Here is a 71039-nt window from a genome sequence, read left to right as displayed (position 1 = left end):
CACCCTCCCACTCTGCTCCCAGAGATCTGACCCTCTCTGAGCCAAGACCAGCTGAGACCCGCCCTGGTGCCTTGAACCCAGAGCACCACCACGTCATCTTGGGACCCCAGATGGGTATCTCCTTCTGTTCTTACTAGTGCTGAATGTCACTCCCCTCCTCGGAGCCCGGCATCATCCCTGACTCCCCCTCCTCCTGCTCATGACCCATCTGTCCCCACTTCCTACCAAGTGGCCCTCAAAGAGGCTGCTCAGGATGCCTGCTTAACTCCTTAGCCCAGCCCCGGCAAGGACCCACGGTCTGTACCTTGATGACATCCATCCACCCACCAACTCCCCGGCAGACATCTGGCACAAGCGAGCGGAATGCCCACTGTGTGCTTGGCTAAGGGCAAGGAGCCCAAAGTCCCAAGCTGTGAACTGAAGAGACAGAGCAGGAGAAGATGAGGAGGCTGATGAAGTCTCCCTGGGGTGCGGTCTCTGAGCATCACACTCAGGTTGTGTGTGTGTATGTGTGTGTGTGTGTGTGTGTGTGTGTGACCTTTCTGCATTGCCCACCTCTCTAGACCTTCTGCCTCCTCATCCCCCCAGTATCGGTTGTGTTCTCCTCTTTCCGCTCCTCTCCACTGACAAATCCCTTGGCCATGCTGCTCGCAGGTGGGGCTCTGAGACCCCCTTCCCTCAGGTCTGTGTCCACCCAGGCCCTCCTGTTTACACCGCAGGTCCATGTATCTAACATGCTTCCTCTCTACCTGGACATCCCACCAATGCCAGGGCCTGGGACATTCACACCTTGGCCACATCCAACTGTGTCTGTGGCCCAGCCTCTTCTTGCTGAGCTGGGGCCCCCACAACCATCCTGCCGGGGTGGTTCCTTGGCATGACTACCACGGGCCTCCTCCCTTCCCCTCTCATCCCCTGCCCAGAAGACCTGTGTCCTCCCCACTGACGTCCCTGCTGCGCCCTGAAGAAAGCACCCCCATGGGTGCCTGGAGAACTCGGGCACGTTCAAGTTTGCGTCTCTCTGAGCTTCTTGGAGCCAGATCTACATGCCTGAGGTCTCAACCAGAGGGACTGGCCAACAGCTCTGGCTGGAGGAGAGGATGAACAGATGGACAGACAGAAGCTGGGTCTGTCTACACGGTCTCTTTGCTTCCTTCACTTTGCTTGTCCTTTCTGCCCTTGCTGTCTCCCCTCTTTTTTTTTTTTAATTTTATGTTTTTAAAATTTTATTTTATTTTTAAAAGATTTTTATTTATTTATTTGACAGACAGAGAGCACAAGTAGGCAGAGAGGCAGGCAGAGGGAGAGGGGGGGAAGCAGACTCCCCACTGAGCAGAGAGCCCAATGCCAGGCTCGATCCCAGGATCCTGGGATCATGACCTGAGCTGAAGGCAGAGGCTTAACCCATTGAGCCACCCAAGCACCCCTCCTCCCCTCCTTTTAAAATTAACATTTGACTACACAAATGACATGTGAACACATCATTTTTGTACAAAGTATAGCATTGCAGATACAGTGAGGGGCTTCCCTTGGACAGTCTTCCTGTCTGTTCTCAGGCTACTTCCTCGGGGGGAAACACAGTAAATGCTTCAGCAGGACCGTCCCGCACTGGGTGCTTACACTTAGATACACACATGCAGACCCGCATACATATGCATAGAAACTATAACATATGTACATATAGGTATACTTTTTCCAGTGGAAATATAAAGTGTTTTTAGTAAGTTTTGATTTACAGTGTTTCCCCCTAGACATTATATGGAGCTATGAGACCTTCTCAAAGGGTGTGCGGAGGGATTTTTGATCGGTTTTTCGAGATCTCTTTCCATCTCAATACTTAAGGATATACAGTATCAGGTTTGTTTGTTTGTTTGTTTTTATCAGCTGGGTGGTATTCAGTGAGGAACAATCACAGTTTATTTCGCTTTCTTCCAGTAACAGACACGTAGAAGATTTCTACTCTCTTGCTGTTCAAACAAGGTTGCCGTGGACGCCTGTGTCCCTGCGGCCTTCTATCCATGCGCTCCCCCTGCCAACTCCCCGCCTGGGACTCCAAACTAGTCTGTCTCTTCTTCCTTTCCTCCTCCCCTCTCAGCTTTTCATTGCCCTGTTCTTTCTAGATGCGGTTGTCATTTCTGTGTGTGTGTGTGTGTGTGTGTGTTAGTCAGGGCCCCAACAGGAAAGAGATGGAACATTCAAATTGGGAACATTTGGGAGTATTTCCCTCAAAGGCACTATATTGCAAGGTGTGGAGTAGAAAAACCCGGAGGGATTTCGCAGAAATCTGGGGCTAATAGTGGGGAGCTTGTGACCACCTCTGCTACCTAGGGGATGGGGGGACTCCAGAGCCTGGAGTCACAAAGGGGCTTTGCCCTGAGAGGAGCTGTAACTGTCCGTTGAAGGGCCATCCAGCCAAAGTGGACCCTGGGGAGTCACTCTCCTCCCCAACCTATCTCCTGCCAGGGCATCCCATTGGCCAAACCCAACCAGAAACCAGAGGGCAGGGAGCCTACTGATGGTACTCCATATAGTCAGGCTTTTGGCGCAGGGAGGTGTGGAAGGAGACCTGGAGGAGCAAGAAAAAGACATCCAGAATATTCTCTGCCTGGGCTCTCTATCAGGTTTTGTTTCCAGCTCTGGGTTGCTTTATCCGTCTACCCATTGAACCCCTTCCACATATCCATGCATCCATGCCTCCAGCCAGCCAGCCAATTGCACAAGCTTCTCCCAGGTGCCCTGTGCGGGGGTGGGCGCCTGCTGAGGGATGTGTGTGCACACACGTGAGCCCGCACCTCGGTCTCTGCCTGCCTCCCACCTGTCTGCCTGTGGGTCTTTCCGCCCCTGCTTCTTTTCAACTTACTTATTGACATGTAATCCCCCTTCTCTTCCTGTATCTGACTGTGTCTTGCTCATCTCTGCTCTTTCCCTCTCTCCAGAGGAGAGTTATTGAATTTTGCTCTGAGGCTGTGCGTCATTCCTGCTGTGTATGTGCGAGTGTGTGTGCGTGCTTGGGCTGTCTGCCCTCCCCCCGTAACGCTCTCTTTTCTGGGGGCTTGCAGAGTTTTATTCTACAGCCCTGAAATTCTCTTTTATTCCCCTGATCCTGGGTCCCACAGCTTTTCCCCATAGGACATCTCAGGGAGGTGACCAGCAAAGTAGTCACACATGAGTCTTTCTCTTTCCGGTTCTGTTAACCAAATTTATTCTTATTCCTAGAGTTTTCTACCCATCCATCCATCCATCCATCCATCCATCCATCCACCCACCATCCACCTGTCCTCCATCCACAAGCACACAACAGTCCCCGGGTGCCAGAACCCGTGTCTTTTCTTTGTTCCCTCTCATCGTGTGAATACATGTGGCTCACGTCTTTTCCTCCAAGATGTGACTAGAGCTGGCTCCCACCCCCCTCACTCTCCTTGCCTGTTTCTCTGCTTCCTCTTCTCTTCTGCATGTCCATAAACTGCTTAATTAGTTCAGTGTCTGCCCTGTCTCTCCTCCTTTCCTTCCCCAACTCTCCTCTTTCTGTTGTCCCGGGTTCTCTGCTCACTATAAACACATTTCCTGGTCACACTCGTCCACTGTCCTCTGTGCTGATCCCCACATGTGCCTCCTGAAGCCCAGACCCTCTTTCCTCCAGCCGCAGACTGGAACTTGAGGCAACCCTTACCCAGCTCCCCAGTCCTCTTGCGCTATTTCTGTACCTGCTGGATGTCTTTCTGTCTCCATTCTCATCAGTGCTTACATCACTGGCCCCCACTGGCTCCACAGACAGGAGACCCTAGTCATCTCTGGACATTCTTACTCCCACCTCTGTGGCTGATCCATTCTCCTTCCTGCCAAGTCTTCCTCCAAGGCACAGGTCAGGACCCTCTCTAGCCTTTCAGTCTCTACGTCAGTTCGGACTTATGCTTGCACCAAATATATCCACCGGTCTGTCCATCCGACAAACGTGACTGAGCCCCTACCAGGTGCTTGAGACACACACCCCACAGCCCAGGCTACATCCTGGTGGAGCTGAGTCCATAGGGAAGTGGTTAATGAGACTTTGCGGGTAAGTACATCCTATGTTTTTCTTTTTCTCTGAGCAACACATTGTGTATGTCAAAGCGGGGGATTCTCCTAGTTCTCTAGGCTCCCTGGCTGAAGCACCATGCGTCTTACCAGACAACCCACGCAGGACCCAATAGCATCACAGACTCACCAAGTCCATGTCCAGCTCTGTGTTCCCCCACTTCCCAACACCAGGGCTGAAAACATAGATTAGCTTCTTTCCCTCTGCCTGGGTCCCACTTCCAACTTATGGCTGATTCTTCCCTCCAAGTCCTGTCCTCTCCCTACTCCCAGTCCACGTGGTTGCCTTAGCAACAGGTGTCCCCTTCTTTCTCCCTCCCCTGGGCTCTGTCAGCAGGTGGAAGTGCTCACCTCCCTCCCACCTGAAGAGTTGAGTTCTCCCTTGACATTTTGTTCCTGTCTTCCTCCTGTCCTTTCTCTTCCCATCCACAGAGCAGCTGGGGTGGGACTCAGCAATGTCAGCGTCTACCCACTCCTTCCCCAACCCACTGTCCTGCGCGGCTCTCCACGGCAGCCATTCCAAGCCCACCAGGGTGGCTGGATAAGGCTTCCAGACCCCACAGCCCATGTCTCTCCCTCATCTCTTATCCATCAGGGGCCTCTGATGCCAGGGGGTCCACCCGTGTGACTGGACTCTCTTACTTCCTCGACTCCCCTTTCTTGGGACATCTCTCTGTCTCCTTTGTGCTCATCCACCGGGGACTTCCTCTTCCCTCTTCCTACTGCTCTCTCTGCTACCCTGCATGGTCTCCCCTGAGGGCCTGGGCAACCTGCGTCATGCTGACCCCACCCAGCCCTTCCCTCTCCTTGTTACAGCTCTGCTAAGCAGGCTCGTGGGCACACTCCAGGAAGCCCCCATCCTCCTAAAGAAGTCTTTGCCAACCTCTCCCTCGGGGCCTCACCATACAGGGTTAAGGTTCCCCATCCGGACCACCCCACCCCCCCCCAACAGGCTGTGGGTTCCTTGAGGGCAGGGTCCACACCGGATTTCTCTCTACTTTTCAGCACAGAGCAAAGGGTGGGGGAGCCCTCTGGCTGAGGCGAGGATGGATGGACAGACAGAAGAAAGGACTGGAGACCTCTTCCTTCCCCTCCTCAGTCTCATTCTCGCTCCCTTTCCCCTACAATTTTTTTTTCCCCTCTCCTGATTTAAAAGAATGGTTTGAAATATACACATGATGCACGAGGACGAAATTTCGTTCGAGGACATTCTTTTTGCAAAAACTTGCAGCGTGACAGAAAAGACTCAAGTGTGTTCGCCCCTCCCCCATTCCTCTTTCCAACCCCTCCCCCACGCCAGGGAACCACTGGGACCGGTTCTGTGTGAACCTGTCCACACCGTCTGTACATGTCTTCTCATCTGGGTAAATACACTTGCTTTTTGGGGGGAGCGGAGGGATTAATTTTAAAATGTAAATGCTGTTTACTAGGCACAGGTTTTGCCAACAGGCTTTTTGGCCCAATGGTGAGTGTTAGAGCTCTTTTCACGAGCAAGTCCACACGTGGCCATTGCCAATCACCAGCTTCTCTGCCCAACTCCATCTAGCGAGGCTGCACGGGGAGCTTGGAATTGGCCTTGGTGGTAGTATTTATGCCACAGAAGTAGGCAAAAGATATAAATTGGGATTTTTCCCCCCCTCAGAGAGCCCATTTGCCAGCACACTGCAGGACGCACCCTGTGTTAAAAATCAGCTCCAGAGTATATTCTAGAATATAGTTGTGTGTCTTTCTGCGGGCGCACGCATAGACTGTTTTCTCTTTTTCACTGTGACAGGTAAAGGTATGTCAAATATCCATGCCCAGGCTCCCCCTTCTTCCTTTTTCTCTTCCGAATTCTGGGGAGGCCTCCAGAATGTGTCCACAGCGTGTAGGTTCTCTTCCGTCTGTCTGTCTGTCTGTTCAAGATTTGCAAAGGCTGCCCCTCCAGAGCTCTGAGGGCTGCCTGCTTCCCCCTTCAACCTGCCTGGTCTCCTCCCTTCTTGCTCATCGCCCCCAGAGTCATGATGGATGTCTGCCTCTGTGTGGACAGGCGGACCAGGTACCAGGCCCTGAGGCTCTTCTTCAGGTTTCTGCCTCCCCCTGCCTCCCCCTGCCTCCCCCTGCCTCCCCCTGCTTTCCCCTGCCTCCCTAGGTCTCCCTCCCCACCCGCCTGAGTGTGTGCACATGCGCATGCCTGCCGGCATCTCTGCATCTGCCTGCCTCTGCCTGCCTCTGCCTGCCTCTGCCTCCCCGAGGGTCCCTCCTTCCCATCTTTGTTTTATTTTTTAACTTTATTATTGATGTGCGCCCCCCACCCCCGCCGCCTCTGTCTTCATCTCACTCCACCGCGCTAGCTCCCGCTCTCTGCTCTCCAGAGGAGCTTTATTGAATTCTGCTTCGGTCCATGCGTCATTCCTGCTGTGCGCGTCTGTGTGCGCGCGTGCCAGGGCGCCTGTGTGCCTCCAGCTTCCCTCTCCAGCTCCCTCCCTCTCTTTCTGGGGCTTGAGGAGTTTTGCTCTTTCCCCGGGTCTCTGGGCGTGTGCACGTGCATGCGTGTGCTCGTGTGTGTGCGTTGTGTCTCTCTGAGGCATGGCCAGGGCTGGTTCCCGCCCTCTCCATCACTGTCACCCTCGCTTCATCTGTGGGTTCATCCACTTCACTGTCCACAGAAGGCCTGGTGGACTCTGGACAAAGGTCTGTCTGTCCTGTCTCTCCTTTCCTTTCCTCATGCTGCACCTGCTCCTTGCACGAATTTCCCTGCTGCCCTCCTGAGAGGGTGCCCAATCTTCTCCTGCACCCTAGAACACAAACCAGCCCCATTGTCTCCTGAACGGAAGCTTGGAGCCCATGTTGACCTGCCCCCTCCACTGAAGCCTGATGCCTCCAGACTCACCTCGTTGACTCCACGCCCCCGACCAGCCCTTTTCCTCTTCTCACTAACTCAGGGCGTCCCTGCCTTCTCCGCTGTGGTCCTGCACCTGGGAGCCCTCAAGTATTTCTGACTATTCCTGCTTAGCCATCCATAGCTCATCTGTTCCCCTTCTTGCCAACTCTCCCTTTAAGGGGCTCTAGAACCTCCCACCCCCTCGGCCACTGCTATGTGGTGACAGATGAACACACAGCTGTACCGTGCACCCAGCCACCAACCAGGAGACATCTGCAGGGTTCCTGAGTGCTCTGCTGAGGACAGGGGTTCCAAAGCCGCTGGCTGAGTTCTAAGGAGTCCAGGGGAAGAAAGACCAATTATCACCCAGTTACCACAGAGTGAGGGGCTTCTGAAGACTCCAGAAGTCTCTGAGTCACTCTCGGCATCACTGCGTGTGCATGTGTGCAAGTGTGTGGTCTGTCTTGCCTACCTCTTTAGAACCTTCTCTCTCCTGCTCTTCCTTAGCAGAGCTCCCCAGGGCTGTGTCCTCATCCCTGTGACTCCTCTTGCTCCATGCGTTCTCCCAGGCCACGCTGGCCACCCCAGGACTTCAGGAACGCCCTCTGCACAAAGGCCCCCCTAGTTTCTCTGCTGGCCTCCCCCTCCCACAACCTTCTTAAGCACCCCCCACCCTGTTGTCCCTCTTGCTCAACCCCACTCAGTGGCACCACCAGCATCACAGACTCACTGAGCTAGACCCAACCTTACCTTCTCTACTCCTAGTCTGTGCTCCTCATGCTCCCTCCCCGGGGCCGGGGATCCAGCCTCACTCCCCGCTTCTGGTCTCTGTGCCACTTCTTCCTCCAAAGTCTTTCATTGTTTCTTTGTTCCCGTGGTCGGTCAGTATGGTTGCTTTGGCAACAGCTATCCTTTTCCCTTTTCTGGGGTCCGCTTCTCCAGACACACAGTCTTTCTCCCTCTGGCTCCACCTCTCTCTGTCTGTCCACTGAAGAGCTGGGAAAGAAACTCTGAGCTTTGGTTGTCTTCCTTCTCTCTCCCACCCACCACATCCTTTGCAACTTACTCACCACATCCACCCTGAGTCTGCTATGGTTCTTGAACTAGACCTCCACTGATCTTCTGCTTGCCATATCCTAGGGCTGCTTTTGCCACTCACCCCTACTGGCCATCAGAGGCCTGACCGTGGTGCCCATCCTTGCTTCCAGATACCCTGGCTTCCCTTAGTACACCGGGTGCCCCTGGCTTTTCTCCTATCTCTTGGATGGTTCCTCTTGATCTCTGTCGCAGTGCTGACACTCCCCAGGGCCCAGCCCTCCTCTTCCCACCCTGCCTACTGACCTAGGGTGGCTCCCTTCCCTCCAGGACATCTGCTGCCATCACTGTCCTTGTTGGGCATAGAGCTGTCTCCTGAACTGGGACCTGTGTGTCCATATATTAGAGCAGGGGAGTAGGGGTTGCTTGTCTATCCCTTCCACAATGGTTTTCCCTACCCACCTCCCACCCACCACCCAGCTCCTCACCCCTGGTGCAGGTGGACCAAGCTCCAGGCATCTTCTTAACTCTTTCTGGCCACACCCAGTCCCACCCAGGGCTGTCAGGTCCCCTCCAGGACCCCGAGGAACCCTCCTCTGCCTCCAGCAGACCACCACCGTCCCATCTGGACTTGACTGCTAGTCCCCAGTCTGTATCCTCCACAGCCGGTGATGCTGCCCACACCTCCTCTCCAAGTCTCCCATCTGGCAGCTCGCTCCGCTCGGCGGGCACCCCACTGCCACTGGCCTCCCCGTAAAATTGTCCCACAGTCCCCCGAGATTTGATCCTCACACTGTGTCAGTGTTATGTCTGTGTGGGTTCCTTTTTATCTTTTTCCTCAGTCTAATTCACATCTGTTGGGGGACTTCGACACATCCGCTGTCCCTCCTGATCATTCCCCTGCTGCAGACACTGAGCATCTCCCAGGTGTTGGAGCTGAGGTTGGCTTACATGTGTGGGTCTATGTGTGTGCCTCTCCCCATGTGCTGTATCAGTCTCTGCCCATCTGGGTGTCTGTCCCTCGGAGTCCACTTCCTGTCCTCCCCTCCTCTGGCTTTCTCTGTCTTCATCTCACTCTGCCACGCTTCTTCCCGCTCTCCAGAGGAGCCCTATTGAATATGCTGTTTGTGCATCATTCCTGAGTGTGTGTGTGTGTGTGTGCGCGCACGCGTGCGTGTGTATGTGGACATGCCTGCCGACCTTCCCTTCACTCCTTGTCTTTCTCTGGGGCTTGTGGACTTTTCTCTCACTCTGTGTGCTCCATTGTGTGCGTCCGGGTGTGTGCGCACCTGTGTACATGCACATGGGCCACGTTCCTCCGAGGCACCGTCTGCAGTGGCTCCCACTTTCTCTGTCACTCTCACTCTCATGGACTCTTTCTCTGTCTGCCCAGCCATCCATCTGTCCACAGTGTTGGCAGTGTCTATCTGTCTCTCTTCTTTCCCTCCTCTCCTCTCACTACCCACACACTCCCCAGACAAGCTCACCCCTACCCTCTGTGCTCACACCCCCCCCCAACTGTTTCTGCAGCCAAGACCCCCTCTTTTGTTTCCTTTCCCTCCAGCCATAGACTTTGAGCCAGCATTGGCTGGATCTGTCCACAGGTGTCTCAAACCCACAGCATCGTCCTCATAGCCTGAAATGTGTTTCTATTCCATCTACCACTGAGCGTCACTGCATGCCTGGGGCTGTGGTCCGGGACCCCAGTCATCCCTGACTCGTCCTGCCCCATTGCCCATGCGCTATCTGTCCCTACTTTCTGCCCAGTCTGCCTCGTAAGGGCTGCTCTGAGAACCCTTTAATCCCAATCCCTTCAGCCTGGAGCCTCTGGCCAGGGCCCAGCATCATGTCTGGTTCACTGCAGAGGCCTCCCCTGGTCCTCTGACCACCCTTTCATCCTTCATTAATTTCCAGGAGGATCATGAATCCCCTTTGCTCAAATCTTCCCATGGCTCCTGTGTCATTCAGAGTCAAGGTTAATGTCCTCAGCATGGCCCACAGGCCTTCCATAGTCTAGCTCCCTGTTACCTCTCTGCCTTCATCTCCAACTCCTTACCCCAGGCTCATGCTTCTCTGGTCTCCTTAGTGTTCCTCAAACAGCCCACATGAGGGCTGGAGGCCATGGTTGCTTTGGCAACCTGCCTAAGGGCACCCCGCTGAGGGGGTGAGCAGAGGTCAAATCCAGCCCTTATTCTATTCTCCTAGGCATGGGTTCTGGTTTGGGATTACTTCTGCTTAGAAGACAGATTGCCTTTTTCTTTTAAATACACAGATACAAAAGCCCCTTTAACATTCTTGCCTTCTTTGTACACCATCTCTGTTGTTTTTCAATCTGTTTCTGTCTACTGATTATTCTTCTAGTGGTGGGTCATATTCTTCTGTCTCTTAGCCTGTCTAAAAATTTTCTGTTGGGTGCTGGATATTGTGATTGTTATACTATTGCTGGTCTGGGTTTTGTGTTTTCTCCTTTAAGAAGCGACATGCAAGTAAATTACTTGCTAATTACTTTGATCTTTTCAAGGCTCATTTTTAAAAAGATTTATTTATTTATTTTGAAGAGAGAAGGTATATGCAAGTGGGGGGTGAGGGGCAGAAGGAGAGGGAGAGAGAATCTCAAACAGGTTCTGCACTGAGCACAGAGCTTGACATGGGGCTCCATCTTACAACCTTGAGATCTTGACCTGAGATGAAATCAAGAGTCAGACACTCAACTGACTGAGCTTCCCAGGTGCTTCTTGAGGCTCATTTTTAAAGCTCTCTTAGGATGAGTTCACAGTGGCCTTCACTCATGAGATAGTTTATCCCTTCTGCTAAGAGACGATTGAATGACCCAGATTATCATCAAGGAGTCAAGCTCTAGCTATTCAACACTTATAGGCATCCTTATCCTCTGTGCACTCTGGGAATTGTTCAGCTTAAAACTCCCCAGTTTTTCTTTGCACAGTCTTGTGGAGCTTCATCCTACATGTGTACAACTCTGCATTTACTAATGACTCAAGGGAACCTCCCTCTAGAATTCTGGAACTATTTTTTCTGCATAGCTTCTTTCAGTCAGGTTCTCTGGCCCTCAACTTATGGCCCCTTCAGCCTACCTGAACTTTGATTTTGATCTCAAAGATCAGTTCACTTCAGGGCCTTTGCCTTGGCTGTTCCCTCTACTGGGAACACTGTTTTCCCTGATATCCATGAGGCTAACTTGCTCACTTCCCACATGTTTGCTTAAATGTTACATTCTCGGTGAATTCTAAGTAGATGGCTGCCTGCTTAGAATCACAGCCACCCCATTTTAAGCCAACGACTATAATAAGAGATGAGGAAGGACACTATATCATACTCAAAGGGTCTGTCCAACAAGAAGATCTAACAATTTTAAATATCTATGCCCCTAACATGGGAGCAGCCAACTATATAAGCCAATTAATAACAAAATCAAAGAAACACATCAACAATAATACAATAATATTAGGGGACTTTAACACTCCCCTCACTGAAATGGACAAATAATCCAAGCAAAAGATCAACAAGGAAATAAAGGCCTTAAATGACACACTAGACCAGGTGGACATCACAGATATATTCACAACATTCCATCCCAAAGCAACAGAATACATATTCTTCTCTAGCGCACATGGAACATTCTCCAGAATAGATCACATCCTGGGTCATAAATCAGGTCTCAACCGATATCAAATGATTGGGATCATTCCCTGCATATTTTCAGACCAAAATGCTCTGAAGCTAGAACTCAATCACAAGAGGGAATTTGGAAAGAACCCAAATACATGGAGACTAAACAGCATCCTTCTAAAGAATGAATGGGTCAACCAGGAAATTAAAGAAGAATTGAAAAAAATTCATGGAAACAAATGATAATGAAAACACAATGGTTCAAAATCTGTGGGACAAAGGCAGTCCTGAGAGGAAAATATATAGCGATACGAGCCTTTCTCAAGAAACAAGAAAGGTCTCAAATACACAACCTAATCCTACACCTAAAGGAGCTGGAGAAAGAACAACAAAGAAAGCCTAAGCCCAGCAGGAGAAGAGAAATCATAAAAGACCAGAGCAAAAATCAGTGAAATAGAAACCAAAAAAACAAAAGAACAAATCAACGAAACTAGGAGCTGGTTCTTTGAAAGAATTAATAAGATTGATAAACCCCTGGCCAGACTTATCAAAAAGAAAAGAGAAAGGACCCAAATAAATAAAATCATGAATGAGGAGGAGGGATCACAACCAACACCAAAGAAATAGAAACAATTATAAGAACATATTACGAGCAACTCTACGCCAACAAATTTGACAATCTGGAAGAAATGGATGCATTCCTAGAGACATATAAACTACCACAACTGAACCAGGAAGAGATAGAAAACCTGAACAGACCCATAACCAGTAAGGAGATTGAAACAGTCATCAAAAATCTCCGAACAAACAAAAGCCCAGGGCCAGGTGGCTTCCCAGGGGAATTCTACCAAACATTTGAAGAAGAATTAATTCCTATTCTCCTGAAACTGTCCCAAAAAATAGAAATGGAAGGAAAACTTCCAAACTCATTTTACGAGTCCAGCATCACCTTGATCCCCAAACCAGACAAGGATCCCACCAAAAAAGAGAATTACAGACCAATATCCTTGATGAACACAGATGTGAAAATTCTCACCAAAATACTAGCCAATAGGATCCAACAGTATATTAAAAGGATTATTCACCACAACCAAGTGGGATTTATTCCAGGGCTGCAAGGTTGGTTCAACACCCACAAATCAATGTGATACAATACATTAGTAAAAGAAAGAACAAGAGCAATATGATACTCTCAGTAGACACTGAAAAAGCATTTGACAAAGTACAGCATCCCTTCTTGATCAAAACTCTTCAAAGTGTAGGGATAGAGGGTACATACCTCAATATCATCAAAGCCATCTATGAAAAACCCAAAAAACTGCAAATATCATTCTCAATGGGGGAAAACGGAGAGCTTTTCCCCTAACATCAGGAACATGGCAGGGATGTCCACTATCACCACCGCTATTCAACATAGTACTAGAAGTCCTAGCCTCAGCAATCAAACAACAAAAAGAAATTAAAGGCATCCAAATCAGCAAAGAAGAAGTCAAACAATCACTCTTTGCAGATGATATGATACTATATGTGGAAAACCCAAAAGACTCCACTCCAAATCTGCTAAAACTTGTACAGGAATTCAGTAAAGTGTCAGGATATAAAATCAATGCACAGAAATCAGTTGCATTTCTTTACACCAAAAACAAGACAGAAGAAAGAGAAATTAAGGAGTCAGTCCCATTTACAATTGCACCCAAAACCATAAGATACCTAGGAATAAACCTAACCAAAGAGGCAAAGAATCTATACTCAGAAAACTATAAAGTACTCATGAAAGAAATTGAGGAAGACACAAAGAAATGGAAAAATGTTCCATGCTCCTGGATTGGAAGAACAAATATTGTGAAAATGTCTATGCTACCTAAAGCAATCTACACATTTAATGCAATCCCTATCAAAATACCATCCATTTTTTTCAAAGAAATGGAACCAATAATCCTAAAATTTATATGGAACAAGAAAAGACCTCAAATAGCCAAAAGAATATTGAAAAAGAAAACCAAAGTTGGTGGCATCACAATTCCGGACTTCAAGCTCTATTACAAAGCTGTCATCATCCAGACAGTATGGTACTGGCAAAAAAACAGACACATAGATCAATGGAACAGAATAGAGAGCCCAGAAATAGACCCTCAACTCTATGGTCAACTAATTTTCGACAAAGCAGGAAAGAATGTCCAATGGAAAAAAGACAGCCTCTTCAATAAATGGTTTTGGGAAAATTGGACAGCCACATGCAGAAGAATGAAACTGGACCATTTCCTTACACCACACACAAAAATAGACTCAAAATGGATGAAGGACCTCCATGTGAGAAAGGAATCCATCAAAATCCTTGAGGAGAACACAGGCAGCAACCTCTTCAACCTCAGCCGCAGCGACTTCTTCCTAGGAATGTTGCCAAAGGCAAGGGAAGCAAGAGCAAAAATGAACTATTGGGACTTCATCAAGATCAAAAGCTTTTGCCCAGCAAAAGAAACAGTTAGCAAAACCAAAGACAACTGACAGAATGGGAGAAGATATTTGCAAATGACATATCAGATAAAGGACTAGTTCCAAAATCTTTAAAGAGCTTAGCAAACTCAACACCCAAAGAACAAATAGTCCAATCAAGAAATGGGCAGAGGACATGAACAGACATTTCTGCAAAGAAGACATCCAGATGGCCAACAGACCCATGAAAAAGTGCTCCACATCACTCAGCATCAGGGAAATACAAATCAAAACCACAATGAGATACCACCTCACACCAGTCAGAATGGCTAAAATTAACAAGTCAGGAAATGATGGATGCTGGCGAGGATGCAGAGAAAGGGGAACCCTCCTACACTGTTGGTGGGAATGCAAGCTGGTGCAACCACTCTGGAGAACAGCATGGAGGTTCCCCAAAAAGTTGAAAATAGAGCTAACTTATGACTCAGCAATTGCACTGCTGGGTATTTACCCTAAAGCTACAAACCTAGTGATCCGAAGAGGTGTGTGCACCCGAATGTTTATAGTAGCAATGTGCACAATAGGCAAACTATGAATAGAACCTAGATGTCCATCAATAGATGAATGGATAAAGAAGATGTGGTGTATATATACAATGGAATACTGCAGCCATCAAAAAGAAAAAAAAAGAAATCTCGCCATTTGTGATGACATGGATGGAACTAGAGGGTATTATGCTTAGTGAAATAAGTCAGTCAGAGAAAGACAACTATCATATGATATCCCTGATATGAGGAAGTGGAGATGCAACGTGGGGGGTTTGGGGTGTAGGAAAAGAATAAATGAAACAAGATGGGCTTGGGAGGGAGACAAACCATAAGAGACTCTTAATGTCACAAAACAAACTGAGGGTGGCCGGGGGGTGGGGGGTAGGGAGAGGGTGGTGGGGTTATGGACATTGGGGAGGGTGTGTGCTATGGTGAGTGCTGTGAAGTATGTAAACCTGGCAATTCACAGACCTGTACCACTGGGGCTAATAATACATTATATGTTTATTAAAAAATTAATAAAAAAAGAATCACAGCCACCCCAATTTATAATCCTCATAACCTTGTGCATTTCTCTCCATGATATATTTATTTTTTAATTTGCTCATTACCACTCTCCTTCCACTAACGTGGGAACTAGACGAGAGCAGGAAATTTTGTTTACTTGTTTCCTGCTGCAGCCCCAGTGGTGATGGGAGAGCACAACTATGGGGCTCGTAGGAGATTTAAGTTGAGCTGGGTTTGTGGGAGTGTCCAGCACATCCCAGAGCAACAGCTGGTGCTGGTCAAGGTAAGGGTGGGAAGGGGTGTTAAGGCCTGACCAGGCCCTAAGTATCTCACTGTCTGTCCACACCTGTGTTAACGATCTCATTTTCCATCTGTACCCACTGTCCCTGACACTTGGCAACATCTGTCCTCCTTGGCTTAGCACATGCTGTTTCCTCTGGACAGAGTGCAATTCCCTGACTCAGCCACCTGGCACAGAGACCCAGCTCCAGAGTCTCTGCCTCTGTCTAATGTTCTCTGGACCCCGTGACTTCCAATCCCTTTTCCACTCTGGGACCAAGAGACTCCTTCCAATGCTCAGCCCTTTCCATGTCACTCCCTTTCTCTAACACCTTCCAGAACTCCTCAATGCCCTTAGGAGAAATTCCAAACTTCTTAATTTGGTGTCATATTTTTTACTACATAATAAATTACCTCCAAACTAAGCAGTATAAAACAACAAGTATTTGTTCTCTCACAGTTTCTGAGTGTCAGAAATCCAGGAGCAGCCTGGTTGAGTGGTTCTGGCTCAGTTTCTCTCAGGAGGTGTGGTCAAGCTAATGGCTGGGACTCTGGTGAACTGAATGTTTGGCTGGAGCTGGGGGATCTGCTTCCAAGATGGCGCACTGACATGGCTTTTGGCAGGAGGGCCCAGTTCCTCACCATGTGGACTCTCCAGAGGGCTCCTGAAGTGTCTCGGGACACAGCAGAGGAAGTGATGAGAGAGAAGGAGAAAGGGAGAGAGAGAGAAAGAGAGGGAGAGAGAAGAGCTGTAGTGTCTTTTATGACCTAGTCCTCAAAATCCTACACATCATCTCTGCTTTATTCTATTGTAAGAGCTAAGTCACTAAGTCCAGTTCACACTCAGAAGAGGGGAATTAGGCTCTGCCTCTCGAAGGGAGGATGTGAAAGAATTTATAGATATATCTTAAAACCATTATACTTGGCATTCAAGACCCTCAGGTATTTGGCCCTAACCAGCCTTCCTGGGCTGGATCAAGGTCTTCAGAGACTCCACGATTATGGCTCTTCTACTTCAACAATAAATAAAAACAATTGACAAACCTTAAAGTAAGTATAAGGGAAGTCCACAAAGTTCTAGTTTTTCTCATGATGACAATTGTAATAATATTTAAAAATTATCATGGTGTAACTTATATACAGTGAAACGCACCCATTCTAAGTGTACATTTTGATGAGTTTTGACAACCTCCACAGCAAGGTAACCACCACTACCATCAAGATATAGAACATCCCATTCCCCCAGAAACTTCCCTCCACATCTCTTTATAAGCAATCTCCCATCATTCCCTGCCTGAATTAACCAGGAATCTCTTTTCCATCATTGTGGATTAGATTTGCATTTTTTTGAGTTTCCTATAAATGAAATCACCTGGTACACATTGTTTTGCTTCTGGCTAATTTTGCTCAGTATCATGTTTTTGAGTTTTTATCCATGTTGTTGCATGTATCAGTAGCTTTTTTTTTTTTAAATTGCTGAGTACTGTTCTATTGTGTAAATATATAAAATTTTATTTATCCTTGGTGAACATTGGATTTTATCCCCCATTTTTTAGGCAATTGTGAATAAAGCTGCTATGATGTTTGAGAGCTGCTCTTCGTGGGAACATGAGCTTTCATTTATCCTGGGAGAATGTAGAGGAGTGGAACGGCTGGACTGAATGGTTAGTGCATGTTTAACTTTATAAGAAACTTCCAAGATGTTTTCCAAAGTGGTTGCACCATTATATACTCCCATTAGCAATGTATGAGCGTTCCAGTTGCTGTACAGTATTTCCAACATTTGATATTGTCAGTCTTTTTAATTTTAGCCATTCTGATGGGTGTACAGTAGTATCTCATTGTGGTTTTAATTTGCATCTCCTAAATAACTAATGATGTTGAGCATCTTTCCATATGTTAATGCCATTCCTACATCTTCTATGATGAAGTATTTGTTCATACAATTGCCAGTTAAAAAAAAAGTCAGGTTGAGTATTGAGCCCAGCATTGACCCCTTCTTTATATGTTCTGGATACCGTGTGAGGTCAGTAAGAGTTCAAATTCACTTTTTTCCCTATGGGTTTCCAATTGTTCCGGCATCATTTGAGGAAAATTATCCTTTCTCTGTTGAATTGCCCAGGCACCCTTGTCAAAACTCAACTGACTGTATATGTGTGGTTCTATTTTTGGACTCCGTATCATTTTCCATCTCTCTGCAGGCCAACACCACATTGTCTTGCTTACTGTAGGTTTTAGTAAGTCTTGAAATTAGATAGTGCAAGTCCTCCTACATTGTTCTTCTTTCTCAAAATTGTTTTGGCTGTTCTAGTTCTTTGCCTCTCTTTTTCCCTTTTCAAGTCAGTCAGTTTCTACAAAGAATCTACTAGGATTTTGACTGCAATTGTGTTGAATCTCCACATCAATCTGGGGAGAACTGACATCTTTACAGAGCTGTGTGACCCTGAACCAGTCATGGGCCATCTCTGAGCCTCTTTTTCCTCCTGGTCTCTCTTGGAAAGGTTTTAGTGAGCAGGTGAGCTGAGCGATTCTGAGAACACAAGGCAATGGGCTCCATAACTATTTGGGTTGGGGGGCAAGGGGGCTGCCATAATGCTCTTGACCAGTGTGTGCTGGCGAAAGTTTGCAGGGCCATGGGGGCTCTCCAGGAAGAAAGTCCAGTTGCCACGGACTTGTTGCAATGCCTGGGCATGTGGTTTCCCTCCTTGGGCCTCCGTTTCCTCATCTGTAAGTGAGAGGAGGCCAGCTTTGCCGGGCAGCCCGAATGAGGTGGTGGATGAACAGGAGCTCTGCAAACCATCTGTTTTCTCCATTCTGCCTCTGGGCTGCCAAGGGCAGCAGGCAAAAATCACATCACCACGCTGATTGGCGCCAACACAGATTAATTTCCTTCAACCTCAGCTGGATCTTAAATGCAGCTAAGCAACCCCTCCAGTGGTCCCCAAACTCTTTCCCATACCATCCTGCAGCAGCTGTTCTGCCTGAGCCCCCTGCGCCCCCTGTTCCCTTGGGCCAGGCAGGCGACCTGGGCCCTGCTCAGTAGAGAAAACAGAGGCCTTTGTGGGACGCTGGCTTCTGCCCCTGCCCTCCTCCCAGCTCCACAGTGATCTGCCAGCCCCTTCTCACGTCTAAGGCCAGCTGTCCCTTGCCTGTCTCCTTGTGGGCCTCACCCCCCTTCTTCTCCTTCCTCTGATTTTTCCCTCTCCACTGGCTCTTTTTCCTCTGCCCATAACAACTTCAGCTACTCCCAACCCACCACATCTGCCTCGACCTCCCTCTCTTCTCCTCCCTGGGCTAGCTTCTCGGTCAAGATATCCCCCTTTCCCCAACCCTGCCCCCATCCTCATTCTCCATGCCCCAAGCTGGCTTCCAAAAGGCTCCCAGAGTCTCGCCTGCCCACTCGCCCTCTTGGGGGCTTACAACATTGGCCACAGTTGAGTTGAACAACTGCTGGGAACCCCGGGGCAGGAAGCAACCCGCCCTCTCCAGGAACGTTCGGGACCCCATGAGGTTCACCCAGGACACGGGGATACAGTTACCCGCTGAGGACTTAATTAATTCACCTCAGGCAGCTGAGCCCAACACTGAGGTATTGTTTAAATCTAATCCTTCCACTCAGCCTGGATCCTGTCAACGTGGACCTCCACGCCCCAGCCTGTTTCTTCTTTCTTAAAATACCCTCCCTTCCTCCTCCTGCCCACAGTCCTCCTCCTTCCCAGGCCTGTCTCTGGCTGCCCCTCCTGGTCTTGCTCCAGGCCCTCTGGGCAGCCGCAGCCTCCCTGACTGAGGACATCCGGGTGTTCCATGGGTCACTGCCAGGAGCTCTAGCTTGGCGGAGTCAGGGATCACCAAGCGCCTTTCTTCCTCAAATACATTTCTCCAGGTTCCCTCCCTGTCTCTGGGCACCTTCTCCTCACCTTTGGTGACTCCTCTTCCCTGGGCCCTAAGCCTCTCAGAATTCCCCTCCCACCTCCTCCCTCTTCTCTTTACCCCACTTCCGGGGCCCCTCTCCTGGGCGCCAGGCCTGTCACCCGTCACCACCTCAGAGTCATCAGGCCCCAAACCCAACTCGATCTTTCCTACTGAACTGGATCTCCTTGTGTGTCCCGCCTCAGTGGCTTCTGCCACTCCTTGCATCACCAAGGACTTATGGGACATCTGCTGGGTGTCAGGCACTGTTCTAGGTGCTTGAGACAGTGCTGGTCGTGGCTCACGTGAATGCTCTGTGTCCGTCCTTTCAGCTCCCTTTCGGCCAGTTTTCTCTGCTCTCCCAACCCCATTTTTGTTCTGTTTAGTTTCCTACAACCAGCCCCTGCAGCTGTTTTATGGAGGACTATTCTTGCACTCCGGAACCTTCTTTTCTGGCAGGTTTTGAGAGCCAGAAGTGTGTGAGGGTTTAATATCACCCCCCTCCAGCCCCATGATGTGCCCCTAGACACTTTTGCTGATCCTGTGCAGGAGTGTGCAAGCCCAGCTTCCTTGCTTCTAGGAGGAACAACTCAGAGGGGCCTGACCCTCCAGAGCTCCTTGTAGGATCAGACTGGGGCTACCCCCTGCAGGACCTTGTCCACCTCCTCCTTCTTTCCTGTCCTGCTTCCCCATTCCCTGACCTGTTTGTTTTGAAGTCACGTCTTTAATAATTCTACCACCTGCACCTCAGTTCTTGTCTCACAGACTGGCCCTGTAGACCCCGACCTAAGTCAGCAGTGAACACAACAGCCAAGCCCTACCAGCTCCTCCTGAACGCCTTCGGAACCCTACCCTATTCATTCTCTCACTTGCGTCCTCAGGGCTGCCCCTGGCATGGCCTTGTCACAATGCACCAAGGGTCCAGGTTCATCCACTCTGGTACCCCCTCCCCTGGCTCCGCTCCAGCCAGCCCTTGGACATACATCTGATTGTGCCCTTTCTCCACTCAAAACCCTTCCAGCCACCCTGACAAAACAAGGGCATAGGAGCTGAACTGCTATGTACTCACGAGAGTGGCTAAAATAAAAACAAAATAAAATGCTATGAAGTGCTGTCAGGGACGAGGAGCTACTGGAATGCTCGTCCGTTGCTGGTGGGAGTGCCAAATGGCAGAGCCTTTAAAGCTGTTGGACAGTTCCTTGTAGTGTTAGACCGTAGAACACACAATCCCCTCTTGGGCATTCAGCTAGAGAAACAAAAACTTTCGTCCACGCACACGTCACTACGTGGATGTTTAGAGCGATTTTATCCACATTTGCCCCAAACTGGAAACAATTCAAATACCCTTCAATTAATGGAGAGGAAAAGTGCCAACCCAAAAAGGTGGCCCAGCCTCATGGCAGAGCAGCTCTCGGCAATAGAAAGGAACGAATACTGAAATCCACAACAGCGTGGGTGAGTCTCAAATGTGTGATGATAAGTAAAAGAAACTGGACCTCAAACACTCTGTGATTCCCCTGATAATGACATTTTGGAAAAAGCAGAAACGTAGGGACAGGGAACAGAGTGGTGGTGGTTGGTGGTCCCCGAGGGAAGGTTTTGCAGTGATAGAAACGTTTTCTACCTCAATTATAGAGAGGGTTATGCTACGATATGCATTTGTCAAAACTGCCCACACCAGAAAGAGTGAAGGGGATGCCTGGGTGGCTCAGTCGGTTAAGTGGTTGCCTTCGGCTCAGGTCATGATCCCAGGGTCCTGGGATCGAGTCCCACATTGGGCTCCCTGCTCAGCGGGGAGTTTGTCTCTCCCTCACCCTCTCCCTCTGTGATCTCCCTCCCTGCCTCCTTCTCTCTCTCTCTCAAATAAATAAAATCTGAAAACAAAACAAAAAAATAGCGAATGTCCTCCTATATAGATCATACATCAATGAACATGACTTTTAAGAAAAATTACCCTATTGAGTGTAAATGGATACAATCACCTTGGAAAACTGTCTACAAAGGTGAAGCAGACACCTGCCCTCTGACCCAGATGGTCTACTACGAGGAATACCTGAGTGGGAAGTAGTGTGTGGGTTCCCCTACAGATGTGCACAGAATGCTCACAGCATCTTTCTCTGTCATCACGGAAATCCAGAAACAACTCAAAGGTCCATCAATAGGAGAATAGACAAATAGATCCAATGCGGCATATTCCTATAAAGGAACACTCCATGGCAATGAGAAAGAACGAAGTCAGTCTACTTGCACCAACGTGGGTGAATCTCATAGACCTATGTTTAGTGAAGGAAGCCAGAGGCAAGGAATACACCGATTCCGTTCACATGAAGTTCAAGAACAAGCAAAACCACTCATGGGTGATGCACGTCAGGGTAGTAATCACTTCTGGAGGCTGGGTGCCAAGGAGCTTCCAGGGGATGAAACTGCTGAGTATCTTGATCTGGGAGGCAGTGACTTTGGTACGTGCGTCATTAAATCATCCTGGAGCTGCACACTCCAGACCTACGCATTGTGCTGCTTGCATACCAGGCTTTAATGCAAAGCTAAGTATACTCAGCCCTCGTCAGTTTTCCTCACCATGGCGGGTGGCCTGGAGGATAGAAGATGAACAAGGATCCCCATCCCAGGCTAGAGGCAAGACAGAACTCATGCCCACATGAATTTCTATCACCCATGGAGGGGAACGCAGGGGAGTTCAAGTTACCCAGGAGAGGTAGGCAGTTTAATTACATCTTGTTTAGCCTAACATGCATCTGTCTGCACCCTTGGCCCCATCCGATCACTAGTTGTCACACCTGTCCTTGCTCCACGTCCCTGCTGCGTCCGCTCAGAACACCAACATCGCCAGATCTGGCACTGGAGAGTAAGTCCCATCCACCCTGCCTCCCTTCTCTGTCTCCTTCCCCTCCCCTCGCAAGTAGTTGGCCTGGGCACTTCTTGCATGGAGGGTGCTGATGGCTTTCCAGCCACCAAGCCTCACCTCCATTCCAGCCTTTGCGTTCACAGCCCACAGGTGACCGCTCCCACCTTCTGGACACCCCTACTCCTTCTGCGGGTGGAAGTCCTCTCCTGCTCTCTGGCTTTCTTGCATGTCTCCTCCTCAGTCCTCAAAGCCTGTCCTGTTTTCCACTGCATGCTTGCTGGGTCTCCTCCCTTCTCAGGTTCAGAGGACCCCCATATCCATGTTCGCTCTGTGCTGGTTACTTCCCATGCAGCAGCCAGAAAGATCTTTACAGACAGAAGTCCTATCTCAGACTCACAGTGCTCCCCACCGCACGTGGAGCAAATGCCACCCAGGTCCTGTGTGAGGCGCCCACCTGTTCCACCTCCATCATACCACTCCCTGCCCCTCGCTCTGTCCTGTACCCACACAGGCCTCTTTTACTGTTCCCGGAACACACCAGGCTTGTTCCTACCACCGGCCTTTCCTCTAGAGGCTCTCCATTATGGGCTATATTTCCCCAAATTCATATACTGAAGTCATCACCCCAGTAGCTCTGAATGTGTTTCTTTGGAATGTTTCTTTGGAATGTTTCTTTGAATGTTTCTTTGGAAACAGGGTCACTGCAGATGTACTTAGTTCAGTTAAGATGGGGTCTTGTTGGAGTAGGGAGGACCATTAACCTGATAAACCCAGTGTCCTTATAAGAAGGAGAAATTCGGACACACACTCACAGAGGAAGGAGATGGGAAGATGAAGGTGAAGATTAGGGGTTGCATCTACAGGCCAAGGGAGGCTGAAGGTTGCCAGCAACCCCCAGAAGTTAGGAGAGAGGCCTGGGACAGATTCTCTGGATAGCTCTCAGAGAGGACCAACCTGGTCAGCGACTTGATCTTGGGCTTCTGGCCTCCAGAGCTGTGAGCCAATGAATTTCCATTGTTCACCTTTGTGATACTTGTTACAGCAGCCCGAGAAAATGAATATCCTCTTTCTGCCTGGCAGGCCTCTTGTCCCTGTCCTCACTTAACTCACTCCCTCGCGTCACTTAGGTCTCTGATAGAAGGTCTTCTCTGACTGTCCTGTCTAAGGAATCTGGCCTGCCTCCACTCCATGGCAAGGAGAGGCTCTGGTCACCCTTAAGCCCTTTGCCCTCACCCTGCATTTCTGTCATCCCATTCCCAAGCCCTGAAAGCTGAGGATGGAATTATCTGTGCACCTGCGGGTTGTCTGTCTCCTCTACCTGCTTATGAACTCCACATAGGCTAGGGCTTTCGGCATCCTCTCCTGTATCCCTAGTGCCTGGGGCTCGGGTTCTGTCACTTAGTATCTCTGCTTAGATACTTTTAGCCCATCAACAAATACTTAGTGAGAATCCTTGATGGGGACAAGACAGCGGCAGGCCCTGTCTCACAGAGCATCCCATCTGTAGGTGAAAGGCCCGTATCTATCAACAAGCAATCTCCCCCAAAAAATAAGCTACAAGGGAGACAGACCTGGTGCTGGCTAGGAGAGTGTAATGGTCTTCAAGGAAGACTGCTCTGAGGAGAGATGTTTGGGCAAGATCAAACTGCAGTAGGCAGTTTGAAGAAGAAGGACTCATGTGCAAGCAGGAAGCATGTTCAAACAGCAGAAGCTGCACGTGCAAAGGCCCAGAGGCAGGAAGAAGATAATGTGGGAGGGATGGTGGGACTTTTGTGGTTGGAGTGTCGTGAGTGGAGGGCAGAGTGGGAAGCGATGAGGTTAGAAAAGAGGGAAGAGGTTAGAATTATGCAGTATGGATTTTATTCTAAGGGCTGTGGGGAGCCACTGATAATTCCAAGCAATGGAGCTTGTTTTAAGCAAGAGTGGACCTGGGAAAAAGAGGTCCATAGTCATGGGCAGAGTGAGAATAGCCCCCGGACCAGGGAGGCAGATGGAGATGGAAATGGGTCTGAGAAGTATCAACAAGACCGAACACATGCGCTGTGGTTCCGACTGTCGGGAGAGGCGAGAGAAAACAACCACATTTCAGCTTGAGCAAGATGGCGAGCTGCTGGGTGAGCACTGCCATGAGGATGCAGAGCCCAGGGCTGGGCAGGATGTTTGGGGGTCAGAGGCAGCAGCGCACAGATAGCACCTGCAGTGAGGGTGGAGAGGGTGTGCGTAAGCAGAGGCGAGGGCTCTGGGGGCACCGTGAGCCCATAAGGGCTGGGCAGAAATCCCGGTAAGGGCCATGAACAGAGAGCAGCTGAGAGGCGGGGTGGCAAGGGAAACAGGAGAGGGTGGCGTCAGGGACTGAGATGAGGCTGTAGATGGGGCAGTGGTCGACAGTCCTGGGTGCAAGGAGACGCCAACTAAGGGTAGAGCCGAGAGATGGCACTGCGTTTGCCAGAACCTGGCCGAGAACGGGCTCATAGTCACAGGGGCACTGGACCTGGCTTGCAGTGTGGGGAGCCAAAGGGGAATTCGCCACAATGTTGAGAGAGGCAGGAGCTGGCAGAACGTGGGGTCCAGGGAGCATGACCTCAAGCAGGTTTGGGTGGGCATGGGGTCCTTTGCTGAGCATGTGAGGGCTTGGAGATCCAGCCAAGGGGAAGGGTGAGCTCAGGGAAGGCCGGGGACAGGCGGAGCTGCAGCCTCGGGAAATACAGGCCTGCTGATTTGGGGTAGAGGGGCGGTTCCCACTTCAGAGTGGATGGTGAGATGTGCCTGGCCAGTCTGCTGTGCCAGGCAACTTCCTCCCTGACCTCTGGGCCTCCCAATGGCCAATGTGTCCCAACCCAGCGAATTGTCTCCCACCGAGAATGTTCTTTACAGATTGCTGTCATGGGAACACTGTGATCACTCACCAGCTATCCCAGGTGGGAGTCTGGGCACAAGCACCCCATTGCTCCCCTTCCTGCCACCTCCATGTCTGATGGGTAGACTCTCCTGTGCATCCCCAGTCCCTCTCCTCCACCCAGCCCCCAAAAGGCCTCAAGGATTCATAACAGCTGGGTGACAGGTGTCCTCTCAGGAAGGAGACCGGGGCACTCACCCCAAATTGTCAATTAAAAATGTCCATAAAGAGTTTAATGCCTTGGAGCAGTCCCGGGGACCCCTTTCTCTGGGGTCACAGCACTTCACAAGGCTGTTGAAGGCCACTTTCCAAAGCAGCAAGGACGAGGGGCCGGGCACTGTGAGGGTGGTGGAAACTACGCAGGCCAGAGCTCTCCCTGTGCGTGGAGCCGTGTACTGCTGACCTGTGACCTGGTGACCTCCCCCTGGCTCCTGAAGGATGTACCACCAAGGCTCAGGGGGACCCTAGGGCCCAGGTCCCACTCCTCCGACTGACCAGAAGCTTGTCTTCAGGTGTGCCACTGACCTCACGAGCACCTGCTCTGGACCCATGACACCGGTGCGTGCCGGGCAGTGGGATCCCTTCAGGCCGGTGGATGGCAAACGGGGTCTGGGGTGGCTGCAGAGGCATCACGACAGATACGGAAGGTGGGCCATACGTCCCAAGAGTCCACCGTGGTCAAGCCCCAAAATGGCACAAGCAAGGAGGGGTCGTCCCCTGCAAACTCTCCCTGAAATTGTTTCATCCATGTCTACAACCAAAGGGACCCAGGCCCAGAGAGGATGGCCGTCGGCCTGGAGTCACAGAACGAGGCAGGGGAAAGGCACAGGGGAACACGGTGACTCTGACCATGAGCCCAGCCCATAACGCCTTGGGCTTCCTCCTCAGTCCAGCCCCTGCCTCCTTGGGGGGTCAGGGAAAGAGGCAAGGGGGGGCGGGCAAGCTCCCCTGACCAACGGTGAGGGGGCTCCAGCTGCCCTGGGAAGGATGGCAGCTTCTCTTCCCCAGGCCGCAGACCCCAGAGTGCAGGGGCCCTTCCCCCAGTCTCTACCACCCTTCCCTGCACCCTGGAGGCTCCATTCCTGTCACCTCAACACTCCCGTTGGTTTCAATAACTAAAAATAAAAAATAAAAGACGGAGCTGCCTTTCAGACATTTCGTGTCAGGAGACCCTTCCTCAGCAGCCACTGGGATCGATGTGGTGGCCGGGAGCGGAGGGTGATTCAAAGGCCACTGGGTCCAGCTGTGGGACAGGTCAGAGTCCCCAGCACGTGAGCTGCCACCGTGACCCGGCGGCCGAGGGGGCCCAGCACACTGAACTCACCGTACTTGGGATTTGGTAGCAGGGGGATGATATACTTTTATTCCACACAATGAAACACCAGTTCTTGTCTACAACTAATGTCCCACCTCCCCTGGGGACCCCCTGCACCTCCAGCTTTCGTGTCCTGTTCCATCTGGCTCTGTGAGGGCTTCTTCCCCAAAAAGCTTCAATGTTCTGAAATTTATTTTCTGTGCATTTACAGAAATCAGAATCCCACATTGTCAATTTGTATTTTCTGACTCTGGGAGGATGCGCTGGTTGCCTTCAAGAAGGCGACTTAGGGGGCGCCTGGGTGGCTCAGTGGGTTAAAGCCTCTGCCTTCAGCTCAGGTCATGATCCCAGGGTCCTGGGATCGAGACCTGCATCAGGCTCTCAGCTCAGCGGGGAGCCTGCTTCCTCCTCTCTCTCTGCCTGCCTCTCTGCCTACCTGTGACCTCTGTCTGTCAAATAAATAAATAAAATCTTAAAAAAAAAAGAAAAAAGAAGGGGACTTAGGGCACGGGGTTGACGGGGGCAGGGAGGGACAGGAGGGAGACTTTGTGCTGGACATTCTTCTGTAGGTTTTGAATTTTGAACCATGGGAGTGCATTTTCTGATTAAAATTTCTTATTTAAAAAGATAGTTTCCATTTAAAAATAGTACCTTTCTGGACCCTGTTCTCCCCCTTAGCACTCCTCCTCCCTTTTTCCTATATAGCCAGACTCTTGATTGCCTCCTTTTTGGGGTTCTTATCTCTTCCCCTGAGGCTGCTCTGGTCCACGGCCAGTCACTCTCCTGCCCCAACCTCTCAGGACAAGGTCTACTATCAGCTGCCTCCTGGAGTGACAGCTCTCCCCCCATCAGCCCTCTGGCCCTGTCTTTCCCATCTCCCTGGTGGGCCACACTGAATGCTGGAGTGGTCTGGGCCTTCTCCTGGATCCTCTCCCATACTGTCCCTTGTCCGTGAAGCCTCAACACCATCCTAGACCCAGTGACACCCAGCATGTCCCCCCAACAGGGTTGAGTCAAGTTGAGGTCCTTCCCTGCATGGCAATGGCTCTTACACCTCCAGCCAGGACCTCCCCACCAAGCCCTGCAGCCTGGATCCACCTGCCCCTGATACCCCCCTTTGTTTGTCTTGGGGACCTCACTCCATCATGTCCGGTTTGCCTGGTTTCAAACCTGTATTCCGCTCCTTCTTTGCTCTGAGCAGGTTTCTCTTTGTTTCTTTATGCATAAATGGTGGTAAATGTGGTAGTAGCTACCTTATAGGATAATTACAAGGATACATGAATTAATTGTAGTAAAGTTCTTGGAACAATATCAAGCACAGTGTTAAAACCAAAATGTGATTATAGGTAAAAACGTACCAAACAGAACCCTTTATCTTCCTCTTGCAAACCCAGTCCCTCTACAGCGTTCCCCACTGTCATCCCGTCCTTCTGAACACCAGAAAACCTGGGGGTCTTGCTTAACATTGCCCTCCTCTTCCTCCCCTTCCTCCTCCTCCTCCAATATACACCCCATCACCAACTCTGGTGCATTTTACCTCCTAAATGCCTCTCCATCTCCACCCCCCTTGCTGGTCCACGAGCTCCTAAAATTGCTCTTGTTAAGCTCATCAATGTTCTACTAATTGCCAAATCAAAAGAAAAATTTCAGCCTTCATCAGTTTGAAATTTTCTGCTACATTTGGTCCTGCTGATCCCCCTCTCCTAGAAACGCTTCACTAGCTCAGTTTCTATGACAACCTGCTCTCGGCTCTGCTCACGTGGCCACGTGGCACTGACATTTCCTTCCCGCTGCTGCTTTTGTAGGCGCCCCAGGCTCTGCCAGTCCCTGAAATGGTGGGTTGGAGGTCCTTAGACTTTGGCAGGGCTCTCTCTACTTCTGTCTTCACAAGCCATGGCTGTGGACAGGGTGACCACTCCAGCTCTGTGTCTCCAGGAGACATGTCCTCCTGAGGACCAGAGTCCTTCCTGGCTCTGCCTCCCTGCTGGTCATCACTTCCAGGTGTCCACAGGCCCTTCAAAGTCAACCCCCAACTGTGGCAATGACTCCTCCCTAGTTCCAGTTTGTTCTAGTTCTAGTTTTGTTTGATGGAGATCTAAGTCCCAGAGAGATCTCCATCAACCAAACATCTGCCCATGGCACCTGAGTGCTCAAAACTTTTCTATGGCTCACTGTCACCAACAAGGTTAAGTTCGGACTCTTTAATACAGCAAGAGCTGCTCCCTGCTGTTTTTTTCCAGTCTGTTTCCCGCCAGTCCCTGTCTCAACCCAAATTCCAGGAACACCCAGCTGCCTCCAAGCATACACTTCACATTCTGTCTCCTGCCCTCCATGGCTTTGTTCATGCTGTTCCCTCTGCCTGGGAATCTCTGTGGTCTCTTCTTCCCTGGTCCCTACTCCTTGAGACATCAACTGAGGTGTCACCTTCCTGGGGCACCCAACCTTTCCTGGGACCCTCCCCCTCTCCCCACACTGACCAATTCTGAGTCCCCAAGGTGAGGTTACAAACCCCTTCTTGTGTTCTGATTACACTCTAGGCATTATCTCTATGCTAGCCCGGAATGTTTCTGGTAGCAAGCAACAGAAACCATGTTTGAAACAACTTGGGCAAAAGGAAGGGCAGGGATTCATCTGGGTTCCTGGGAAACTGAATGCAGAGATGAGAGCTGGGGGAAAATCCCTGGTACCCAGTTACACCAGTATAATTACTATTTTGATATTTATTTATGTAACAGCTTTATTGAAGTATAATTGACATACAAATAAACTGCACAAATATAAATTGCAATGTGGTGAGTTTTGACATATGTATATGCCCACGGAACCATCGCCAGGTAAGATAATCAACATACCCATTACCTCCAAAGATTTCTTCTGTCCTTTTGTCATCTCCTCTTCCCTTCCCTTTCTACCTACACCTCTCCCTCCATTCTCCAGGCAGCCCCTGTTCTGCTGTATGTCGCTCTACGTTAGTTTGTAATCCCTAGAATTTTGTACAAATGGAGCCATCCCATTTTGTCTGGCTTTTTCTCATTCAGTGTAATTATTTCAAGATTCACCCATGTTGTATATTGATAATTTATCCTTTTCTAAAGCTGAGTAGTATTCCATTGTTTGGGTGAACCGTAGTTTATTCATCCTTTCACCTCTTGACGGACATTGGGGCTGTTTCCAGTTCGTGGATATCACAAATGAAGCCGACTTTGTATGGCCACAGGCTTTCATTTCCTTTGGGTAAATATCTAGAAGGATGGCTGGGTCCTGTGATAGGTGTCTATGCAACTTTCTAAGAAATGGCCAAATTCTTTTCCAAAGTGTTTGTGCCATTTTATATTCTCATCTGTGATGTGTTGCTCCACACCCTCACCAATATTTGATCTGATTGGTTTTTTAAAGATTTTTAAAAATTTATTTGAGAGAGAGAGAGCAAGTGAGCAGGGCAGAGGGAGAGAAATCTTCAGTGGACTCCCCGCTGAGCACGGAACCTGATGTGGGCTCCATTCCAGAACTCAAGCTCTTGAGCAGAGCCAGAATCAAGAGTCTGACGCTTAACTGACTGTGCCGCCCAGGCGCCCCAAACGGTCTTTTTAACTTCAAACATTCTAATAGGTATGTAATGGTATCCCATTGCGGTGTTAATTTGCATTTCCCCAAATGACTAATGATGCTGAGCATTTTTCACGTGCTTATGTGCCATTTGCAGGGTTTTTTTTTTTTTGATGAAGTGTCCTCCGTTCAAATCCTTTGCTCATTTTTAAAAATTGAGTTGTTTGTTTTTTTATTATTGAGTTTTGACACTTCTTCATATATTCTAGGTACAAGTCTTTTGTCAGATATATGACTTGCAGATATTTTCTCCTAGTCTGTGGTTGGTCTTTCCATTCACTCATCAATGTCTTTCAAAAACCACATTTTTTAAACTTTGATGAAATCTAACTTATCAATTTCTTCTTCTTTTTTTTTTTCAAAGATTTTACTTATTTATTTGACATAGAGAGAGAGAGAGTGCACAAGCAGGGGGAGCAGGAGAGGTAGGGAGCCTGATGTGGGGCTCTATGACAGGACCCTGGGATCACGACCTGAGCTGAGGGCAGACACCCAACCGACTGAGCCACCCAGGCGCCCCATCGGTTTATTCTTTCATGGATCATGCTTTTGTCATCGCAGCTAAGAAATCTTTGCCTACACCAAGGTCACAGAGGTTTTCTCATATGTTTTATTCTAGAAGTTTTATAGTTTGAGATTTTACCCTTTAACTTTTTTACTTTTATATTTTTAAAGATTTATTTATTTGAGAGAGAGAGAGCACGTGCACAAGTGGGAGAGACAGAATCTCAAGTAGACTCCACACACTGAACACAGAGCCTGACATGGGGCTTGATCTCACAACCCCAAGATCCTGACCTGAGCTGAAACCAAGAGTCAGATGTTCAACCAACTGTGCCACCCAGGTGCCTGTTTTTACGTTTTTATTTTTATGCTTGAGTTAGTTCTCAGTTCAAAAACTGGGTTTTTGGTATTGCAAAGAGAGTTCCTGCTAATATTGTGATCTATCTAGAAGGAAAGCTTAAAAGTCTTCAATGTTCCTCACTGACCTTGGGGTAAAATCCTAACCTCCCTGGCAAGGCTCAAAAGGTCTTCATGAGCTGCCCAACCTGATTTCCCACCCATCCTTCTTCATTCTTTGCTCTGTGTGTAATGAACAAATTCTTGATCTTGATGCCCAAGGCGATTCTTCAAGCTCTAGGCAGGCTGAACCTCTCCTTCTTTCTCCTTCAGCTATAAAGTTCTTTGAATTTGAGATGATCCAGGACCCCACTGGTCGTCTTCTAGGACCTGACCATTTATTTCCCTGTCCTCTTCAAAGCTTATTTGTCTGGAACCCCATCCCTACCCTTAGGTTCAGGGTTCTAGCACGTATCTTTTCAGTAAAAAAAAAAAAAAAAAAAATTCTCTTGTTTCTTTGTTTTCATATCTGAGATAATATCCAGCATACTATCTGCACCCTTGTTTCTCACCTGCTTTCCCATTTTGATATTGTAAGAATTTTTCAGAGCTTTAAAAAAAAAATCACAATTACTTGTTGAATAATAGTCCATTTGAGTGGATATAAAATAATTTGTTTAACATTTTCCCGATAATTGGTTATTTTGGTTGTTTCAATGTTTCTGTTGTTGTTGTTGTTATAAACAAGACCACACTGTATCTCTTTGTACATAAATCTTTGTCAATTTGAGGTTATTTCCTTTTGCTGGAGTGCCCTAAGTGTAATTGCTAGGTCAAAGGCTGTAGTAATTTACATTCCAATCAGCAGTGTTTGTTTCTTCACACCCTAGCTAGCATGGGATATTCTCATTAAAAATTTTTTCTTCACTCTGTACTGGGCAAAAGTGTTATCTCATTGTTGTTTTAATTTACTTTTAAAAAAATAATTAGATATTGGGAAATAGGTTCAACCTATGAGCCATAAAAAATTAATCTTCTGTTAATTGAGTGCTCCTATCCCTTCCCATTTATCCAGCAGTGATTTGAATTTTTAAAACTCAATTTGTATAGATTCTTAAACACCAAGGATATTAACCCTCTATAAGACATCCTCAAAGTTGTTTCAATTTTCATATGGAGCCTAAAATTTACAACCTTTTTTTAATTGATCTTTTTTTTTTGAATGCTTCCCTTGCTTTTAAGCTGAGAAGGTAACACTTGTACAGTTTTGAATGGATGTGCACGTCTACTTTATTCAAGTGTGATTTTTAAATTTAAATCTTTAATCCATCTGAACTCGATGTGGATGTATGACATGGAGTGAAGAATGAAGTGGATTTGCTTTTCCAAACAGATTAGTGATCAGTCCCGCAGCTTTGATTGACTAATCCCTCCTTTCCTTACTGCTTCAGGGTGCCCCCTTTTTAACTGTGTGAGGTCTGGTGATATTTTTCTCTTACACTGTGTGTGGGTGGAATTCCTTCTACCTCACTCCCCGCCCCACTAGCCAAGCTTCCTGGATGATCTTGGGGGTAACGACATTATACAGAGTCCTTAGATTGGCCTCTGGTTCCTGTGTGGGCTTCTAGAAATTGATAGCACAGATAGTTATCCAGACTTCTGTCCACGGGGGAGCCTACAGAATGAGAGCTGTGGCCTTTCAGGGCAAGAGTCGGGGCTTGAGAAAGAAAAGATTCTGGATGCCACAAAGCTTGGAGTCAAAGGGAAGGGAAGGGGCAAATTGTTTACACAAGGACAGTAGATTGAAAAGATAATTCACAATGCCGTCCAAGCTTGGGCCTCATAAAGGGGCTAAATGTTCAACCTGTGAGTAGAAGGAGAGAAATCCAAGGGGATCGACTAGAACTTTGGCATTGCCTGGGTCCCCAGCAGAATATCATGCCCCAGCCGCTAAGCTGAGTGCCAAGGAGGAATATGACGGGGTCCCAGGCAAGTTTGGGGCATCTCAGAACAGAAATCTTGAGTCTTTCCTGATGCTGATGTGAAGGAGGACACAGGCAGACACCCTGTAGAGGTCTTGTGGGGGCTGGGGCATATCTGAGGGTGCCCTTGGGGCCCACCACGGCCTGCCGGGGGCTGACTGAGCTGGCAGATCCAGGGAAGCTAAGGAAAACTGCGGGGGGTGCCGAGCTTGTGGGAACAATGGCTGTGGCTGTTAGCACGTGAGGATGGGTTCAGAAGAGACAAGGTTCTGCCCAGGATAGCTGAGCAGCTCGCATCTCCTGCCTGTGACCATGTGCCGGTCTGAATCTTGCAGCCTGGACACATACCTGGCACTGGGGCCTCATTTGGAGTTACATATATCTATATATATATATAGATATATGTATAGATATATGTATAGATATGTATAGATATGTGTGTGTGTATATATATATATATATATATATATATATATATAAACAATTTATTTGACACAGAGAGAGAGAGTCCACAAGCAGGGAAAGGGGCAGAGGGAGAAGGAGAAGCAGACTCCCCACTGGGAGCAGGGACCCTGACGTGGGGCTTGATCCTAGGACCTGAGCTGGAGGCAGACCACCAGTTGACTGAGCCACCCAGGTGCCCCTTGAGCTATATTTTGATGTCCAGGAGGGCTGGACCACCCCAAGCCCCAGGAAGCCCTCTGACGAATGTCTTCTCTGGAAGACCCGCACACTGCTTTCATCTTTCATAACTTTTACTTCTGGTTCTGGCCTTGGTTTACTGCAGCGGTCAACTTCAGAATAGGAGTTTCTTGGGGGGCTCATCCTGGGGCACAGTGGGGCTGGGTCGCTAGAGCCAGAGGTCAGGGAGGGGGCTATTAACACACTCCAGGTTCTTCCAAACCTGGGGCCCCACATGGACTCAGCTTCCTCTTCTGCACATCTGGAAGATGGGCTGCCGGCCTCACAGGGTCTGTAATGGCCACATGAGACAAAGGCTATGACCTCACTGTGTAAACTATAAAGACCCAAGCCCAGGCTGGGATGGGTTGTCCTGGTTCTGTGTCCCAGGGCAGATTTCCTTTCCCCATATCCCTTCGGCCCTGAACGGCTAGGATGTCCACCACCTGGTCTGTCTCCCTCCGCCACCCCCCCCCCGCCCTCACAACTCTCCAAACCCTCATTCGTTCTCCCCTGCACGATTCAGCACACACTACAAAATGTGTTTGTCTGATTGTTCTATTGATCACGAACTCTTTTTGGCTAAGAATTTTGACCTTCCATTTCTGACACTTTATTTTAAGCCACAGAATATATTTATTCTGCTCCTGGTTGGTTGCCCCGGGCTGGGGATGATTCCAAAATGAATAAGCCAGAGTCCCAGCCATGGGCAGGATGAAATTCCTGTTAGAGTGAAACTCGGTTAAGTCACAAAGGTCAGAGACAAATTCCCTGAAAGAAAGTTACTCGCACAGAGTTTACCCGGTAAAAGGCTTAGTATTGAATTCTCTCTCGGGAGTCTGGCTGTGTTATTGCCCAAGATGGATCCCTCTCGCCCACATGGCCTCATTCCCTCTGAGGCCTCATTTAGCTAATTGCCCTTGTTCTGCAACGGCTCATATCCCACAGGTGCCTTCCTCTGGGAAAATTAATATGTGAATATTGCTCTTTTACTAAAACCAAAACCAAATGAAAAATTCTGCACCCTTTATGTGCTTTCCTCCCTTCACAGGTAGGCAGGCCCTGGATCACCCTTATTCCTGACCTACCCCCCCTGCAAAAAGCTGGCAAAGGGCCCCGTCGGCCAAGTCCAAGGAAGATGATCAGCCTTCAACACCCCTGAATGCTTGATCTCCTTGCCCCCGGCCAGGGGCCACTCTGTCCTTTTGGAAACTCTTCTCCCTGGGCTCCTGGGGAACGCCCCTCTTGCCTTCCCCACTCTGGACCTTCCTTCTCAGCCTCTTTTTTCCTACATTCCCCAGCCCCCCCAAATGCAGAACACCCTGTCCTCTGCTCTTCCCTCCATACTCTATTCCTTAATATCACCCATCCCCTGAGCTGCTTCAAGACACTCCCCCCACTGCCCTGCTTTGAGCCCTGCCTGTGCCTGAAGCTGCCCTCATGCCCGTCTCCAGCTGGAGCTCTCCTCCGAGCTCCAGAACCCAGAAACCCAAAGGTGCCTCATACTCAACACACTCAGCACACAACTCTTCTTGTCCAAAATCCAGTCCTTCACTAGACTCTTGTATGTCTTGGAAGGACACCAGCCAAACGCCCAGGGTCTTGCCCCTCAGCTCACTTGCACTAACCCCCATCCATAGTCCAGGCTCCAGCCTTGGAGACTTGACCTCCCAATGGCTCCTGGGTCCTTCCAATTGTCTTCAACTCCACCATCGACAGCCTAGCCCAAGCCAAACCAATAGCCCTGGTCTGAACAACCATCTCCGGGCAGCCCTCCTGCACCCCTGCCATCCTTGCCTCACTGGCAGCCAGAGAGACACCTTTAAAATGCACATGGGAATAAGCTGTTGCCATTTGCAAACAACTCCAAAGACCACCCACCCACCCCCATCATTCTCTGAAGACAGTCCACACCTTCCCAGCCTGTCCAACTCTTCAACTTATTTCCAACCCTGCTTTCCCCTCATCCATCAGCCCAAGGGTCCCTGGTCTTCTTTTCCTCTTTCCAGAACAGGCTCTGCCCCACGCATGCCCATGGCAGGGCCCCAGGGGGCCTGTGCTGCTCCCTCTGTCTACATGCTCTTACCCCGCTGGAGGCTCATCTTTTAGCTCTCCCCTCGGAAGCATTAACAGATCCTCTCCTCCCAGACTCCGGTCCCCTGGCAGCTCTCAGCCCCATCCACCTCCCCTTTGTGATTATCTTTGTTAATTACCCATGTAATTAACATGTGATTTTTTCACATGTGCTTCTGCACTTAGACCATCACCTCGATGCAGGCAGGGACGCGTCTGTCTTATTCTCACCAGCTCCCTGACGGTCAGCTGGCACAGAGCACGTGCTCCAGAAATATCTGTTGAACTGAGTTGGAAACTTTCTCTTGACTCCTTACCACTTCAGTCTCTAGCTTCCAGACAATCTTTCTCGAAACTTTTCTAATTATCTAAACTTAATTATCCAAGCTTCCATAAAAGGGGCTTCTTTGCTGACTATCTCTCACCCTCAGGCCCTGCGGTTGGGGTTCTGCTCTGTCTCACCCCAGAAGCCGCTCTCGCCGAGGGCTCCGATAACCTCCTAATTACCAGCTGCGGTGGGTGTTTTTCCATCCCTAGCTTATTGGAATTCTCTGCAGGGTTTGATATCGGTGATCACTCTCGCTTTCTTGAAACGCTTGGCTCTCTTGGTTTCCATGACAACACCGTCTCCTTGTTTTTAACCCGTCTCTATGACGACTTTGCCTTCCCAGTCTCATTAATCAGAGGCTCTGACTCAACCACCCTTGAAATGTTAGGGTCCTGAAGACTTGATATTGTTGAAGGTGTCAATTCTCTCCAAATTAATGGACAAATTCAATGCCTTCTGAATCACAGTCCCACCGGGATTTTTAAGTGGAACTTAATAAGCTGATTCGAAAGGTCATATGGAAGAGGAGATAGGCAAGAACTGCCAAGATAATTTTGAGAAAGAAAAACAAGCGGTGGGAGCATAGTAGGAGTCAAAGGACTGGATTTGCCCTACTAAGTAGCATCTGATGAAGCAACAGTGATTCAATAGAATGGTCGGTCAGGAATAGACACACCAACCCACACAACTCAGAGTTCAGAATCAAATCCACGTCCAAAGAGAACCTGCCATATTCTAGAAAGGGCATTTCAAACGAAGAGCATCAGTCACCAGGAGCACAAAAGTCTCCATAGCTCAGTCCTTTGAAGGCGCCTGCTGGGGCAGCCTTCCCGAGGCTGGACATTTTTCTTTCCTTGCCAGCCCATCCCTCCGCCCCACCTTCAAAACTTGACCAATGTGGGTTTTAGTCCCTTAAGACCTGCCTGTTTTTTTTCTTGCTTTTCCTACTATGAAAGTAATACAAGGATATTGTGTATTGTGTTCATTATACTATTCTTGTTCTCTTGTGTTCTTTTCAAATACGTTCCCATAACACAGCAATACCGGAACATTACAGAAAATTTGGAGCGTAACTAAAGAATGAGGCACAGAAAAGTCTTGACGTGAATCCCAGCACCTACAGCTGTGCTATGTGCAAATTCATGTGAAGAGTGCATTTCTTCGTAGTCTTTTTTTTTTAAATGCATTTGCTCACAGTAAATACTTTTATTATATACGTAATTTTGTGCCACCCCTTTACACTGATTATATGCTAAGCATTTCCCCATGTTAGTCAACATTCTTTGTAATTATTACGTTTAATGGCTGTCTAATAATATACTTAATGAATGAAACCTAATTTGGTGAACCATTCTCCTGGGGCTGGAGATTCTGAGAGCTTTTTTTTTTAATTTTCTTTCTCCACCCCTCCCCTCCGTTCTTTTATTTGTTTTTATAAATCAAACCTTAGTACACATCTTTCTGCACCTGTCTTGGGGCATTGTTTTAGATCATTTTCTTGGGACCAGCTTCCTATAAGTGGAATTCCCAAGTCAAACAGCATGAACCTTGTCGAGGCTCTTCACACGTCTTAAGCAAATTGCCTTCCAGAAAGGTTTTGCCGCTTCACAGCCCTGCCAGCTGTGTAGGAGAGGTCCCACACCGCCAGGACCAAGCCAGCATGGCTAGCCTCTTGTTCTGCAGTACTCCTTTGATGGGCCCAGAGTGCTAGCTCTCCATCTGAATTTACGTTTATTGTATTATGACTAAGTTCAACATTTGCAACTGAATTTGCCGTTTGAACGTCATCTTTCATAAATGGACTCTTACCGCCTTTTATTGCCCCAACATTTCATTATGAAAATTCTTACTGCCTCTGTGAATGTTTTATTTATGAGAATTTTCAACACAGAAAAGCTTTACATTTCTTATAGTCAATTATGTTTGTATTTTCCATTCTAATTCTCTCTATTGCTGTGAAGGCTACAATGGCCTCCCTTAATCACAGTTTGAATAATGAATCATTTCCATTTTTTTCTAGCTGGTAGTATGCTTCCCCCCCCACCCTGCATTTAACTCTTTAAATCACCTGGCATTGATTTTTTTTTTTATTTACTTAAATTCCAGTTAGTTAACCTACAGTGTGATAATAGTTTCAGGTGTACGATAGGGTGATTCAACATTTCCATATGACACCCAGTGCTCATCACAACAAGTGTGGGCCTTAATCACCTGGCATTGATTTTGGTGTTAGTATAAAGGGAGGTAAAAATTGTTTTTTGTTTCCTGGATAAAAATCATTTTCTAGTCCCACTTAATGAAATAAACTCCTCCATAAAACCCTTCCACTCCCCATTGGTTTGTGATGTCTCCGCTCTCAGAAGCCACAATGGGAAATGTTGCAGGGATCTGCGTCTGGGCTTTCTAATCTATTCTGAGATGTCTGTTTTTAACCAACAACAACAGCAAAACGTGTTATTTTGTTTGATATTATGCTGCAATATCTGTTGGGTTTAGAGTCCTGGGCAGCTCTTTTTCACATCAGCTCAGTTACCTAAGTGTCTGACGCCCACGTCAAACTTCCTAGAGGGCATCTCATCTTGGGTTTCCCATGGCCCCACTTTTTCATCCATGTACCCATTTTTCTAGCTATTTCTACTCCCTGGAAGTCCAACTGTATCCTTGTGCTTCCCAGGGAGAGGTGAGTGGAAGAGATGGTCTCTAAGAAATGGACTTCAGGGAGCTTCCAGGAGAGTGACTAAGAGTAAGGGCTCTTTTAGGGGAGAGCTCTTTATAACACAGGAAAAAAGGCAACTCCAAAGAAATTATGACAGGGCCTCCAAGGGGAAAGAACAGAATGTTGAGAAAGGGATGGGCAGAGGCCCTGCTCTGGACAGGGTGCAGGGGAGGGCCTCTCTGAGGGGATATGTAAACCCAAAAGGCTGAGAGGAGGGAGTTAGGCGAGAGCCTTCCTAGGATGAGGAACAAGGTTGTCAGAGGCTCTAAGAGAGGAACAAGCTGGTCCATTTGAGGAACTGAAGGAATTCGCTCATGGTGGGAGGGCAGTGGTTGGAGCACGCCAGGGGGACTGACAGATTGCAGGGCAGATCTGGTGGGCTGTGACAAAGAGATAGGATTTTGTTCTAAGGACCATGGGAAATCCTGGAAGCCTGAGGGTGTGCAGGATACTGACGTGATCCTACTCAGGGTTTAAGAAGTCTGCTTTTACTTCTGTGTGACAAGCAGAGGGCTGACAGGGGAGAATACTGCCAGGCCACTGCCAAGAGAAAATGGAAGAAGGAAGGTGGCAGGAACCAGGTGGTGGCAGTGGGTGTGGGAAGGGTCAGACAGAGGATGACTCTGGAGACCGAACTGCCAAGATTCGCTGGGACTGGGTAGGAGGGGAGGGCGGGGAAGTGTCAAGGATGACTCTCAAAGGGCCAGGTTTGGGAAATTGGATTGAAGGTTGGGCCCTTGTAAAAAAGGGGAAGACAAGGGAGGAGAGAGGTTCTGGGGAGAATTGAGCACTCTGATTGGCTGTGGCAAGCTTGGGGGGTGTCATGAAAGACATCCTTGTAGTGTTGTTGGCTGGGTAGTTAGGCATGCCAGTCCGGAGAGGGCAGGCAGGGCATAAAAATTGGTCATTAGTGGGGTGCCTGGGTGGCTCAGTGGGTTAAAGCCTCTGCCTTCGGCTCAGGTTGTGGTCTCAGGGTCCTGGGATCAAGCCCCGCATCTGGCTCTTCGCTCAGCGGGGAGACTGCTTCCTCCTCTCTCCGCCTGCCTCTCTGCCTATTTGTGATCTCTCTCTCTCTCTCTCTCTCTGTCAAATAAATAAATAAATAAATCTTAAAAAAAAAATTGGTCATTAGTGACCTCCCAGGGTGAGAACATAGAGGGAGATGGAAAGCGCTCACCCATGAGTCTTGAGGGAACCCAGCACTTAGATGGTGGGTGGAGGAGGCTGAGGAGGAGTGGCCAGTGAGGGTGGAGGTTAACTGGGCCATCTGGTGTCACCATGGTGTCATGGAGGCAAGGAGAGGAGATTTCAGGAGGGGGTGGTCAGCTCTGTCAGAGGCGGCCCTGAGACCGAGTGAGTCCGAGAAGGGTGTCTGCCAGGTTGGGCAATGGAGGTCGCTGGAAAGAATGATGGTGTGAACAGGGGGGACCAAGGCCCAGCCAGGGGGTAGCGGTGCCTCCTGGGAAGAGCAGGGCCCACATTGGGAAGAGTCCAAACCCTTCGTCCTGTGCCACCCTCCCAGCATATCTCCTGGTCTCCAGCCATCCAGCTTACCTGGTGACTTTTCAGTCCCCTAGACATCCATCCCCCCCACCCCCTCAACAGCCCCTTTCACCTGTAATCTCACTCCTTCAGAGTTCCCATGTCTTTGTGCTGAAAAGAAAATGTTCTGAACTTCCATTTCAGACATTTGATTTCAAGCGAAAAATAATGAGTCTGCCTCTACCTAGCTCGCTGCCTGTTGCTAGGTGCCGAAAGGTACAAAAACCGAGGAAGACATGACCCCAGACACAGGCAGGATGAAACCACTGCTAATTAGAGCTGTAGTCGCTACCCAGAGGGCAGAGCAAAAGCCTCCAGAAGAACATGGAGATCAGCTTACCTCGTAAAATGTACATGATTTAATTTTGCCCCTTTCCACCAACATGGCTAATCCCTTCCCATCTACACTTAATCCCACCGCTCTGGGGCCCCTTGCATGACCCGTTGCTGCCCTTCAAACTCGGCTCCCATAGCCCTCTTCTGTCCAAATGACAGCGGGTAAGACACAGCACCTTCCTGAGCCCTGCTGTCCCCCCAGCTCCCCCTCTTTCCTCCCGCTTTCTCAGCCAGACTCCAGATCATCCCCCAGCTGGCGGGCTCCTGGTCCCTCCCCCGAAGTTGCTGTGGCAAAGGTGCCCAAGACTAGGTCTGGGGGATGCCCTCATCTCCCCTGATCTCTGTGCATCTGGCCCACCAGTGGCCACCCTGACCTGTGGGCTTCCGAGATTCCCTCTTTTTTTGTCTTCCCCTCTTTTTCAGACTCCCCTTCCCATGTCCATGTGTCTCTAACTTCTCTTTCACTGTGCACCTTTCTCCTCGATCTCCTGCATCCCTAAAGCTTTACCTGGCCCCCGGGGATGATTTCCCAAACTGATAGTCCAGGCCAAGTCACCTTTGAGCTGCATTCCTGTCCTTCTCCTTAATGACCGCTCTTCCATTTGCAGTCCTGAACTCCACTCCAAGCTCCAGAACCCGATAGCCAACCATCCACCAATGGCTGATATCTCAGCAACATGACCCAAATGAAACTCCGGTCTGTTTTTCTTCTTGATTATCTTTTTTTATTAAAATGTTTAATCTTTCTTCGCCAAATTTGTCCTCATCTGGTGTTTCCTATTTTGAGGAGCTGATACCACCGCTCTGATGGGATACACTTGACAGTCACCCCAGAATATCCTTTTCACCCCATCTTGAGGCTTAGTGCCTCCATCCACAGCAGCAATAGCGTAGTCCAAGCCACTATCTCTCGTTGCAGTTACAATTGGTCTCTCCAAATCTACTCTTCCCTCCAGTCACCCAACTCCCACCAAGCTGCCCAAGTGGCTGTTCCAGAAGACACATCTTTTTTTACACCTCCCATTAACACCATTCAGTGGTCTTAAAGAAGGTCAACTCTGATTTCTCCAGCCTCATTACACAAAATGCCCTCCTCCCCTCAACTCCTTCTCCTTGGTTCTTGCTAACAGAAGCCACTCTCCATGTGACATAGATTGACCTATGTCAGTCACACTGGCCAGGTCTACTTCTCTTGACAGTGATTGGTTTATGAGTGAGTATTTGTTGCAAAGCGGAACAATGAGAGGTGGTGATGGGGTCTTCTGGGAAAAGTTTCTTAGTCTTTTTTTTTTTTTTAAGATTTTATTTATTTATTTGACAGACAGAGATTACAAGTGGGCAGAGAGGCAGGCAGAGAGAGAGAGGGGAGGGAGCAGGCTCCCTGCCGAGCAGAGAGCCCGATGTGGGGCTTGATCCTAGGACCCTGGGATCATGACCTGAGCCGAAGGCAGAGGCTTTAAACCACTGAGCCACCCAGGCGTCCCAGTTTCTTAGTCTTTAAAAAGAATTATTGAGGAAGAACCACTTTCTTTCATCCATCTGTGGACATCAGTATGATGACTACAATGCCTGGAGTGGCAGCAGCCATCTTGTGACCATGGGAACAAAAGTGCACGTACTGGGAGACAGACAGAAAATGGGTCCTTGATTTCAGTAGAGCTGCCTTCTTTGGAGCTTCTCATTATGCGTGGCAATAAATCTTTTATTGTTTAAATGCTTTTGAGTTGAGTTTTTCTGTTGCTTGTTTCAAAATCATTCTTACCAATAAGCGCCACAGCCATGATGGCCTTCTGGTTTCTGGAATGTACCACCCACCCACCATGGAGTTTGTGCACACTGTTTCCTTAGGAGCAACACTCTCCCCCTTCCTAATGAACTTCCATTCCTCAGATCAAATGTTACTTCTCTGATCTAGAAAGATTTCTCCATGGCACCTATCAGAGTTTGAAATTACGGAGATCTTTATTTACCCGATTAGTATCTGGTTCCCTTGATGGATTGCCAGCATATGCGGGCCGAGACTAGCTCTGTCCTTACTTAACATTGTGCACTCTTCTACATCTGTGTCCCAGCTTTTAGACATATCAGATTCACCAGTTCATTCAGGGTCCTGGTAGAAAAGATAGTGATGCGCTCAAAAGGATTTGACTGAAACCAATGGAGTGTGAGGACTATTCACAGACTGGCAAGGCTCAGGTTTCTAGCAATGATAAAGGACTCATGGATAAGAAACAGTTGGAAACCATCACCACTTCTAGGCCTGAAGAGATGGGAAGAGGGTGTGCATTTTTAGAACACGTAGAGAAAGTGTGACTTTAAGAAAGGGACCCTACCTGTGGCCATTAAGTAAAGGAAAGCAGTCACTGCCAATCCAAAGTCCATAGGAAGTTAGTCAGGGCAAACTTCCTCCTCCCTCCCTCCACTCTCCCCACTGGTTCCTCCACTGGTCAAAGTCAGTGAGAAGCCAGAGAGAGCAAGGAGCCTAGAAGGTGTAGAGGTCAGCCTCCCCGAGCACAGAACAGGATGGAGAAAGAGAAAGGCTTGAGGGGCCCGTGGAGAATATTCCCATCAGTGACCTCCTAGCTATCTATATATCACAAGTGACCTCCTAGCTACTTCAGTGCAACTTTTCCCTTTCTTATCAGTCTTGATCACCCTGTGGAACTGGCCAGTGTAGACCACCTTCCCTCCAAGTTTTCAGGATTGGAAAGGGCACACAAGGGAGTCTTTCCAGGTTTGCCCTCTTCTCTTGAGACATCTCCAATCATACCCACTTGTTTCCTTTCAGCTGGGCTCAGAGGATGGATCCCAGCTCACAGATTGTTCCTCTTTTCACCCTCTCCCTCTTTGCTGGTGTCTTCTTTTAAGATAAAAAATTCTAGGGTCTCTTGTTTTGAAAAATCCTCCTGTGATCACCCACAGTCTTCTCATTGCCACCCAACTCCTGCCCTAGCCATCCAGCCTTCTCTAAGGGCAGGGGTCAGGTCTGCATATCCTCTACCCATTCCCTCCATTGCCCCTGTAAACTAGCTGTTACCCTCACTCTTCCTGCCAAGGTTCACAATAGCTTCCGACTGCTAAATTCAAAGGATTTTGCTTCTTGTTTTTCTGAGACTTGGGCCATATAGCAGGTTGATTAGTTTCTCCCCGAAACTCTTTACTACCTTGGGTGCCATGGCAACACCTCTCCTAGCTGTCACAGCTCCCAGGTCTCTTTCTCCTTTATTGCCCGCCTACACCTCTGGGGCCCCTCAAATATCACTGTAGCTCACAATTCTGCCATGGGCCCTCACTTATTCTCTCCCTACACTCTTTCCCTGGCAATCTCATGAGTTCCTGAGTTTCCCATTACCCACTGTCCCTGGGTTGGCCCTTCCAGTTGAATTTCTTCTTGAGCCTCTGATTTTGGGATCCAGCTGCCCGATGGGCCCCACCTGGCTGTGTCCCCAGCCCCTCAGCTCTACCTGAGACTGAACCCATTGTTGCCCCATTCAAACTGGCCCCCAAACCATGTTCCCCATTCCAAGAACCTCTCTACCATCGCCACCTAGGACACACGGGAGTCACTCCCTTCACTCTACCCTTGCTCTCACCCCTATAGCCAACAATCATCCTGCATTTCTGACTTTATTTTCTAAAGGTTTCTGGGCTCCATCCACCCCCCGCTCCCCCACTGCCATGGTTCCAGGCTCATCTTATCTTACCTTGACCATGACCACAGTCTAATTCATCTCCCTACCTAGAGACTGTCACTCTCTAAATCCAGGCTTCACGCTGGCTACCACAGTGATTGTCCCAAACCACAAATCTGAAATTGTCACTGGTGTAAAGACACGCAATTGTACCTACGGACTGCAGGGCGATGTCCAAATTCCTTGATGTGGGGCACCCAAGGCCTAGCAGGACCTGATCTCTTTCCACTTCCTGTCTCACTCTTCCCGTCCCCTCCTGCTCTCATAGCCCAGGAATACCAGATGCCCTGCAAGCTCACCCTTGGTACTTCTTACTTGCGGGGCTTTGCTTGTGCTGTTTCCCTTGCTGGGAATGTCCTTCCTGTCCCTTCTACCTTGCTCATCCTGCTCATCTTTAGGAAGTCAGGCCAGTTGTCACCTCCACTGGAAAGCTCTGTGCAAAGCTATGTTCCATTACTGCATTTACCATACTGTATAATAGTCTGTTTAAGTGCTGTGTAGTAGGATCATCTGTTACATAACTCTTCCACATGCTTCCCTCCCATTTCCTTGCCTGTCACTGTTTTGCATGACAAATGACCCCAAACTCTAGTGGCTTAAAAAATACAATTTATTATTTCTCATGGCTCTGGGGGTTGACAGGACTCAGTTGGGTGGTTCTTGCTTCAAGTCTCCCTGTGGCTGCAGTTGGATGGTAGCCAGACTGGAGTCCTCGAGGCTCAGGGGGGCTCACTGTGCAGGAAGTCTCCCTCACACGGCTGACCGGGGCTATGGACTGGGTGCCCTCATGTGGATTCACCACCTGGGTTGTGCTTCTCGTAGCGTGGCAGGTGGGTGGCAAGAGGGAGTGTCTCAAGACCAAGTATTTCAAGAGTCCTTTGTGGAAGCTACACAGCTTCTGATGACCTGGTCTCCCAAGTCTCAGAACATCCCTTCTGCTACATTCTATTGGTCAAAAAAGTCACTAAAGCCAGCCCAGGTTCATAGGCAGCAAAAGTGGACTCCATCTCTTGATGTGAGGAATAGTGTGTATATATAGGGAAGGCAGGAAATGATGGTGGCCATGGTCACTTTCTCTTGCTACAGTTGGAGTTTTGGTGGGGGACAGGGGTTGCTATAGTAGGAATGTGGTAAGACAGTCAAGGGTTTCAAATAGTCTCTTGAAACCTACAGCAGAGACAGGGCATTTGGTTATCTTTTTGTAAAGAGAAAAGAACCTGAGGGGCTTAGAACTTGACATTGATGTCACGAACAGCAAGTAGGGAAGAATGTGGAAGCTGTCTTTCTGCCTGAAGGGAAATAAAAGTTTTGCTGGCTAGTGAGGAGAGTCATATGGACACATCACTAATGGTAGATACTAGATCTCCCCAAAGCAGTAAGAGTAGAAAGACTTGTTGCCTTGCTCTTTATGGTGTTGCCCAGAAGACCAACCTCCCCAGTCCCCCAAAGCTTGGGCTGGAGAAGTTGAGAGCTTTGGGGTTAGGCCCTGACAGATGGGTCTGGGGGTGTCCCCCTGGGTCCTGTGTATCCCCATAGCAAGGTGAGGATGGTGAGGGTACAGGGAAGTGGGGGACTGCTTTCTGGTTGGAACAAGGACTCAGCGGGGCTGTCTTGGCTCAGTGGATGGCCGCGGAGAGATCCTGGTCTTCCAGGATCAGATGCACACCCCAGTACCAGGGCAAAATAGGGGATCCCAGAACAAAGACCACTCTCAGGGAGAAGGGAAGGAGTAGTGGGAAGCAGAAAAGCTGGAAGTAGATCAAGAATTTGCTTAAGAGAGACTTAGGTCAAGTCCAGAAGTGATTGCATTTACCTTGAACTAAGAGTAAGTTTTTGCTGCTGATCAGAAAGGGGCGGGGTGGTAGAAGGAACTCGAGTCCTGGAGAAATAAAGCTATACTCTGGCCAGGCTCTGTCTGTGGCAGTTTCTGGATCAGCAGCCAGGGGCGCCCTTCAACCTCTTGTTCTCTCCCACTGCTCGTGTTCCTTTGGCACCAGGCTCCCTAGTTCTATCTCCACAACCTCTCTTGAATCCACCTGCTCTCCAGCCACACTTTAGCTCAGGCCTGCGACACTTCTCAGGGACAACTGTGGTGGCCTCCTCTTAGGTATCCTCCCTCCCTCCAGGCTTACGGGGCCCGAGTCAAACCCTTTTCTGCAGACACCAGAAGGATTGACAGGATACATCTGTTGGTTTCTTTCCCTAGACCAGCACCCTCTCTCCTGGTTAGTCACTCTGCACTCCAACCTCTCTGTTTGGAATGGGATTCACCTTATTGGCCATCACTGATTAGCCAGGGGTGACTGAGCCCCTAACTTAGGCTGGGCCAATCAGAACCTGTTCCAGATTGTTTAACTTGGGAGCAGAGACAGCTCCTAACATTTATGGAGCACTCATTCCACGCCAGGCCCCGGCTAAGCCCTTCACAGGCATCATCTTCTTCGACCTTCCCAATGCTCTGGTGCTGATAAGGTGGGTGCTGTTATTATGAATGTGGGCGTCCACAGACAAGGGCACTGAGGACAGAGCAACTGGACAAAAGAGCGGGCAGCCAGAAGCACTGACTCAAGTGAGTCCTCTTTTTTTTTTTTTTTTTAATAAAGATTTAATTCATCCATTTGAGAGAGAGAGTGAGAGAGCGAGATAGAGCATGTGGGGAGGAATATAGGAAGAGGGAAAAGCAGGCTCCCCGCTGAGCGGGGAGCTCCATGTGGGGCTCGATCCCAGGACTCTGGGATCCTGATCTGGGCTGAAGGCAGACGCTTAACCCACTGAGCCAGCCAGGCACCCTCGAGTGAGACCTTCAAACCAAACTTCTGCACTTCCACCTGGGTCTCTTTTTGGTCAGGACCTGAAGGAAGGGAGACATGCAGAGCATGTGGAAGCAGCAGACCCGAGAGAAGGAGGTTGGCAGGCCATGTGATGGGGCAGCCTGGAGACGAGACGGAGGGTCTGATGGCCCAGTCCCTGTCTCCAGGGGACCTAGAGGCCCAGCCTGGTCCATGGTTTGGTTATAGAAGCCAACTGAGTTCTCCCTCTGCCTGAGCAGGTTTGAGTTGAGCTTTCCTCCCCGAAACAAAAGAAAGGAGGACATGAGAAGGGGCTCACACCTGTCTCCCTGCTTCAGCGTGTCCCTGGTTCCTCATTACCCTTTGGATAAAAGCTCAAACTCCTTGGCAGGATTCCCTGCATGTGCTGGCCGGCCTCACATGTCAATGCTCTCCTGTGCCACATGTGCCCTGAGCCCGTGGCGGTCCTCTCGAAGCCAGGCAAGAGGTCTTTGTCTAGGATTTCACCTCTGGACTCCTTCCTTTCCCTGCCTCAAAATTCACCTCTCTCATGCACTGTATCTTAAAAACCTGGGTCTTGGACATTTTTTTAAACTACAGAAATAATTTGAGGACATCTTAGAAAGTTGCTTCATACCCAAGGTAACCAGAGAGAACCACTGGTTACATTTTAACACACACCAGAATTGCTAAAAACGAAACAAAACACCGCACAACAACCATTTTCTATTTCTTTCCCTGTAATACAGACACATAGTTTAAAAAAAATCCAAGAGAATGGCAGGACTTTGATGAAGAGCAGCTTTCTCTACCTTCTCCCCACCCCTAAACTCCCACCCTAGAATATGTGATCTGCTCCTTGAGGTCATTTCCCCATCTCTAAAGAGCTCTTAGATCTCTTGTATTAGGAAGGATGCTTTCACCAGCATCTAACAAAACACCTACAAGTGGCTTAGAGAGTAAGAACATTTATTTATTTTAGAGAATGAGAACACCAGACAGAAGTCAGTGGTTCCAGGTAACCAGGCTCTGAGTCAGCAGAGACCTGCATCTCCAAGCCTTCCCCTCCTGGTCACAAGATGACTGCCAGAGCGCCACACATCATAATTTCTTTCTTTCTTTCTTTCTTTCTTTCTTTCTTTCTTTCTTTCTTCCTTTCTTCCTTTCTTCCTTTCTTCCTTTCTGTCTTTCTTTCTTTCTTTCTTTCTTTCTTTCTTTCTTTTTTCTTTCTTTCTTTCTTTTCTTTCTTTCCTTCTTTCTTTCTTTTCTTCTTTTGAGAGGGTGAGGAGGGAGGAAAAGAGAAAGAGAGAGAGAGGAGGGGGAGACAGAGAGAATATCAAGCAGGCTCCCCACCCAGCACAGAGCCTGATGTGGGCCTCAGTCTCACAACCCTGAAATCATGACCTGAGCCGAAATCAAGAGTTGTATGCTTAAGTGACTGAGCCACCCAGGTGCCCCTCCATGCACCACATTTTCACCTAATATCCCCTAGGTAGAAAGGAAGGGGCAGGACCAAGAATGCTCTCCAGGAGCATCACCTTAATCAGAGAACAAAGTGCTCCCTCAAAGCTGCCTGAAGATGTTTCCCTATAAGACCCTATTTCCCTGAACAGCATCTGCTACCCCCTACTTAGAGTTCATGAGCGTCAGTGATGTCCCATGTGGCAGAGTAGGCTTTACGACACTTGGAAAATACTCCCTTCCATCCCTGCTTTCTTCCAACACAGTTTTGAAGTACCTCCACTGGTTATCTTTTCAATTTTTAAGAAATCTGCTTGCCCCTTCACTCCTTGTTCTACTGCATGTCCACAGAAGCCCTTGCCTCCCCTCACCACCCCTGTCAGGCCCCCGCCCCACACAGGGCTGTCTCCTGACTTCTACATCTTTCCTTTCACATTGTGACAGGTGATAATACTGGCATTTTATTCTGTAACCATAATAAAATCCAGGTCAAGACAAAAATTGAATATCAATGAAAACTGGAAAGGAGAAGACAAAATTCTCATTATTTGAGACAACTCTAACATATATTTCCTGTGGGTACCTATCTGTGAATTTAGAAGTTTCCAGAAAGTCTAGCAAAGTGCACAGTGAACCCATTAGAGTGGTTACCTCTGGAGAGGAGGGAGGTAATGGGATGGCGGTGGGTGGCCAAAAGGGACTTCGGCATCATCTGCAATGTTCTATTTTTTAAAAAGGAGAATGTATTCATGTTCCGCTTGTGTCATTAAACTTTAATTTGAAAAAAATTCCCATTCATTTTCAGCCAATTATGCTAGCTCGTGCGTTTGGCAGTGCCCGCATGTTTGTGTCCAGGGAGAAAGAACGTTTACTTTGTGTGTGTCTGTGAATGAAGTACAGTGATTAGGAAGTAGATTTTTTAAAAATGTAGCAAGCCAAAGTAAACCAAAAAAGGGAGTGCAGAGAGAACTCCCTCACAGCAATAAAAATACAGGAATAAACCCATTAGGAAATGGGTAGTTTCCTGATCGAGAAAAGTACGTAACTGAAGAAACACAAGGCGATCAGAATAAATGTACTCGCAGATGAAAAGGCTCAGTATTGTATTGATGTCAATTTTCCCCAAATTAATCTCAAAATTCACAGAACATGACAGCAATTTAAAAAATTCATGTGGGGGAGTTAACATGCAGTAATAGCTCGTGTAGATAATTGAAAAGGAAGCACAGGAAATGGGGCATTTTACTTAAAAGATATCAAAAGCTGGCATAAGGCTCTAGCAGATAAAATAGCCTGGTACGGACAGGAAGGTATAGACCAGTGGAACAGAATAGGGGCCTCACACCGACCTAGACACTGTGACCCGGGGAGTGAGGAAGCTTTACTTCGATCATCGGAGAAAGGGTGACTGGTCAGTCACCTGCGTGGCAACAGTCAGTTGTACATTGGGGAGAGGTTAGATCATACCTCATTTCAACCATAAAACTGTATTGCAGATGCATGAAAGACCCACATAAAGGCAAATTTATTAGAAAAGAATACATGGGGCACCTGGGTGACTCAGTGGGTTAAAGCCTCTGCCTTCAGCTCAGGTCATGATCCCAGAGTCCTGGGATCGAGCCCCGCATCGGGTTCTCTGCTCAGCAGGGAGCCTGCTTCCCCCTCTCTCTCTGCCTGCCTCTCTGCCTACTTGTGATCTCTCTCTCTGTCAAATAAATAAATAAATAAATAAATTTTTTAAAAAAGGAAAGAATACACAATATATTTAAATGTAGGAGTGAGAAAGGCACAAGTGTGATATATATGTAAAAGGAATAAAGGAAAAGACTGACACATTTGATTAGGTCAAAATTAATAACTTCTGTCTAAAGGAGCCTACAAAGAGTTAAAGGCCACAGAGGAGCTGGAAGAAAATATTTGCTGTGTATATACAAGAGATCACTATCCAGATTAGATTAGGAAATTCCACAAATCAATAAGATAAAGACAAACCATCTAATTTTTTTAATGAGCAAAAACAAACAGATAATTCAGAAAAGGGAAATACAAACAGCAAGTGCCCAGGAAAATCTCACTTGCAAACAGGTATACAGAAATATTAAAAAAAAAAATGCTTCCATTTTTTGCCCATCAGATTGGCAAATATTTAAAACAGCTGCTTATGGTGTGGGGATTTGAGTCCTCTCCTATCCTCTTACTGCAAGTTGAAATGGTACAGAAATTAAGGAGGACACATCGGTAGTGTCTGTTAAAACTACAAATGTGGACACCTTGAGACCCCAAAGTCCATTCTCAATCCTAGAGAAAAATTACAGAGCCAGCATGTGCAAGGCTGTTTTCTGCAGCGCTTCTTATGATGGAGGAAAGAAAAGGAGGCCACCGCATTTGTGCCTGGATCTTAGAGGAGAGAGAATGTGGTATCAACAGAGGAATGAGTACAATACAGCTATTAAAAGGAACTGGCAAGAGCCATTTACATCAGTTTGAGTATATCCTAAAAATATACGATTGAGCAAGAAAATGCAGCTTCCAGTAAAATCCTTATAAAGTGAGATGATTCATTCAAACTATCTACATGAGTACTATATATTTCTATGAAAGGAGATGCATAAAGTTGTGGAGGGGGTAGGAAACTAGGGTTTCGGAGGGTGGCCAAGGAAAACTTTGGCTGTATTCATATTCTACTTTTAAAAAGGAGAATGTATTCATGCTTTGTGTGTTTAATTAAAGTATAATTTGAAAAGATTCTCATTTGTTTGCCGCCTGTTACGCCAGCCCTGTGTTTGGCTCTGCTCACATGCTTGTGCCCAGGGAGGAAGAACGATTACTTCGTGTGTGCGTCTGCAAACCAAGCACAGTGATTAGGAGACAGGTTGAATTGGAATAAGGAGAAACGGGTGCTAAATAAAGGAAGAGGCGATCCCATTCTCAGGGGACCACCAAACCTAAACGAAATCCAGGAATCAATCTATCAAGAACGATGCGAGACTTTGGCTGGAGGAAAATGTAAAACTTCCCCGGAAGACGTAAGAGATGACCAGAGCCGAGAGAGGTGCGTGCAGGCCTCGTGTGCTGGGAGGAAGACCCAGTGTGCCACAGATGCCAATTTTCTTCTAACTTATCCAGAAACTCCAAGTAATCCCAATTCAATTTTTCCTGAAATTTGGCAGGCTGGTTTTAAAATTCATGTGGCAGGACCAATATGCAAGGATGACGAAGGCAATTTTGCAAAAACAACAAAGAGAGTGGGATTTGTCCCGCCACTTGGCAAAGCATATTATCAAGCTCGGGAGTAGACAAATAGATCAGTGGACCAGCAAGAGCTCTGACATAGACCCGCACTGGAATTTAGAGTCTGGTGAAGGTAGCAATTTTAAATCAGCGGAGAAATGATATATTATTACATAAATGGTGTTGGGACAATTACCTATCTATTTGGGGATGGGGGGTTTAAAGTCAGAGTCTAAGATTCATGCACATGGAATTTATTTCTTGTATATAGCATAAAGGCTTAAATATATATGTATATGTAAACTATAAATTTTAGAGAAGAAAATATAGAAAAGGCTTATGACCTTCAAATAGCAAAGGTTTTCATAAATAAGGTGTAAAAAAGACATAAAAGATTGATAAATTTGATTGTATCAAATTTAAAATTTTTCTAGGACAAAAGATACCATATAATTAAACGACAAGAATCACAATGTAGAAAACATTTGCAATATACACAACAAAGTATTAGTATTCAAAGTACATAAAGAACTCTGAAAAATCAATAGCAAAAAGACAAAAAAAAAGCCAACTTAAAAAAAATAGGCAAAGGATATAGACAAGCAATCCAGAGGAGGAAATATAAATGGACAGTAAACACATGAAGACTTCAGCCTTGTATGTAGTTCACAAAGATTCGGACTAAAACAAAATACTATTTTTCACTCATCAGACTGGTTAAAAATGTAAAACTTGGAAATGGTCTGGGGAAATGGAGGCTCCTGTGCTGCTGGCAGGAGATTACATTAGTAAGACACTCTGCTCTATTAGAAGTTAAGATGTATATACTCTATGACCCATCAATTTCATTTTTAAGTATCTGTCCCAGAGAAACACCTGTACATGCACAAAACGGGCAATGTACAAGGATGCGCTGGGAGATTTGTCTTAATGGAATGGCACTGGAAACATTCTAGCAGTCAATTAATAGGCAACAAGGAACTCACACGTGGTGTAATCGGTTATGGCCTCCAGTCGCCAGCTTCAACAAGCTATACCTCCAGTGTGTACACACCATGTCTGTGCAAACAAACGCACACGGAAAGAGAACAGAAGATGTGTTTCAATGAGCATCAGAAAACATTTTAAATAAACAGCAAAAAGCCTAAGAGCAGCACCTACCTCTAGAGGAGGGGAGGGGCCTGAGGAAGAGATGGGGGAGGGGAGTCCAGCAGAGACTTTATCTGTACACTCTAATTTTATTTAAAGGAACATGTATTCATGTATTTCTTACATAATTCGAATTTAATTCAAAAATTCTAATTTGTTTCTAGCCAATGAGCTCTGTTTTACATGTGTGCTGTGTTCTCATTTATGTGCCCAGGGATAAAGCACATTTACTCTGAGTGTGTCTGTGAATGAAGCATAGTGATTAGAAAATTGACTAAAATTTGGAAAGCCAAAGGAGAAAAAGGAAAACTTTTTCCACTTGCAGAAGCAACAAAATTGATAAGGTACTCAGGAATAAACCTGTTAAAAAATTTGAAAAACCTTTATGGCAAAAGTGACTGAACTTTATTTAAAAGGCATTAAAAATCAAACCCAAGAGATAAGGCCTTGATTAAATGGAGACAAATGCCATGTTCACAGATGAGAACTGGTAACCTAGAGGTGTTCCTTTTTCCCTTCAGTGCAATCCCACTCAAAATTCCAATAAGATATTTTTCATGGAACTTTGATAAGCTGATTCTAAAAGGTATATGAAAAAGTAAATGTACAATATGACAGAGGTAATTTTTAAAAAAGAACAAAAGGCCAGGGAGGGAGGGGTACTCACCTCATCAGGCAGTAAGAGAAAGCTCTGCTCATTCAAGTCTGGTATTGGCCCAGAAGTAGACGAACAGATCAACAGATCTGAATAGAGTCTAGACATAGGGAACTGGGAGAAAAGATGGTGTTGGGACAATAAATGGTGCTTAGCAAGCTGGTTATCCATCTGGAAAAAGATCAGATCAGATCTCTGTGTCACACCATACGCAAAAATACATTTCAGATGGATTAAAGACTTAAGTTTTTAAGAATACGGAAGCTTGAGATGCAAATAGAGAATGTACATATCATTCATGCGGTGGGGAAGTTTAAACAAGAACGCTCCTCGCTCTTGTTCTCACACTGTAGATTTCATCACTGCGGTTGGATTTGATGCTTTAATATCCGGTAGGTCTGGAGTTGGACTGTGCGTCCACCCCTCTGCACGTGCCCGCAGAGCATCTCTACCTCTGGCTCCTGGACCCCCTCTCTCCCTCTTTCTCTCTGGCTCAGCCTGGTCGTGGGAAGGACTGTTACACTAGCTGCACTGAGTTCTGAATCTAGCTCCCGCCACTTGTGCTCTGTGTCAGTAAGGCACTTCCTCCTCTGGCGTCTGTTTCCTCCTCTCTGAAATTGGGTCATGCTTTATCTTGTGGGGGGATGTGAGGTTCAGTTGGGATGAGGAATGCGAATATACACAAATGGCACAGAGCTTAAAAGGATGAGGGGAGCTGGTACCTCCGCTTTCCCTCCACTCACCCAAACCCCTGCCTTCTTCCCTCCACTCACCCAAACCTCATGACTTCATGCCCCAGTTCTTTCCTGCATTGTAACTTCTGAAGAATTGTCACATATTCTCTTTGGTCAGAGAGTTTGAGTGTTGACTTCAGATATTTGATCCCAAAGCAGAAAATACCGATTTGGCACCCAAATTGCTTATTGCCTGTCGTTAGGTGCTGAGAAACAAGAAAACGAAGACACAATCCCAGCCACAAGACAGGATAAAACTGACTTAATTAGCACTATAGTCAGTACACAGGTCAGATTAAAGCTCCCAAAAGAACATGGAGATCAAGTCACTCTCTAAAAGGTAAATAATTTCATTTTGCCCCATTTGGTCTAATACACATTACGGCCCCCAATGAATTTATCCACCACTGGACTTGATCCCGGCCCCTTCGGGAGCTCATTTCACACTAATTGTCTCTGCCCTTAATTGCTTCATCACTCAGGCTTGCTTCACTCAGAATATTCATACACCAGCATTGCTCTCCTTTAAGATTAAAATGAAAAGGCCTTAGAATTTGTTCCCTCTTCCTTAAGAGTCTTGGTCAAAGTCCCCAAAAGGTCTCAGAGCATGGGCCCTGGTGGGTGCTGATCATCAGGGCCACCGTGGCAACTGGGCAGTTGGACATGAGAGGGGCCCACAGATCAGCCACACCCCCCCCACCTGACCTCTCTGCTGACCACGTCATCCTTCTGGTTTGAAAGGCCTCCCTGGTCCTTTCTCTTCAGTGCCCTAGGAGGATTCTTCTTTCCTTTTACAGCTCCCAAGTGTTGGTGCTTCTTGGGCACCATTTCAGGCCTCTTCTTCCTCAGCCACCTTTCATAGCCTCAGAATGTTCCAGAAACCTGACACTGCTTTAATTCACATTTGGGATCCCTCAGGAGCTCTGAGCCCATCTCTGTAATTTCTCACTCTATGCTCTGGATATATGTATTCAGCCACTTCCTTCCCATCTCCACTTGGATGTCTTAGCTGTGTACTACCAGAGTTGGGGTCGGCCTCACAGACCCTGTCCCTTTTTAGGACTTTCCAATTCTGAGAACGGCACTCCCACCTCATCTGTATGGCAAGCCAGAAATGCAGGGGTCATTCTGAATTCCTCCTCCTCTCCCTGCCCTACTTCATTCCATCAGCACCAAGACTAACCAGATTATGTTGACTGTCTAAATTCTGTCTACCATGACCCAAACACTTCTTAACTGGTCTCCCGAAGTCTCCTTGTGCTCCTTCTGATTTCTCCATAGCATAGCCAGTCTCAGATGACAGTGACATACCAGAGCAGGTCTCGGTCCTGGCTTCCGAAAGCCTGCTCAACCAGCACCGCCTGGCTTTCTGGTCTCACCTCTTCTCCTTTTGCACAGGCTGTTCCCTCTGCCCAGAACGCTTTTCCCTAGTTTACTCTGTCCACTTAACTCCTTTCCCTTCTGAACAACTTGGTTCGAGTGTCGCCGCCACAGGGAAGGCTCCTGGAGTCAGCCTAGGACAGGTCCCCTTGTTGGACACCCTCCAGCACTTAGTTCCTCTCCTTCAGAGTGCCCATTCATGTTGCATATCGGTGTGTGCCCATTATTTCATTCCTGTCTTTTTCCTCTCCTACCACACAACTTCCATGGGAACAGGGATTCTAATTCATTTACCAAATATCCACGCTGCTAGGCACTCTGCCAGGCACATGATAGGCATTAAATTAGAACATGTAGAATGAAAAAATTGTGTCACTCAACAATGCTTGTTGCATCTGGGAGCTGATGTCTGCCTATAAACTTGCTCATATCTTTCCCACGCTCAAACTCTCTGCCCCTAATCCTTCACCTCTCCAAGTCTCCCTTCCAGACTCCTCAAAGGGCTCTTAGTGACAGAATCACCTCCCCCTCACATCTGAACGTTAGTTCAGTTTATGCCCTATTACTCCCCCAAAATGCTTTTATTAAGGTCAACAAAAACTTACTAATAATGAGATCAAAGGAAAAAAAAAGTCCGTCTTTTTTGGAATTCTCTGCTGTGTTTGACAATATTGATTACTTCCTCCCTGGAATGCCTCGCTACCTTGGTTGCCCCGGCAACCCCCCTCGTAGTTGTTTGTCCACATCTCTGAGGTTCTTCCTTCTCTTTTCCTTTGTCACCTGCTCACACCTTGACTGATTCCTCACAGGTCACTGTACCTCATGATTCTGCCCTGGGCCCTGTCCCATTCTGTCTCTGATGATCTCCCTCATTCTCGGGCTTCCCATTACTCTCTGAGTAGCCATGTGCCTGGGCCAGTACTTCCAGTCCAATCTCTTCCTGAGCTCCAGACCCCGGATCCAAGTGCCTGCTGGGCTCCACTTGGCTGTGACCCTGACCCCTTGGCTGTATCTGAGTCCACTGTCCTGCCCCTCACACTGGCTCTCCATGCTGTGTTCCTCATACACAGGGGCCTTCCCCCCACCTACCCAGGGCCCACCCAGACACACGGGAGTCACCCTCATCTTTGCCGTCTCTTATCTGAGAGTGAATCCTACACCAATTATTTCTGGGTTTTAGCTACTACAAGTTTCTGATCTATTTCTGTCTGTCTTCACTGGTCCAGTTCAGGCCCCTCTGTCTCTCCTCTGGACCATGGCTTTCTATCAGATCTCTCTCTCTCTGTCTCTGGGCTGGTTACTTCATGTAATGGATGTCTCGGGGTTTGGGCTTTCTGGCGTCCCTCATTCCTCCTCATTCCCCTTGTTACATGTAGGGAAATGTCCTGTTCTCTAGTTTATATGGCTATGGTGGGACCTGGTCTGCTCCTATACACAAAAGCCAGGTGTTGTCAGCGGTGGTACTAGGCCAGAGCTCAGCTGGTTAGACCAGAGCTCTGTTTGATTTTTGACTCCCGTTCAAATATGAAGGAAAGAGAATGACTCCATGTCTAGGAGATACAACCACTGCGTGCTGGTGGGCTGTGCATGTAGCATTCAGGATTGTGCCCAGTCTCCATTCACTTCACTGCCCATCACTCTCTCCTTCCAGCCTGCCTCTCTTGGTCTCAATTTCCTAAGTGACATGGGGCTAATGGTAGCTGTGTGCCTCACCAGAGGTGGGAGGATAGGGTGGCGATGACCAAAGGAGACAAATGTAATGATCCACCATGTAAACTGTAAAGAGCTGTTCCCACAGAGGAATACAGCTTGCATTTACTGGGACACGGACAGTCTCACATCCATGACAGCCTCAACCTTGAACTGTATTTCCTTGTTCATGGATTCCCTGGGAATTGTCACAAAATCTCTGTGATGAAACAGAATTCTGAACCTCAATTTCAGACGTTTGATTTCAAGCGGAAAATAATGATTCTGCCTCTACCTAGCTCGCTGCCTGTTGCTAGGTGCCGAAAGGTACAAAAACCGAGGAAGACATGGCCCCAGACACAGGCAGGATGAAACCACTGCTACTTAGAGCTGTAGTCGTTACCCAGAGAGCAGAGCAAAAGCCTCCAGAAGAACATGGAGATCAGCTTACCTCGTAAAATGTACATGATTTAATTTTGCCGCTTTCCACCAACACGGCTAATCCCTTCCCATCTACACTTAATCCCGCTGCTCTGGCGCCCCTTGCATGCCCTTCAAACTCTTTGCTGCCCTTCAAACTCGGCTCCCATAGCCCTCTTCTGTCCAAATGACAGCGGGTAAGACACAGCACCTTCCTGAGCCCTGCTGCCCACCCCCACCCCCACCCCCCGGTTCCCCTCCTTCCTCTCGCTTTCTCAGCCAGACTCCAGATCATCCCCCAGCTGGCGGGCTCCTGGTCCCTCCCCCAAAGTTGCTGCGGCAAAGGTGCCCAAGACCAGGTCTGGGGGATGCCCTCATCTCCCCTGACCTCTGTGCATCTGGTCCACCAGTAGCCACCCTGACCTGTGGGAACTCTCAGCTCCCTGGGCTTCTGGGACCACTACTTTTCTGGTCTTCTCCTTTAGCCCCTCCTGCTCAGTCTCCTTGGCAGGTCCTCTGCCTGCATCCATTCCTAAAGTGTCAGTCATGGCTCAGTGTCTGGCCCTGCCCTGTGAACTCTGCACCTTCTCCTTCCACCTCATCCCGAGTTCTCCATCTGTCCCCCCCAGGACATGCCCACACTTCCTCTGTGGGCTCCCAGCTGGCATATATATCCTCCTACTTGACAGCAGCTCTAGTCAAGGTCATCAGTGGACCTTTTTCTTCCCAACTGACCTTGTCCTTAGATCTCACCTCTGATTTCTACAGACAGAAGCTCATTAGGCGACAGCCCTTTCGACCTCTCTTCTGTCTTATCTATCCTTATTTCCTCTCGGCCCAGCTCTGAGATTCTCCTTAACCCAAATCGTAACTCGAGCACTTCTTCCCAGTATCCCAAACTTCTCTGGACAGGGGGCCATGCAGTCGGCTTTTCCTTCCTCTTTCATTTTATTCCGCTCCCCTTGCGGGGCTTCTGCCCCGTTTCTCACAGGAAACTGTCCCTGTGAGGATTTAGGAGCCCGCAGTCATTCCATGCAGTGGGCTCTCAGTCTTTATCTAACTGGCTTTTCTCTGTTTTCTGTTGAGTGTTCCCTCCTGGAAATACTCCGCATCCCTGAGTTGGCTTGCCAACACAGGCTTCAGGTGCTTCTTCCACCTCTTTCTGACTTCTTGCCTTCGTGGGCTCATCTTTCTCTCTGCCCACCCCTTACATGGGGGATAGGTTCTCCGCCTAGATCCCTTTCTCTTCTTAGCTGCCATTTCTCCAAGGCCCAGCTCACCAAAGCCCACGGCTACAGTCACAATCAGTTATAAACCAAATCTTCTGTTAAATCTGCTGGATCCAAACCTTCCACCTAGCCCCTTGTAGGCCACCTCCACCGGGACGCCCACCTTTCACTCAACCTGTCCAAAACTGAGCTCGACAGCCCTCCTCCAGCCCCTAAGTCTGTCCTTTCTCTGGGGTATTCTCCCATCCATGCAGTCATTCAAGACAGAAACAGGGAAGGCATCCTTGACTCTCCTTCTTTAACTCAGCCACCAGTCAGTCAGCAGGTTTCTCTAATTCTACCTTCTCTCCATCCTCTTGGCCTAGCCCTAATTCAGGCCTTCCCCTCTCGACTTGGACCAAGGCAATCATCCCCTCATTAGCCTTTGCCCCTCCAAATGTCTCCAAGCAATCAGAGTAACGACCCTAAAACAGAAATCTGACCATGGCACCCGCCTGCTCAAAATGCTTCAGAGGCCCACTCTTGTCAAGAGGAAAAAGAACCAAGTCTTCAGTTAGACAGACATGGCACTGTGCGATCTGGTCCCACCTTCTCCATCCCCTGTTCCTTACTCTCATGCTCTGGTGACCCTGAACTGTCCATGAGCTCGTCCATGATGCTTACTTCTGCTCTGCCCTCTGACTAACTCCTGTTCATCTGGGCGGCTCTTCTAGGAACCCCCCAAGATCCTCCCAGAAAGCCTCACATATGTACCACCCATCCCAGCTGCTCCCTGCTTTGCCCACGTCTCAAGCACATCTCTGGCCTTCTTACTACACATCATTTTAGTATCTGTGTGTCTTAACTCTTTGACCATATGCCCAAGATATGCCATATCTTATTTATCTTCATATTTTAACACCTAGCACCATGCCTGAAGACAATAGAAGACAAAGAAGACAATACATGTTGTATAAATACATAGGCTACTTGCCCTTTCTTGAAATGTTCACCTCTCTCCTTCTCTTTGACTATTGTACTACTTTTCAAATAGGTTACACCAATTCACAGTCCCCTTAGCACTGAAAAATAGTGCTACTGTGTTCTACTGTGTTCTACGTGTTCTACTGTGTTCTCGTCAGCACCGGGTGTTCTTAAACCTTCCTCCTTGATTTGCTGGGGGGAAACTCATATTTCCTTATTATCGTTATTCTTTTGAGAGAGAGAGAGGGAGGACATGAGCAAGGGAGGAGGAGAGAGAGAGAGAATCTTAGGCCAGCTCTGTGCCCAGCAGAGCTTGATGCAGGGATCAACTCCATGACCCTGAGATCATAACCTAAGCTAAAACCAAGAGTTGGAGGCTTAACCAACCAAGCCACTCAGGTGCCCCTCCTTATGTTTTTTATTGTTGATCTTCAGTTATTAGTGGATTGAATATTTTTTCAAAAAATTTTGTCAGTTCTTCTATTTCTTCTTCTGTAAAGTCAGTTTAGGTGAGTTATATACTTTCCTGTTGCATTTTTACCAGTAAGGTTTTGCTTGTGTTCTTTTACCCATTAGGGATCTGTAGGTCGTTTACCCGTTGCTTTCTGGTTCTCTTTGTGATATTGTTCGATTCTGGAAATATTTGGTTTTGATGTAGTGATTGGTTGGTCTTTGCCTCCTTGATGTCATTTTGTTGCTTTTGGGGTTCCCCATTCAGACACTCGTTAATTATCCAATTTCTTTCTTCCTTGATTTTTTAATGGGCTTGTATCTCCTTTCTGACCTTTTAAAATGGAATTTGAACTTGGGTGTGTGCTCTTAGGTGACACTGGAAATGGATTAATATTTTTCTTTCAATAGAGCCCCAATTTTGGACAAGTCTTTCTCTCATGGTTCTGCCTCTGAGCTAAGCCATTCCTGGCTGGTTACGGTATCAGAGCCACAGTCTTCTCACAGAACATGCCACCTGGATGGGGAGCTGGAAGGCTATGGGAAGGTATAATTCCAGGCATAGACAATGAAATACAGAGAGGACTTCAAGGAATGGGAGCAGAAAACTTTCTGGAAGCCCCGGCAGGACAGTGTGTGAAACGATGGTTCACCTGCTTTGCCAGTATGAATGGCTGAATCTCGCTGGCACCCACCAGTCCTGAAGGCTTCTGATCCTGCAGACAACCATTACTTAGGGATCACAAGAGAACGGACAGCCCAACCCTGCCCCTCACCTGCATCAACTTACCTGCACAGACTCTGCCAGGGCACGTCACCAGCGGTGGAGCAATCTCCTAGCCCGTTCTGCCAAGCTCATCTTCTGGGGGTTGCAGCCATCACCATGATTCTTCCATGCTCCAAGACATGGACTTGACCCAGATCCCAGAGTCACCACGTCCCGTCTAATGATGCCCTAGGCACCAGGGCATCTGAGGGTGATGCTAGAGCTGGAAAGGAACTTGAGGTTATCAAAACGCCTCATTTTACAAATGGGGAAACTGAGGCTCAGGGAAGACAGGTGACTCATAGTCACCTGTTCCCAGAAGGAGGATGCCAGGCTGTGGAACCATTTACAAGTTCTTCTTGCATATCTGAGAAATAGTAGTCTCTGTGACATCTGTGTGTGAAATATTAGTTTGGAGGCTGGAAAATATTGTCACTTCAGAGTTGCTGAGAAGAGACCGGGAGGCAAACTGAATTTTCTTAACTTGTAGAAGGACTGGGCCACCTAAATCCTTAGAAAGTCCAAGAGGTTGACTGATTGGGGTCATCCCTCCAGCCACCCCTCTAGCCAGCGAATCAGCAGGCTCCCTGCCAGGTCTGGTTAGGCCTGTGCCTGGTCAAGGGACAAAGCCCAACACCCACCCTCAAGAGTGATACAGGGCATTGGTGGCCAAGCTGAGGAGTTGGGAGCACAGGCAACAGGGAGCCACTGAGTGGCTTGGTCTGTCTTCCTCCCTCAGAGACCTTCCCGAGTGTGCCCTGATTCTAAGACTCTGCACCCAACAGATTTGAGGTTTATTCTTTAATGCAGAAAGTCCTTTAATTAAACACTTGCTTATTGTAACACACTTTCTTTCACTCTGTATCTCTAAGAAGTAACAAGGGTACTGAAATAACAAGGGTGAAGTTCACTGATGGCTTTGGAAATGTTCAAGACTTCTAGTCCTGTCCCCTCCTTGGCATACGCATGGCTTGAGAAAGAGTGAACGGAGGACAGCAAAGTCACCTGGGAAATGAGATGGGTGGGGATCGGGGTCCCTTAGAGAGCTGCAACCACCAGTGTGGGGCAGGGAACTGGCTGAGGGTTTAGCTCTGGAAGAAGTGGTGTAGACTCCAAGTGTAGACTCCCAGCTGCCCAGGAAATGAGGTGAGAGGCCAGACATGGCCCTGCAGTGATCTGCAGGGGTGCCGCCCTCCCGCTGAGTTGAGCTCAAGGACAGTGTGGTCTTGCTCTGCATCAGCTTCTCGGAGCTTGGCACAGGGCCTGGCCAGTGCTCCTGGCATGAACGACTGAGCAGGAGAGCTGGATGATCAGATCACATCCTTAAGAGGCTTGAGCCCAGTAAGGATGGGAGGTAGAGGCCAGAAGAGAGGGAATATTTGTGAAGACTACCTCTTGAGTCAGGCTACAGTAGATGTTATGATGTGCATTCTACAGGTGAGGAAACAGGCTCCGGGAGGTATGATCACAAAGGTGGGGGCATAGGACCTGGGGCTCCCCAAAGCCTCACCTCTCAAGGTTTGTTGGTCCTACGCCGTTCCCCAAGTCTACTCCCACCGTTTGAGTCCCAGTATCCCAAAGGAGACCAAGAGCTTCCATGTGAAGCCTTCAGCTGTTGCTTGGCCAGGTTTCTCCCTTCTCCAAGCCCACTCTATAATCAAAGTTTTTCTCAAGATACGGCCTTCTCTGTCTGAAGCTTGGCAGACCAAACTGCCCCTCTTCTGACTTTTGGGAAGACAGTGGGGAGGCAGTGTGCTGGGCGGAGGCTGGACCAGCCCCTCTGGAGTCAGGATCACTTTCCACCACTTGCTGAGGAGAGCACTTCTTAGTTCTTCCCTTTTCCAGAGTGTGACCCTTTTACCCATCATGGGATGGGTTGGGGGTGAGGGGCAAGTTTTGCACTGGATGTGGGGGATTGGACACAGGTGACAACCCTTCTCTGGCTTCCTTTCCTGCAGCGGTTCAATGGGAGGCAGCTTTCCTTCTATCACTTTTCTCCATCCTCCTCCCTCCCTAGTTCCTGCCCTCACCTCCCCAACCCACCAGCACACCTGAGATCTCTTTCTCCCTGTTCCCAAGGAGCTGGACAGGGCTATGGCCTTCTGGACAGCCCTGTCTCTTTCACTGCTCGAATGCTAGCTGTCCTGTCCCTTGCTAAAAGAATCCAGATTGGATTGGGTTATCCCCTATTCCCGCCGGATCCTCATCTGTGATGGTTCTAGTCAGCTGGAAGCTGAAGAGTTCTCAGGACTGTTTGGGGGCCCGCCAGCAGCAGGTCAGCCTTAGGTCCCTCAGTATCTCCCAGTATAGTCTTTGAAGCTTGGACAGCCTAACCTCTGTTGCCAAAAGCCATCTGAGCTCTGATTCTAGGACAGCCACATACTGGTGGCCCTTCATTTTACTTTCAGTCCCATTTCTGTATCTGCAAGAACAGAGATTGCTTGATGAGATGCTGAGAAAAAGCATCTCATGCATTATTTCACTGTTCAAACCTTCAAATTTGTCCTCAGGTCTCAGCCTGAACATCAGTTCCCTCCGGCCTGCATCAGTTCCCCTTTTAGACTCCTATTACAGCATCTGCCACAATTCATAGTTTTATACGTCTCGGTGGGATTATCGGCCCCATGTCATGCCCTTTCCCATCAGCCTAGATGACTCCCTGAAGGCAGGGATATTCACCCCGTGTGGCCTCAGGCCTAGTCCTACACGGATTCTGACTAACAGTGCAGGTCCCCCTGAGGGGTGGGAGAACCCAGTTGCTTTGAAGAGGAAGGGACAAAGTTCAGGAAGGCTTCCTGACAGAGGCGTATCTGGGTTCACATGGTATGCTGACTAAAGGAAAAAGCATACACAGGCTGTCCTGCAAGGGCACTGCCCCCTTCCCGGAGCTCAGTCATCTTTCTCAAGTGTATCCAGGAGTACCTTAAGATCCTAGGAAGAAGGATTCCCAGTATTTAGGGCTAGGAACTGTTTGCTCCCAAGACCACATTTTACCTATAAGGAAACCAAGGTCCAGAGCAGGGTACAGACCAGTTCTGACAGAAGCCCAGCCCAAGGCCTCATGGGGTCCCGTGGTTAGCAGGTACCTCGTGAGCACCCGTCTCATACCGGGAGCCAGAGCAACCAGAGGGATGGCAGAGCATGATTTCTTAAGGCCCGGTGCCCCTGCTCTTTTCCAGAAGAGGTATCTACTTTTCATTTTCCTGAAAGGCATTTCAGGAAGAGGAGGCAGGGTGCACGCCAAGGTGGAAAGCAGCACATACGGCAGATGGAATGCTGATTTGGCAGTCACCTTGGGGGTGGGGGAGAGGGTGCTGCTGGCTCCCTGCCGGCAAGGGCCACACATCTTTCAGAGGGAGGCCTGTCTGTAACTCTTAAGCAGGCCTGACCTACGACAGAAAGCTGCTTTCTGAGGGAGAGCAAAATAAACAACAATCTTGGCTTCATTTATCATCCAGGTGCCTCCACGGGAGAGTGGGGCCACAAAAGCCTTTTTTTGTTTGCTTGTTTTGTTTTTGGAATTTGCAATTGTCTATTTTCTTAAGTCTTCCCCACTAGGCTAGAATCATGCACTCCTGGAGGGTCAGGCCTGGGTCTTGCCCCTGAAATCCCCAGCAAGCCTCATACAGGGGCTGTGTTTGCTGAATAAACCCTCCTTCCCACATGCAGTACTCTTCTTCTTGTCAAGACTTTGCTGAACCATGAAATAAATCCAGAAACCCAGAAAAGAAGAATTCAGAGGTAAAGGCACAAAAGGATCAGGCAGAAAATACTCAGCAGATATAATCAATACAAGTTCAGTTCTTTGAAAGTACCTTTAAAATGGATAAATCTTTGGCAAGTTTTGGTCAAGAAAAGAGAAAGCATGGACAAGCAATGCTAGGAATGAAAAAAGAGACAAACTGACAATGTTGAGATTTTAAAAGGGGCAAGAGAAAATAACACAAAACTTTACAGCAATAAATTAAAAGTCTAGAAAAGACATGTGACCTCCTCTGAAATTACCAAAGCCCTTTTGCAACGGTTACCTCCAGAAACCCTTACACAGCACTGTGCTTTGGACAGCAGTGCTCCAGTTAGGTTTTCTAGAAGGAAAAGAGACTGAGAGGTGGACACCCAGCCCAGGTCCCTGGCAAGCCACCCGCTTTGTCTCAAAGGTCACAGCCACAGGAGCATGTGCCCATCAACAACAGGGACCTGCCACACTCTTGCACTTCTAACCATCACCTTAAGCTCCCTGGTTGGAGGCCAGCCTTATTTATTTTTCCACTTGAAATGCCATAGGAGTTTCACTTTATTTTTACTTCAAAAGCAGCACCACAAAAATCCTTGATGATTAGAGCTCCAGCTGTCCTAAGTTGTTTGTCAAGGGATCGGTTACTCAAATCTCCTATGGAGGGAAACAGTTTCAGGCGAGAGGCCATGGGAGCTGAGAAACACGAATGTCTCATCTCTAAAAACTTTCAGACTCCCTCCTGTTCACTGCCTGGCCTGCCCCCTCCTCCCTTCCCCCAACCCCACCATCTGCTCTCTAGAGAGCAGATCAAATTTTCGGGCTAAGGTACTCTGGCGCCAAAGACTCAGCCCCTCCAAGCTACCCCCTGCCCCCCACCAACGCAGAAATCCAACACCACGACCCAAATGGACTGCAGCCACATGAAACCACAAAGTAAAGTTTATAAAGCTTTATTAAACATTTCAAACAGCTGTGCAACGAACACACCAAAAATAAAAGCTCCGGAATAGCAGTCCACATGTTCCCCAAGTGTGGCCTCACAGTCCCATTCCCTAGATGGACTGCCTCCAGTTCTGTCCTCTGCCTGGCCCACCGCCCTTCCCGCTCAGGCAAGAGAAAGATGGATGATTGAGACTGGACGGACAACCATGCTGGTCCCCAGTGGGCAGGGGCCAGGAGAAAGTCTCGTTTGCCAACACTTGTTACTGAAGCGCAGAAAAAGCAAAAAGCAAGTGACAGTCACAAAGTCTTCCTGTGTATTCTTCATAAGGTACAGTCTATATGCGCAGGACTGAAGGAGCTCCTGGCACAAGGACGATGGCCACTGCTCCCCTCTGTCTTGTCTGAACCATCTCGGAGTCCAGTGCGCTGGTCGCCCTGCAGTCCCCATGCTAAATAAAAACTGTAGCGGCACCTACCATAGCTAGCTACTGCTAAACCTCCAAGTCAGAACACGCTCGATAAAGCTTCTTTAAAAGGAATATACACATGTATTTGTATATACACGCGCACACACACACGTACACACGCACTCACGGCACGCCAAAAAATATCCAAACACCTATTACAGGGATCATGGCTGTTATGAAACACACAAGTACTCTTCCATTCACTCGGCTGGGAACTGCTAGATCTACAGGGACACGCCACACCTCAATCCTGCAGAGCATGCACGGGAGACACGGTGAGGCCCCCCTCCTTGGGACAATTGAGAAAGGCAGGAGGAAGGGCAAAGAAAGTGAGGCTGGGCTGGTAAGCATGAGCCCAGACACCCAAGTGAAAGAGCAACAGGTCTCTGTTACTTCTTTCTTAAAAATGAAGTGGAGAAAATACTGGAGATTTGTGAACAACAAACAGTCAAGACACGTTTTTGTCTGGGCTGCTGACCGGGGAAAGAAGGATGAAAAAGCGAGGCTCTCGGGCGTCAGCAATCTCTTTAAATTCGAGATAAGTGCAAAAATGAGCCCTGTCTTGGACAGGTGCTCCCCCAAAAAGGAAAGGGGTAGAAGAGAACTAAAGGGAAACAAGGACAGGGACTGAGGGGATGGTAACATTCTGGGAAGGGAAGAGACCCTGAAAAGGAGGGGGTCACAGAGGTGACGAGACTGGCATTTTATCTGCCCAGGTCATGCTGGGATGGTGGACCAGGATGGGCACAGACTCCTCGCAGGAATGAGGCGATGGGGGTGACCATCCTGCCAGCCTGGGGGGTGGGGGGGGGGACCGAGATGGGGACAGAACACACACAATCACAAGACCACCCACGACTACAGGACTCTACAATAAAAGCACCGGTCAGTGCCATTATTCACATTATAAGGATAAAACATCACAGGCCAAGAAAGGCGCCGTCAGGAATGTGGCACCCGCGGGGCTGCGGGATTTGAAACTCCAATGCTTTATGACCTATGTCAATGCCTCCCCTCCCATCTTCTGCTTCCTTGGAAAGCTAACCGGGCAGGCTGTTAGGTGCCCACAACGCCGGGGTCATGCGCCGATTCCGGAAGCGGGGAATCAGCACAGTGGTACAGGAAACAGTTTCCCCAGCAGCTATAGCAGATGAGGAACAGGGCTGCCAGGAAAACCAAGGCACAGATCGTGCAAGGCTTCCGCTCCAAGAGGAAGCTGAGCAGGTAGAAGCCCATGAACATGGAGTGGCTGAACCACAGGGCGGGGTTGAGGGGCTTGGGGATGAGGAGGACGGGCAGCAGCCACTGGAGGCAATACATGATCTCTGCTGGGCAGGGCCTTCGCCAAGGCCACCGGGCACCGCTGCAGGAACCGACCTAATGGGAGCCAGCGGGCGCAGGCAGCTGCCCTCCGCTTTCTTCAACCCTCACTCTCCAGGAGCTGAGCCGCTGTGCTCTCTGGCTGTCAGCCCGGGATCACCAAGGCAGCAGGGATCCTGAAGAGAAAAGTCAACACAACAAACAAACAGACAAAAAACAGACAGACAGACAGACAGACACCAAAAAAAAAACAGGAACAGAATGTAGACTTATTTGGGAAAATGGATCATGGTTAACAACAGCAAATGTGAATGCCCTTTCCTCCCTGCCCACCCATGGACGTCTACTCTGCTCCACGTCACCATCTCAGGAAGCTCCTAGAGTATCTCCCCCGGGCCTGTCAGGGAGGTGGGCCAGAGGGCTCTTCGGGCAGGTCCGGCACAGTGGACTGGCTTTGCCTGGGCCCTGCCCAGCAGAGATCATGTATCGCCTCCTGGGGCTGCAGCCCGTCCTCAAGGGCCCCAGACCTCACAATACCGCCCTGTGGTTGCCACCGGATGGCCACGGGCTCCATGCTGTGCCCCCACAAAATAAGAACAAGGTTTGGTTCTGTATCTAGTCTGTCACAGCAGGCGCTCGGGAGAGAGTTAAAGCACCTCACTGCCAGCCGGAGCCCACGGGTAATGGATCCTTGCATGCCCTGTGAGGCCGCAGGGCAGGGGTGGGGGTGGGGGTGCAACACTACCAAATATTTTAAGACGGCAGCCTGGCATCATTTCGCCAAAACCAGCCAACTTCTTCGAAAGTCAATGTAGGGAAAAAAAAATCACCATGCTACTTCATCCAAACTGACCTCGCTTGGATCACTTACACTTTCCATCTGCTGCTGGCACTGTATAGAACCTGACCTCTGTGAGCTTTTAATCAAAATTAATTTTCTATCCACAGAGGGGCAAATGCCATTTGGCCCCTGTGCTAGGTAGCTTGCTGGAGAGGCGCTCTCCAGTGGCGGGCCCCCAGGGCGTTGAGGCTGAGCTCGCAACCCGTGTCTGGGTCTTCCCCGCTGTGCCTGGAAATGGACCTGCGGTGGCCACAACCCTCTGGTGGCGGTAGCAAAACCCCATTCCGACCTCCAGCTGCCCAGCACAACGGGTACAAAGAACCTCGCTGGCTGTGTGAAGTCCTACCAGGGCCTGGGGGGGAGGGGAGCATAAGAGAGAGATTGAAAAGACCTGTCTGGCAGAAATGATCCCAGAGCATTTTCCCACCACTTTTCGGAAAGCTCATCCCACCCCTTCCGCGCACACAAAGGCGCCAATCCCTCCCGCATCCCTCCCACAGGGTAGACCCAGGGACTACTGCTTGTGCGCCTAGAGCTCAGTGCTCTGGCTCTATTCCTTTCAATAGTCACCATGGTAGTAACCGTAAGAAGCTGGACGCAAAGAATCAGAGAAAGTTCCGTGTTCAGGGACTCTCGGGAAGCAAAGGACACGGGCTTACAGCACATCAAATACCAGAATGAGTACCGACCACGGGCCTCTGAAGCCAAAGCTCTGGGAAGGGACACCTCTTTTTTTTTTTTTTTTTTTCCGCTCTGTGGGGCAGATGATCCCCAAGTTAGGTTCTCCTAGTTTTCCACCCGTGCCCAAGGTGGGGTACTGGTGTGTCACGGACACTGGGATAGAAATTGCAGGCCACCGCTCAGAGAAGGAGTTCGGTGCCAAAAGGCGTGCATCCCCTACTCCAGCCCTTTGCGCTATTCAAGAGTTGCAGTTCCTCTCCATTTTACACTAAAATCTAAAAGCGGGCACAGCGGAATCTTCTGGAAAGGGGCTAAGATGGAACTCAGGAGGCGGGGGTCGGTGTGGAAAGAGCAAATGGATTATTTTTTCCTCTCCTGGCGAATGAGGAGCGCCCCCAGCCACCCCTCCTCAATGGAACCCACCCCAGACGCGCATGCGCACTTGGGTGGCGGGCGGATACTTAAGGCGCGGCCACCGCGGCTGCGGCAGTGCGCCCAACAGCGAACTCCGAGAAATCGGTGGACCTTGGCGAACAGCGCTTGCTCTCGACCACTCACCGACCACTCTCGGAACCATGGCGGCAGTGGCGGCAGCCTCAGCTGAGCTGCTCATCATTGGCTGGTACATTTTCCGCGTGCTGCTGCAGGTAAGTGTGCCCAGGTTCCAGGTGGGAGAGGGGTCCCGATGCGCGCCCCCTTAACCGGCAGGCCCACGTCGCAACTGCCGCCTCCCGGACCCATCCTATCCTTATTGCCGCGATCCCTGCTTGCCAGAGTGCCGCGGTTGGCACCGCGTGCCCCCGCGCGTTCCCTGCGCCCTCCTCCTCGCGCAGACCCTTCCCAGTGCGCCCGCGCCCGGCCGGGAACAAAGAGTTGGGGCGCGGCGGGCGCCAGCCGCTGACGATCGCCGAGGCTCTTAGCGACCAACGCGGTAAGAAAAACCCGCTACACCCAGACTCGACCCCAGGAGGGAGGCGGGGCACTTGTGTTTTGCGAAGAGACTTTACGCTCGCGTAGCAAAATTTTCCGCCTTAAAAAATTGCGCATTGCGGGGAAATTTCTTAAAAAAATATATATAGCGCTTGCGAAGGTGGAACCAAAAATAAGTTAGAAAAAGGCACTTCTCAGGCCCAAAAAAAAAAAAAAGCTCTTCATAAAAACCCACAACGAATTGGAGAAAAGTAATTCGCGGGAAAAAATGAATTAGAGAAAATGCGCATTGCAGGAAAAATAAATCAGGCAAAAGCACTTGGCAGAAATAAATGCATTAGATAAAAAGCGCACTGCAGAAAAAAAAATCAGACAAAGGAGCTAACAGAAAAAAAATGAATCGGATAAAAAGCGCTTTGAAGCAAACAATTAGAAAAGGTTCTTTGCAGGAAAAATGGGAGAGAAAAAAAGCGCTTCCAAAAACGGACAATTCGCTTTATTAAAATAAAAAATCAAACAGAGGCAAAGTGCTTTGTAAAAATAAATCAGAAGAAAGCACGTTGCCCACAAAATCATTTACCCTAAAAGCACCCCTTGCAGGAAGAATTCCCTGCTAAGGGAATCCTTTGCCAAAGGAATCGCATATTTCCTTTAAGGTGTTCCTGGAATGCTGCATTTACTGGGTAGGATTCGCTTTTCGAAATCCTCCAGGGACACAGCCCATTGCGAGAAGTGAGGTATACCTAAGTTGTGGGTCCAATCAGCTTGCTGCCATGCAGCCTTCAGCACAGTTGGAAAAGCTCCAGCTGCCCTGACTCGTGGACAAGCTGCGCCCGCGCCTGCCTCTAAGTCCGACGGGCGGGCGGGCGGGGCAGGGGGTGGGGTGGGGGCGGGCACGGCAGCGCTGCAGACGGGCTGCGGGTGCCTGCCTCTAAGGGCAGATCCCGGGTCTCTTGCTGCAGGTGTTCAGGTACTCCCTGCAGAAGCTGGCATACACGGTGTCGAGGACCGGGCGGCAGGTGCTGGGAGAGCGCCGGCAGCGAGCCCCCAACTGAGGCCCC

The 71039-nt window shown here is 48.6% G+C and overlaps 2 protein-coding genes and 1 long non-coding RNA gene across 5 annotated transcripts in view; 1 reads left to right on the top strand and 2 right to left on the bottom strand.

Moving 5' to 3' along the window:
* Positions 1–50136: 50136 nt before the first annotated feature.
* LOC111141381 lies at positions 50137–57777 on the bottom strand. The gene is made up of 3 exons (XR_002640197.1): positions 53443–57777; positions 52613–52685; positions 50137–51236 (listed from the first exon to the last, which is right to left on the bottom strand). It is a non-coding gene; the product is annotated as an uncharacterized LOC111141381 (long non-coding RNA).
* A 7954-nt stretch (positions 57778–65731) lies between these two features.
* Positions 65732–71039, bottom strand: part of LOC111141380 (bladder cancer associated protein) — a 10390-nt gene continuing 5082 nt past the window's right edge. Inside the window, exon 2 of the mRNA XM_022493883.1 lies at positions 65732–67702. Within this exon, the coding sequence (XP_022349591.1) occupies positions 67263–67526 (264 nt within the window). The 5' untranslated portion in view covers positions 67527–67702 and the 3' untranslated portion in view covers positions 65732–67262. The remainder of the gene's footprint in view (positions 67703–71039) is intronic.
* LOC111141379 (neuronatin) overlaps positions 69135–71039 on the top strand; it is a 2883-nt gene continuing 978 nt past the window's right edge. Inside the window, exons 1-3 of one of the 3 annotated variants that reach the window (XM_022493880.1) lie at positions 69135–69695; positions 70635–70710; positions 70941–71039. The exon at positions 70941–71039 is cut by the window's right edge and continues 978 nt beyond it. In XM_022493880.1, the coding sequence (XP_022349588.1) occupies positions 69483–69695; positions 70635–70710; positions 70941–71039 (388 nt within the window). In that variant the 5' untranslated portion in view covers positions 69135–69482. Of the gene's footprint in view, positions 69696–70634; positions 70716–70940 lie in introns of all 3 variants that reach the window. The other 2 variants (XM_022493881.1, XM_022493882.1) reach the window with 2 other exon arrangements.

This window comes from Enhydra lutris, unplaced genomic scaffold, assembly GCF_002288905.1.
Source record: "Enhydra lutris kenyoni isolate GAN:26980312 unplaced genomic scaffold, ASM228890v2 scaffoldscaffold6, whole genome shotgun sequence".
Taxonomy (NCBI): Eukaryota; Metazoa; Chordata; class Mammalia; order Carnivora; family Mustelidae; genus Enhydra; species Enhydra lutris.
The sequence above is the reverse complement of the archived record's forward strand: the minus strand, read 5'-3'. Positions and strand labels throughout refer to the sequence as shown.